Raw genomic sequence first — 72,089 nt, forward strand, 5'->3', positions numbered from 1 at the left:
TTTTCCCTAAACGGCGTATAAAATGTTTAAACGGAAACGTTTTAAACGGAAATCGGAAAAACGTGTTAGATCCCGAGCACTACTTGGAAGCCATTACTTACTTGTTTGCTAAAAGTTTGCATGCACATGCTCTTTTGTATTGTTATCATAATGCAGTTGAGCTGCAGCAGTCGTGAAAAGTATTTTTGTGTGTGCGTGTGTGAAATGGCAATAAACATCTGTGGGAAATTCGTGCAGCTGCACCAACAATACATGCCAAAGTAAACCACTCCACTGACAAATATGACCGAAAAAATTATGATAAACATGCAGAAACTGGTCTGAGGTCATGGCGCCATATGGCTATACCAAGCGTCAAACAGCCACACGGGGGGTATATCAATCGGCAACGCTACGGCGACATTAATAGCGCATGCTATGTTACCACAGGGATGGCATCCAATGTATTCCTCCGTAGACGAAAGCGTGCTGGGCGAACGCAATGCATCCTGGACAGGTCCTGGTCGCACGTCACAGCAAACGTCAAGGCACACGTGACCTTAAAGATGGCGGCGCCCGTGATCCGCGGCCAAACCGTTTGTAAACAATGCGGTTGCTGTTTCTAGACGGCGTTTTGGATGTTTTTCGATCACGGTAATTATTTTTATCCGATAACCTTGCAGTAAAACGCGCAGTTTTGCACACAAAGCCTCGTATTGTTGACTTCCAAAGATGTGATGACGACTGCGCATTAAGACTTACCGAGCCGATGCCATGTACTTAAACTAAGGGGAAATGGGCTACCATGTTGCGGAAGAAGCACCGCATAGTTTACGCTGGCAAAATACGGTAATCGCTTGGTGTTATGACGGCGAAAATATGTCGGAAAGCCACAAAACGACATATAAACAGAGTCACATGACCTGAAAATGACGTTTTCTATGACGTGCGACCAGGACAAGATGGCAGTTTTGCCAAAAGCACCCGCTTGAGGGTAGTTACAACAATGGCGGGTTTGTGTCACCCCTGTGTATGTTACCATGACGGCGCCAGAGAGAGGGTTCCCTACATATTCAATAGATGGCGCTCGCTGTGTTTCGGCGCGCGCCGAACGTGTTTCGGTGGTCAGCCGCTAGGATATGACTCGAGTGTGAAAAAATGTCCATTTGGGCCTGTTGCTAAGAGTTCATTATTCTTTGAAGAGTCACCATCATACACACCACACACACACACACACTACTCTACGACAACGGAACAACGACAACCCAAAATGACAACAAGCTGCTCCACCTACCAACACAAATGTGTTGGTTGACGGAGCAGCTTGTTGTCATGTCTTGTGCTGTGTTTGATGATTACTTCACAAGGAACAAGAAGGGTAAATCTATTTCCCGCTGCGAAGGGAGTCACATGACTCCGCGTGGGGTGTTATATGTGAGTTTCAGTGTTAGTATAGGGAGTCACCTTGTACTTCCTTTTCTCTTAGAATGGACACGTTTCACACCACTTTGTACATTGGAGAACACTACAGCGTTTGCGAAACCCAACCCAGCATCACTTTTTTGAGAATGTTCAAAGTTCATCTGCGAAAGAGCATGTCGGCAGAATTAGAAAGCAATCGTGTAAGCCTGAGAATCCGCAGTCTAATGTCAATTTTCCGATGTAGCTAAGCCAGGGTATATAACTGGGGGATAACGTGTGCAGCTTTTCGCGTTTGCAATACCTAATGGCTGCAAAATATATATTTCCCGCTTTCGTAATTTTCTCTCATCGCGAGCGGCAATGGCGTAGTGTGCCGCCATAACGGCGGAGAATGACCCACCACATCATCATCCCATTTATGTGTGTGTGTGTGTCATCTCGAGTTCGTAGCACACATACCTTTTTGAGAGCCTTGTAGCGACGGCTCAACCATGAAACACATGCTTAGCATGCTTCTTAGAAGTTCCTTAGTAAATACTTTCAAGCATGGGCATATCGCATTTCTTGAAGAAGTGAGATCGACACAAATTACATCACACTCAGATGATTTCCGAGAACACTAGAGTCGGAAAGCCTGCGGGTCTCCAAAGGTAACCCACGGCAAAAAGATTTGACAATATCCACCAGTCATCTCCATTTTTAGTTTGGCTATAGGAGCTTCTGGAAATTCTTCGATATCTATAACACAACGTCATGCTTCAGGCATGACACCAATTGTTAAGGTGTAGGGGCTGTCTGTTGAATTACATATAAGCTACCCACTTACTCTTTCGATATCCTGATACCTCGACAGATCGGGCCGACTCGCTCCGTGAGAAACGAAATTTCTCACTTCTGGAGCCACGTTCGATCCACATGTCGCCCCATAGGCGCCGTCCCAAAAAGCCACACAAACGAGTGCGACGGCTATAGCTTCCATTGCTGCTGACATTTTAGAAACGTCTGCAGGCCGTTGCTCAGCAAGTCAATCTGAAAATGAGGTGGCATTATTGCAGGTGTGTGCCATTAAGTACTACAACCCCTGCTTCCTGTTTTGAAAAATGTCGAAAACACACGTGTGGCTGTCTGACCTGCTTTCACTCCAAGTACACGTGCCGGGCTTGCAGGATCACACCACGGAGACATATACCGCGAAGTCAGTCAGGAAACTATGTAAAAAAAATGAAATCTGTGTATTGAAATTACAATACAATATCGAATAATACAATTAGTTTGCGGCAGCAGCATGTGCTACTAGCTAGGCAGTTGTCGTATCGCCTGCTCTTTTTCTGCAGGTTAGTATGGTGCTGTCCTCGTATAAGTATATACATCTACTGTTTTGAGTTGACTACTGCCGCGGCAAAGTGTGCAATATTTTCTGTGTTTGGCACTTCCCCATTTCGCAATAGAGAGGCAAGACCTTTAAAAGCCATAAATGATGTAGAAGAAAAGTTAAAGAAAGAAATGGAATATATAGACGAGGACCCTCGAAAGAGGCATACTGTCAGATATACGGGAGCTGAAGTCTCAAACGAATGATCTGAGCGATAAAATCACAACAACCAACGATGTCCTCCAGTCACCGCAGTTTGATTATGACAACATTAAAACTAAAAATGCCAAACTTGTTCTGGAGTGCAATAACTTGCAAAATATGGCAAAACAGCTTGAAAAAACGTACTGTAGAACTGGAGGAGCATACATTAAAGTGCAATGTCGAGATTCAAGGAATTCCTTTTGCTCCAGAAGAAAACTTGTAGGATATTGTAGAGATGATGTGGAAAAAGCTAAACATGAACATATCTCCAAATGTGATTGGTACATATCACAGAGTACCTCACATACGCCCTGAAAATGTTACGTCACGTAACAAAACGTTCGTGACGAGATGCTTGAAAAGTCAAGGAAAGCGCGCCTGAAATGTTCTGATATTGGCTTACAGTCATCCTCCCCAATATATGTCAACGAACATTTGTGTCCTGCGGCGAAAAGATCGCTTGGCGCAGTAATGAGACGAAAGAAACATTGTTGGTGGAAATATGCCTTGGTCAAGAACTACAGGATACATCTACGAAGAGAACATAACGCAGAAAAGCAGATGATTGGCAGTTTGGAAGATGTCAGAAATATATTTTGTTAAAGGAATAGACAATCTAGTTGACTAATGGTAGGTACCTGTTTCAGTACTCATGAACACAACAGCTTGAAACGAATTCACGTAAATACACGCTCTGCTTCTGGTAAATTAGAACTTCTGAAATGCTTTGTTTTCAAGTTTAAATGAGTATTTTGATGTTATTATGTTAGGTGAAACATGGTATACTGATGACGTAGAAGTGTTTACACCTTATGGATACGACAATTTTTTCATGAGCCGATGTAGCCAAAGAGGCGGCTATGTTAACTGTAATATGAAATACAGTGTGGAAAGGTAGAGGAGTTTTATGTTATTACACAGATTTATGAGGTATTCACGTGCTCTGATAGATTACGTTATTGTCATGTTTGTTACAGACCGCCAGAAGGTGAAATGAATAGTTTTTTCGGTTTCTTGAGTCGCTTTTAAACTTTGTGACGGTACGTAGGGTTCCCCTTATTTTAGGGAGCGGCTTCAATATAAACATATTTGAGCTTACCAAGAACCAGAAAAGTTTTTCTGTTTGATTGTTATGGTTTTAGGAAACACGTAAAAAATTAACAAGAGTAGTAAGCTCAACTGAGTGTCTGATAGGTTTATTTTCAACTAATGTTAACGAAACTGAGGTTTCTTCCTGGATACCTGAAACTGATATTAGTGATCATTTTGCAATCAGTATTGCGGTAAGGAAGGCCTCTTCAAATAAAGGAAAAGCAAATCACGTATACCCAGAAGTGTCCGTGCCATACGGGCGCCAGTTCCTTCATAAAATTGGGAAGGCAGATTCTGCGAACTGTACACTTTGTGGAGGACACTGAGCACGCTCTCGCGCACTTTTCATGGAGGTAAGAAACGAACGAGATGCCCTATGCGCCTCTCCCAATGCAAGCGAGCGTGCTGTAACCCGCGCATGGCATTCTGGTTAGTTGCCCACACACGTGACCCATAAACGTCACGGCAAGACGTCATAAAACATGGTGCCCTCCGTGTCCGCGGCGTATCTTACCTGAATACAGAGATGAGCTGCGGCCGAATAACGTGTTTCCGCTTTCATAACATCTTTGGAGTTAGAAGCTATCACACCCCATCCCCATTTTTTTTCTTTATTCACATCACATCACATCACACCCGATGAAACACAAGACGTACGTACGTCATCGTGACATTGCCTGGCTTCTCTTCTGTTTTGCTCAACTTTTGCTGTGATTTATCACGCAGCAAATGTTGAAACAACCCATAACCTTCAAAGTATTGTGCGAATGGACACCTTGAAGGTAAGACGTTTGCTGAAGATGAGGTTTGCTAAACTTCCAAGCCTCCGCGCAAACAGCCATAACGCCGAAACATGTGGGGATCACGTGACCGGGCAACTAGATGGGCGTGGTATTTCCAGGAGCAACCGCTAGAGGGGTCCCTATATATCTTAAAGCCCTCTCCTTAGTTTCTTACCTCCATGGCACTCTTCCATACGCACCTCAAAGGGCTACCATGAAATCTGCTCTCGACCGACTGGACAACGCAACGTTGACCTGGTAAAAGCGCTGGGTCCTTGGCCAGGGATGCTGCCCTGTCAGCGCTTGTGACATTTATTCAGAGGTGTGCGTTGGAGTCAATCTATTAGGACAATGTAATCCATTCTGCGCTACGTTTTTTGGCCTTTGGCCTATAGAGGACGGTGGTATTCCTCTACATGAGTCCCAACCGACGGTGATGGTATGCCACGGAGAGGCGATGGCGGTGGCCTATCTCCATGGCCGCGCCGCTGGAACTGAGGAGCGGGTGCTCCAGGCGCGTGTCCATCATCGTCGTTCTACACGGCCTGCTACAGTACTCCCCCTCCCAGACGCGGACCGGCGAGAAAGAAGAACCGCGTTCCCACCTGAGGCGGAGAGCAACAGCAACCGTGGATGACGCGCACTAATGGACGTGTTCGGGGCATGGCACAACACCCGCTGCGGGAAATGGTCGATCAGCGAAGCATATGAGGGGCGAAGTCTTTGGGCGTCGGAGCCGAGCGTCAGAGTCGTGGCGTAGGGTGCCGCAACCGGCACGGGAGCTAGAGCTCGTAGGGAACCAGGAAGTGAGGCTGCGTAGCCGTGAGGAGTGCCGAGACGCCGGCTGAAGCGTGCCGTGGCGTCGGCTGCCGCGACTGCGAAACCGGCAGGAGAGCACGTTGCTCAGGTGTCGCGGCCGGCAGTGGATGAGAGTTGAGATGCAGAAATGAAGCGGGGGGTGGTGAGTGTGCCGGGGGCCGTGGACAGCGCAGGTCGGTCCCTGGAAGCCGTGAACCGGTGGGCGGATGCGATGGTCAGTGAGCGGTCGGATCGTTGCGGGTCGGTCGGATCGGTAGCTGATCGGTAGCGTGGACTGAAGCGGTCGGCGTGTCGTGCGGGAGGCGAAGGGCGTTCGGGATGTGATCGTGATGAGCCGAGTAATGATAATGGCTTCCAGGTATAGCGCGCCGTGGTAGTGCTCGTCGTTGGTGTGGTCAGAAATTTGGGATGGTGAAGGGCCGAATTGCGCCGAACTTGGTGTTCATCGTTCGGGTCACCAAAAGTAGTCGGGTCACCAAAAAAAGAGGTCTTCCTCTACGTGAGCCCCGACCGGCGATGATGGTATGCCACGGAGAGGCGATGACGGTGGCCTATCTCCATAGCCGCGCCGGTGGAACTGAGGAGCGGGTGCTCCATGCGCGTGTCCGTCTTCGTCGTTGTACACGGCCTGCTACAGGCCGATAGTTATCGCGAAAGTGGGGGTGGGGGGTCTCTTTTATACTTTTTTTCGCCTTCTGGGGGGCGTGTCTGTTTATGGGAGTAGCCGAATTTGTCGTGTGACGAATTCAATCTCTCCCTAGTATTTTTCTTGATCAACATCAACATCCGTAGTTATACTGAAAGCAACCTGTATAGGTTTCGTATCGCCTTAGCTAAATGTAAACTCGAACTCTGTACTAAATGAATCTGATGTTAACCTTGTGTATGCTAAATTACTTACTGTTTTTAAAACATTTTATTTTTAGTCTTTCCCTTGTAGACAACCAAAAAAACAACCTAAGATTTATCGAAACCCTTAGATCACTCTAGAATTAATGAAAATGACACCAGGCAAGTACAAAATGAACAAGGCTTTCTTGAAAAGTATATGTTGAAATGAACTAAAAAAATGCAGGAAATTGCGTAACACTACCAACAAAACGATGAAAATTCTCAGAGAAATTACTAGAGTATATGAATTTTTTGGAGGGTGTCAGAATACCTGACGAATTGTGGAAAAAAATAAATGACGTTTTACATCCTAGCAATAAAAATGCAGGGTTCTGTTGCTGTTTGGATTGTGATAGTAAGTGTGATGCAGCTGAAAAGTTTTAACGAATACTTTACGTCTGTCGGTTATTCTACAAATACTCACGAGGACAGCGACGAAGCGTTCTTGGAACAGCCTTCTTTATGTCAATATCTTTTTTTTAAACCAATCTCGGAAAGCGAATTGTTGTTCACATTTAATACATTGAAGAACAGCAATGCAGCTGATAAACATGACTTTCATATTGACCCTATCACGTTAGTTCTTGACTTAATAGTATTTTATTAACGCGCATCTATAATATTTCTTTAACGAGTGGTATTTTTCCAACTGATATGCAGATAGAGAAAGATACTGTATTATTCAAAAAGGGAAATCAAATGACTTAGGAAATTACCGACCCATATCTGTCCTACCAGTGGTTTCCAAGTGCTTAGAAAAACTTTATAATACTTATATATCATAAATATATAATTTATAATTGGTAATTCGCACAAATTCTTCATAATTCGGTCTTCTTATCACATATCAACGATTGTTTTCTGCTACGGGAATCCACTACGCAGGAAAATTTGGGTGAACTGCGGATTATGCGAAATATTGCGCATAGTTGCAGATGTAGGCTATAGGGGCTCCACCGAAGAACTTTTTCGTCGGTACCACATATTGATATATTTAGATTGTATGGCTTTCGGCTTTGTTAACTTTTTAAGAAATTAGATAGAATGAGCTGTAATATTAATCTGGCGTTTAAACCTTATTTGCATAACACATGTTATCATCATCTGTGAAAGATGCACGGAGTAATTACGGTAGCCAATCTTTGGGTTATACAGTACCTAATATATTGAATAAACTAACCGTAAAAGGATTTCCACTGTTAAACTTACACTGAATTCCCAAGTTGCGTCAAATTATATCTGTCTCATCCAGAAATGTTTTTTTTTTCAATTGTCACATGTATAATGAGCATCCATTTTAATTAATGTTTTTGCATGTGTCTGTTGACAAGAGCTGAGTATGCAGCGGGAGCCCGGACTCGTCAAAATGCTAGACAGCTTTTTACCGGATGCCCCTTCACCTGTATTTGTATGGGTGAAAATAAATATGATTGATTGACCTAGGCCAACATATATAATAGAGGCCTCAAAGCTACGCGGCTTCCCCTGTTGGCCGCCTGTGTAGGCAGCGGCGCTCGTTCCGTGGCCCAAATCGATGTCGATGTTGTTGGTACCGTGCCGCTTTGAGTCGGTACTTGGTGCTCTAGTTCCGGATTTGCCGGTAGCCTTCACGTTGCCCTCAACTTACCACAGCGCGGAGAAAGATTCGTTAAAATTTTATAACAATAAACAAACACAAAAAAATAGGGGGTGGAGACGTCAAACTATTTTTCATAGAAGGGTGGAATTTCCGGAAATCCCAGGAGTTATGTGACGACAGTCGCATTCAGTGCTTGCGAAGCCAGGTTGACAGCGCGGTAGTCAGAAAATCGGTGTCTACCGATGGTTCACTGCTTCCTTAAAAGATGTGGCTCAAGAAGCGACAGAAGGGACGGCACCGATAAATGTCTATTTCACCAATTTCCTGTCGACCAAACGTTATACGACGTATGGAGACAAGCAATACCAGAGCATGGTGGATGTCTTTAGTTCCTCTTTCAAAAATGAGCAATGCTTTTCATAGTGTGAAACCTATCGCGCTTCACAGTGCAGCAGTGCTCTAGCCCCTTGCGCTCCACAATTCTTGCACGTACCCGCTTGTTTATATCGTCTGCATCATTCTCATGCCTCTCAAGGAGCAGGAGCCAAACTTCCCAAACAAGATGGAGCGCAGCTTCTGCTCGAAATGGTATTTCGAATCGTTTCACAAGGAGCAGTCACGGAGGTCAAGCGCTATAGGACTGGAAACTTTTCTGTCGACACCTCATCATTTTAATTTATTTATTTTTATATTGTTTTATCTAATTTCCTTATTTTTTCCCATATGTGGCAGCTTATTTAGACTTGGACAGTTCTATAATTTTCAGATGAGAAACTGCGGCCCACCGAGCTCGACAGAGTTTGTTAGAAGCACTTCCTAGAGAATAACTATCAGGCTGACGCGATACGGAACCTCAAGCGAGGTGCCGTCCCTTCTGCTTTTGTTGACAAACGTCAAATAATCGATGGCCCTGGAGCCGTTGACCCTTATGTTGTGCCAGCAAGTACGAATCAGACGGCAAATATTACGATAGCTCCAAGCGAAGCAGAAATTGATGATGTCGGCCACGGTGGCCAGGCCACCAATAAAGCAGCATCGGTACTCCAGGTGCAGCGATCCCCTCGCACACGACAAGTGATACAGACTATGGAACCGTGGAGACGGTTCCTTTTTCCGTTCACATGACCGGAAGCCAACTCCGCCCACGGGCTAGCGTAGCGGTACAGACGACAGTCAGGAGTGAAACCGACACCTTTGACCTCCGTATTTTTAAACGCACGGTATGTAGCTGGAGCGAACGACAAAGCATAGAGATGTCGGGAAAACAGCGTAGCCTGGGTGGCAGGTCAACTTTGCTATAATGAAATTTCGAGCTTGTAGGTGGAAAGTAGCCCTTTGAATCGATGGTTATCGCGTGTGACCAAAATATATTGCACATTGTGTGGAAACGGATAGGGCTGCAGCGCCACCATAGTCATGTATATCATAACAAACTTACGGCAGGGTAAATTTCTGTCGGTGTTTATGTTCCTGTGGTGTTTCAATCGAAATTTTATGATATTTAAGACACATATGCCGCATGTTCAATTCAAAAATACGAATTCTTCAATCGCAAATGCAGTTTTGTCGCCAGCTGCTCAAATGGCCAGCCAGGCTCAGCCAGGCGAAGATCCCAATCACGGTGGTGCTGACTAGTAAAGGCAACCAACATCATTTTCAGGTTCCGATTAACACGTTCGGTAATGTTAGCCTGAGGGTGATACGGGGAAGTCTTCTTGTGCTGAATGCCTAAGACAGCGCAAGAATCTGAGAACACCTTACTTGTAAAGTAGGTAGCGTTATCTGTGATGAGCTGAGCAGGAAACCCGAACCGGCAAAAGGTGTCGAGTAGTCTTCCCGCACTCTCTGGGAAGTCAGCGTCCTGAGAGGAAACAGCTCAACCCATTTCGTGAAATGATCAGCAACCACAAACAAATACTGGTTACCTCTAGGACTACGGGGAAATGGTCCCATCACATCACAAGCAACTATCTGCCAGGGCCTATTACTCTGAATAGGCTGTAAGCGCCCAGGGGGTAAACCACCACGAGGTTGTGCTCTCTGGCATATCGGACAAGTACGAACATACTTAGTTACATCCTGCCTCATTCCTGGCCATGTCGCAACACGAAATAACTTTTCATAAGTTTTCCTGCCACTGCTGTGACCTGCCAAGGCCGAATCATGAAAGTAACGTATGAAAGACTTACGCAACTTCCGTGGCACCACGACTCTGAATGGGGATGAGCCGTCATCGTCATCCGCCTGGGGTATGTATCTGAACAGGATGCCATTCTCGCCCAGCAGATAGGAGTCGTGCCGTCCGTCAGTCGTTCCCGTGCCCGCCGAGTCCTGCTCAGCTAACCATTGAGACACCCGCAGACAAAGGCCGTGCGCTCTCTGAGCGTCTAGGAGCTGCTCTCTGCTCACGACCATGCCCCAAGACGAAGATATGTCTCGTGCCACTTGTGCTGCTGCCAGGAGCTGGGAAGGCGCCTCGGTGCCTTCCTCCTCCCCCCCCCCTCGCACGGGCAAGCGCGTCTGCTACCACGTTCGTCGAGCCCCGCCTGTACTCCACGTTGAAGGAGTAGCCTTGTAGCGTCAGGGCCCACCTGGCAAGACGTCCAGATGGGTTGCGGAGCCGCTGCAGCCAAGAAAGTGCCTAGTGGTCAGTCTGGACGGTGAAAGTGGTGCCGTCCAGGTACAGATCAAACTTCCTGAGAGCGAAGATGATCGCCAAGCATTCCTTTTCCGTGACGGAGTAATTCCGTTCTGCCGGATTCAGCGTGCGACATCCGAAAGCCACTGGGCAGAGAATAGCGTCATGCTCCTGCAAGAGAACTGCGCCAACACCATAATCGCTAGCATCTGTTTGCACTACAAACGGTTTGTTCAGGTCAGGCAAATATAGCCTGGCCGTATTAGCGATTGCGTGAGAAAGAGCTCGAAAGGATCGTTCGTGCTCCTCTCCCCACTGCCAGGGTGTATCGTTGCGCAACAACCGGTTAAGCGGCTGCGCTAACTCAGCGCAATTAGGAATGAATTGTCTGCAGAAACCAACCATACCCAAGAAACGCTGCAAGGCTTTTACGTTACCGGGAACCGGAAACTCCATGATCGCCTTTAGCTTGTCATCGCTAGGACTGATGGTTCCGCTGTCCACCATGAAGCCGAGAAGGCTGATCCAAAGCGATGCCAGCTGCATCTTGCGGGGGTTGATGGTTAGCCCCACCTGTTTCATCCTTGCAAGGACGATTGACAGGTGTTCCAAGTGTTCCTGAAAGTTTCTGGAAAACACTACGACATCATCCATGTACGGCATCGCGAAGTTATACTTCGCATCTCCCAATACGGTATCCATTAGCCGTTGGAAACTGACCGGAGAGTTAGACAGACCGAAAAGCATCCGTACAAACTCAAACAAACCCCTATGACGGAAAAAAAAGGCTGTTTTCGGGGCATCCTCCGGGGCAACTTGGATTTGCAAAGTTGAAAAATTTTGCAAAATGGCCATCAGAGAGAGCATCCACTATGGCCGGTGACCAGCTCGTAGGGTTCACGAACATCGACACCCCGAAGCCTGGACATGAAAGAGAGGTCGCAAACAGACTTCTGTGCTTCCTCTTCTTGAGTCTGAGTACCCGGTACCGGCTGCCAGTGGCGTTCTACATTACCAAGCGACTACAGGGTCCCCATCTGCACGTCTTTATCCTAGAAGTCATGAAGCGATTTGAAGAAGCAGGCTTCATCGTGGTACGCCTTGTAGCCGACAATCACAAAACCAACGTCAGCGCATTCACAATGCTCTGCGGCGGCGAGGACAAACGTTCAATTGATCATCCGTTGGATCCACAGAGAAATCTATTTGCCGCCTATGACCACTGCCATATCATTCAGAACATTCAGTCACAGTTTCTGTCGGAGAGCAAAAATTTTCAAATCGACAACCATACAGTTTCATCGAAGTGTCTGAAAAACCTGGCTGCCATCCGGGACTCCACAAACGACGTGATTAGTCCGCTGCGCTGCTTAACACGGAAACATTTGTTTCCGAGTAATTTAGAAAAAGATGAATGTCAAAAAGACAGTCGAGATTTTCACTCCAGAAGTTATAGCCGCCTTGGAGTGGCTCCAGCAGTACGGACAACAATACGGCACTAACTGCTTCCAGGACGTTGGAGCCACAACCAAGTTCATGAAGATGGTCGGGGAGTGGTTTCGGATCCTGAATGTAAGAAACACCACACACAGCATACATTCCAGAGACACATCGTGCGCTGCCTTCTTGGATGTGGAAGACGAGCGGATGAAATGACTGGAAGAGGAAATCTTGTCATACATCGAGGCCTGGCGAGTGTCCTGCCCGTGTCCACAAAAGCAGTTTTCGACAAACGAAACGTACCGTGCTTTCAAAATAAAAACGTTGTCGACCGTTGGGTGCGTGATATACCTGATAAAAGCAGGCTTTCACTTCGTCCTGAATAGGACGTTTTCAAGCGACGAAATAGAAGTCCTGTTCTCTGGAATGAGGCGCATGGCCTGAAGTAATGATGAGACCAATGCAGCTAGTGTCCTCTCGTCTCTGCAAAAAATTTTAGTCACGGGTTTGCTGAAGCCATCACCAAAAGCAAATACAGTGACAAATGAAGTCGCACCAATCTGCATTTCAGCCTTAAAGAGACTTCCGAAGCCTTCATCGGTTGGATATTGCGACCCGACGGTGCTGCGCTCAGGAATGGAGAACCAGTTTCATCGCTTGGAAGCAAGTGCATGTAAGTCCCGATTACAATTACCGACCTCCCCTCATCTGCAGAGGTGATGATTCTCGGATAAACACACGACTTCTGCGAACGACATCTTTGCTAACAAATAACTCTCTTTGCAGCTGCACCACACTCTGGACTGAAGGCGGCGACAATGGCTGTTATGGCGGACTACCTCATCCGTACACTTAAAGGTAATTTTCGGTGCGACAAGTGCTGTTCCATGCTAGAAGCTCTAAGGACCGACGCTCCACTAAGTGGGATCATTCGTAAACTGGACAGGGGTGGGCTCACATATCCAGCGACGAGCTTTGTGGGGCCAATTTACAGTAGAGTCATTCAAGTTCCTTGAGGCGAAGCCACGACTATGGTGTGCGCACTTCGAGAGGTATTTGTACCGCACCTAGCAAAAAATCCCCTCCTGTAGTGCCCGGACTCTCCCAAACATGCCCCGATCACCGCCAGACTAATCTTGACGAAGTTTCTACGGTCCTGCCTAGCTAATAAAGCCTGACCGAAGTGAAACCATCCGTCAGTTTCATTCGAAGCCTCTCTCCCACAAAACCATCAAGCTGAAAATGAGGACGGCCGAAGGGCGCCCCACTGTACCATGCTAAGCGTTGTTTTAGTGTTGTGGAATGCTAGTGTTAATTGATGTAAATATGTGTAAATTGATTCACAAATATACCTGTGTATACAGACTATGTGCATATCGGTAAAGACTTGTGAGGTGTGCGAATGCTAACTGATGTACCGCTTGCGACACGGTTGTCTGAAATCTGGATATCATGATTCCACAGCGTCCTTCGGTCCCTCGCAAAACTGGCCTTTCAAAACAAGTAGTAAACAGGTACATCAGAATTTATTGTTCGTGGTTACTACTCGTTTTAAGCAGCCACTTTTATGGAAGACCGAAGGCTGCCGTGTAATCATGAAATCGAGATTTCAGACAGCCGTGTCGCAAGTAGAACCTACTACTCCATGTAAATAGCTCGGAAATATGACTGTATGTATGGCATATATTTGTAAATAGCCACTGTTAGTATAGCTTTGTTTTAGGGGGACAAATGAGTATTCGTATACGTTTTGCTCAGTAGTGCCGATTAAACTGCGGAAGCCCGCTTTGGGCAGTCGAAACTCCCACAGTTCATATTCTTCACAATAGTATTTTCATACAATTTGTCCTCCTGCTCTGTCATAGTGCAAGAATTATATAAATTCAATGAAATGGCCCAAAATTACGTCAAAAAAGTTGGTGGCAATTTGGTGGCTCCCCACTGAGAAGGCACGTGAAAGTGCAGGCTATTGCCCCATCAGCACGCGATCATTCATTCATCAAAATCATCAAAGTACATATATATTAAATGGAAGAAAACAAATATAAAGCGACACACACACGCGCATACCTCACGGTCATGTAACATCCCTCCTTCCATACGGGTCGTGAATGCAATCGTGGCGTACAATCCATATTACCGTTGCGAAATCACTTCTTTTTTCAAAACGAGAGATGTGGCGGGAAAGTCGAAACTTGGCGCAGGCCGCCATAAAAATAGGGCGTTCCCAACAACATCGACATCAATCTGGGCCACGGAACGAGCGCCGCTGCCTGCACACGCGGCCAGTTGGGGAAACCACGTAGCTTTGAGGCCTCTATTATATATGTTGGCCTAGGATTCATAATAGTATTTTGCAACACAAAAGTATTATGAAGAAAGAATACACTAATTGAGAAAAACCCTGTATAACTTTATTAGGATACCTATATGACATAGACATATAGTACTTGATTTGTTTATCTAATTTTGCTAATGGCTGCGTGCATGCCAATGCTACGACTGCCACACTTCTGTCACGCCATGTCACGTCGAGACTGGGAGGTACCCGGGTTCGAATCCCGGTGCCGGCTGTGCTGTCTGGGGTTTTTCCTGGGTTTTCCTCAGACGCTTTCAGACATATGTCGGCACAGTTCCCTTAGAAGTCGGCCCAGGACGCACATTCCCCCAGGGCGTGAGTCGTGACGTTGCCCACATACGTGAGGCCGACAACGGCAAGCCCTATCACCACCACCACCACCACCACCACCGCCACACTTCTGATTCCTCCTAACACTTTCTGTCAGAACTTCTTTTTTTTTTTTTCGACACAAGTATCTGAAGTCTTGTCCTGAGGAATGTGGTGACGATAACGTCACTTACTTTATGGCATTTAGGAAAACAGCCCTGGAACTCCAAAGCATCACATATTGTCATTTGAAGTGAAGAAATTGACACCCTATTAGCAATGAGGTTCTCCTGGTTCTTCTTCACATACACCTCAGCAGTTTTAATGAACTGCAACACCGCAGGGGATGGAACATCCAACACGGTCTTATCATTGCTGTAGGACATCAGTGAAGTCAGTTTATTGGCTGCAGGTGTGCTAGATATTGCTGTGCTCTGTGCGCATACGTCAAGGACGTGTGGGCCCTTGGACCGAATGGACCTTTTTCACATAGGCGTCGCATACTAGCGGCTCTCCAACGAACCATGCTCGACGATCTTCAAAACAAATTCACCGGGATAGCACGGAGGACCAAAACCGGTCCAGAGTGATCCCGACATGGTCGCTCCATTTGTGCGTTCTCCCCACTGGTCCTTACCAGGCGCCCACAGCTCCCCATAGAGCCCATAGTTTGAGATAATTCAGGCAACACTGGACATACGACCAATGAAAATGCGTCGTGATGCCTAGTAGCCAACCAATCAGCAACCTCTCAGTTTGGCTCGGCTTTCGGCCGGCCCTGGCTGCCGTTGACTTCTACTGGTTTTCGTACCTGGCGCCCGTTATTCCAAAATAACTAAGACATTTTTGATAGGCTAAATACATATTTATTGATGCAACGTATAAACTCAAATGTCTGACTCATATATTCACCGTGCGAACAGGACGTTTCGTTCCTTGAACAGACAGCAACCAAACCAAGTTTGAACTTGCAAAGCACACACACAGTCTACTTCTGAAGTCGAGCGAAGTCCACGAGTGCGTGCGTTTCACAGATGAGCATCTTCTTCTCATTCTGGCGATGCACCGTAGGTCATACAGTCACGAGAAATACTTTTGTCGTTACGAACGCTCTCTTCTTAGTCACTCTATTTGAAAATGCGACAGCGCTCGAAAGTGTTCCTCAGGCGTCAGCTCACCAAGAATTCCAGTTCCGACCCGGCAAGAATGTCCGTAGGTTGACACTTTATCGGAGATCCGTATATGGCCAGAGTCACTATAACTCACGAACAAATCCGCGCATACACTTCCTCTTTGGTCGTCGGTGAGCCGCGGAGACGCAGCGACCTTGCTTGGAGCTGCCCGCCTGGCCGACTGCACGCGAAAAGTGAGCTGTCAGATATTTCGAAACTTTATCTACCAATCCCGGAGCGCGCATCCTCCTTCGGCCAATGGGCATCCGTCATGATGCCTGACGATGTAATATCACGTGACTGTGACGTGATTTTTATTTTTCTACTGCCGCAAATGCGGGGAGCTGTGGAGGCCTGGTCCTTACTTCTGTCGTCCCCATACCGCGCCATCTAGTAAAGACGTACATAATCCTCCGGACGCCTCAAGGTCATACGCACGCGCATAGGCCATTGTGAAAAAGGTCTATTTGCACCCGCTTTTTGCTCATTCGGAATTTCATCATGCCCCATATATTTTCTATCACGTTCAGATCCGGGCTACATGCGGGCCACTCGAGCTGCATGATACTAAACTCGTCTAGTCTGCGCTGGACAGTGGACGACATGTGAACCGGGCTTCTGTCTTCCTGCAGAATAAAGCAACCGTCAGAGAAAGGACAGTCAAGGACGTATGGGAGCAGATGATCTTCGATGACTCCAACGTATGCTGCTCCGTTGAAGCGGTCGTCTAGGCGGACAAGAGGCCCGAAGCCCTGGTGCGAAGCAGCTTTCTGCAGGCTACTATCCCTTTAACCCTGTTTTCCATTTCGTTTTTATTTACACGGGGATGTTTCAACGATGAATTTTGTGCGTCGATTCTTAAGCGCATATTCTGGGAGATTTCTTTTTAAGAGTGGTTACGCGTTTATTTTTGAAAGGTTATTTCTGAGGGTTTCAAACGGATACACCCAACCTACGATCGGCTCATGAAGACACGGTTCCAAACAAATCCACCAGACCCAAAAAAGCGACGTGGTCCTCTTGTATAAAGAGAGACTTCCAAGGCACATGTGGAAACTCGTCAAGATAATCGAGCTCTATACAAGGTCCGCGACGGCAACGTGTGGTCGCGCCAGGTGAAGCTGCCCAGTGGAGCGGTGACACGTCTATCTGTGCAGTTGCTATAGCCGCATGAGGTGACTGGTTAATTGACGGGTGTACTTGAGTGCTTTATTTCCGTTTGTGCGGGGAAAGGAGGTTAGTGTTTATTTCTCAAGTCCATGTAGGAAGATTACTACGTTTCAGTGCATATCGTGTTGAGTGAGGAAGTATATATAATAATATACTTTGGGGTATACGTCGCGAGACAACTGAGATCATGGGCGACGCCACAGCGGTCGGTCTGTGGATTGCTTTTGCCCACCTGAAGATTCTTTAACCTGCGATGAAAGCTCACCAGACGGCACCCCCTATTTAACGTCCCTCGCGGAAGACGGCGTGTCTAAGCAACTTGTACCTTGCCACCAAGTTGCTGGAGTTCTCGGCCGGGTTCGAACCCGCGATCTCGGGATCAGAAGGCGAACACGCCACCGAGGCCGGTTTCTGGCCTTTGTAACTGTGTTTTTTTTTAGTTATTGCAAAGAGAGAGGTGGTAACTGACGGAATAAATCAGCTTTCCGCAGAACGGCGTCAGTCAGATGATTCAGAGAGTCGAGTTTCAACGACAACCCTTGTGTACCAGAAAACTATTTGAATACTTTGGACGTAATAGGGACGTGTAAACTTAGCGACTGCCGCAATTCATTGTGAAGATCAACACAAACACGCTAATTTCTTTAAATTCAGTTATAGAACGCTACTAATGGTCGTTTCACAACATTCTCCCCAGATAACTTAACGGGGCGACGGCATGTGTTCCAGCGATATCAGGTAGCATACAGCTTGCATAATCGCCATAAACGCCGCATACATGGTGACAGCACTCGTAATCTCGTCATTCACAGCGCAGACTAATGACGGACACCTCTGTAACACGATTGGGATAGTCTTTGTTTCTTTTTTTTTTCTTTTTTTTTGTTACTTTCTGACGATTACATTACAAAGAGTGCAAAAACATTTTGCAGTCCCATAGTCAAAGGCTACACTCTTAGAAATAGGAGTCTACATTTTTGACGTGGTTTCTATGCGCTCGGAGTGATCACCTGACCGGCGTCGAGGACCGGAGTCACGTGAACTATGCGACGGGGCAATACATGCTGGTGCCGCGGTACTGGTCACACCTCTTCTTCGATGCCTTGCCGCCAGCGTTTCCTCGCTTTGCTGATTCTGGGGTTCTTTTACAAGTAAGAGACCTCCGTTTAATAAATTTTATTGCGATGACTATGCTAGCAGCACTACTATTGTAGTGGCTACCTCTGTGTCTCAGCGGCCCGCAGTGGGATGGACGTCACCAACGAAGACTTCACTGGTGTGACGAAGACTTCAAATGTGCGTGCGATTCATACCGAAGACTGACAGATATTAGCCGGTACACGGCACAAGTGTTACCCGGAACATGCGTCCAATCCTGACACTCACCTGTCGACCATGACCGCGTTCAGTAAGATATCTCTGTGATCTCTCCTCCAACATACTTGGTACTGCTGTGGTACCAGTGTACCATTTTTCTCTCCTCGCTGCCTCACCTGTCATCGTTTTAGTATAAGCTATAGTTCGTACCGTTTAACTGTTATCGATAGTGACTTTTATTACACTTAGAGCTCAGCTACGCCGATTTTTGAGTGTTACAGAATGAAATGGTACTCATATGATGTGTTCGTAAGGGAACACTGATTATGTGTGCAAAATAGTTATCCCAAACTCCTCGCAGTTTTTCGAAAAAGTGTTTTTTTTTTGTTTTTTTTTTTCACTGACATTCCGTCTTGTGGCCCGCAAACCCTGTGTCGACGACACATTCGTGGTCTGCCAGTGCTCCGGCTTGGCATGACATTTGGCTTGATTTCTTCCGCCAAGCCGGCCGGTTTCTTCTGTCGAGCCGTCTGCTGCGCAGATTGACATTTGGGAGGTGATAAACAGTGCGCTATTAGGGAGCCAGTATATTTCTGGACTTCACTGAACCCACGAGGAACATGAGTTTTGCTTCCTTCGACTGCATAGCATTTGCTAGGCCAGTACAGATTTTCTGGTGTGTTTCGTGTTCTGTGCTGCGTGCCGACAATGCGTGAGCGTTTCGCTCCCGTCTGCAAGAACACTGCAGCATGCAGTTCCAATGTTCCAATCCACAACTTTCCGAAAGGCGAAAGAAAAAGCTATTGACTGCAACCATTGGTTCCAATTTCGACTGGGTGACACCTTCGAAAGCAGCGATTTGATCTGTTCATTTCGCTCATACGAATGTTACGGAAGCAATGCGCAAGTTGTTTCACACGAAGCCGAAGATGTCTCGTCCGGGATGCTGTGCCAACCTTATCTGCAGCAGGAGATTGCAGGGGCAGGACTAGGCATCAGATAAAGGTAAGACGCGTAATGTTAGACAAGTCAGTCGTGCGGTGCAAACGCCATCACATAGAAAAGAAAAAATGCGCTATCTGTATGTTACTGCGTCATCCTTTAGAGATTATGCCCCAGCGGGTGTATTCTAAGTACAGATTTGGAATTGCCTTATTTGTTAAATGATTTCGCAGGCATCCTGGCCCCACCGAAAAGCTTGCACTCCACGTCTCAGCTATCACTATCTGGGTTTCAAGCTGAAGGCTGTCACCAGTGCCAACCAGACGCCCCTTCAAAGTTCATCTGTTTTTGTTGACGGAACAGTGACATCTGGTACTGAGACATTTCATCTTCTGATCAATCAAGTGCATTGCATCACTTGTGCTCGGCTTTTTGTGTTCGTATACCCTTGCTGTTGCTCGTTAGAGCAACTTCTGCTCATGGTGTTTTCTTAACAAAATGTTGAAATCGTTCGATTTTACGTCTCTTTCGCGGAAGCGTAGCTCGCTATTTCTCCACTCGCGGCGACTGCAAATCTGATGATAACTAGATTGAACTTTTCGGAAACGCGTCTAGTTCGAATTTTTCAGATATATAAAGCCGTTCACCCTCTGCGCCTGTTCAAACGTGTTACGATTTTCGGTTCGGAGCGGAAGTTCGAAAGCCCCTAGCGGCGATTCTGTGCGGATCCCGAAAGAAATATTTCACACAGAACGTATGTACGTCAGTGAGAAGGACATATATTGTTTTCACGAAAATCGGCGATGGTTGAGCCACGCGATTGGGACGTTTGAGCTGGAATGACCCAAATCACTGTAAAGTTTGTTTTCGTTTTCGGAAAAAACAAGTGGACTAAAACCAAACACTTTTCTTTCAGAGCATCTCTTAAGCACCTGCACTTGTGTTACAGGAATGACAGACCAGTCAACGCCGATGAACATTGCAAGGTGAAAGGGCTGGGACGAAGATGCCTTAATCTGTGTGAAATGTGTTTTGTATGTATCTGAGTCGAGGTCATAGGCCACAAGCTAATTCCTGTCTTCAGAATGTGTGTCAACTATGCTCCTCTATCTACTCACCAGCTCCACTTGTTCCCTGTAAACTAATGGAGCACACCATATTCCAGGACGTTGTTAACCATGTTCAGTCTATCAATTTCTTTTTTTTTTAAATTGCAGCAAGGCTCATTACCTCATTTCACCACATTACTACAAGCAATTGTTAGAGTAGTGGCCCAGCATATGAAGCTCACCACTAATCATTATTAAAACAAAGTTCATAATGTAAAATATTTTACCGAAAAAGATTAAGGACAAAGAGAGTAAACGTTTCTTCGCCTATCCGGATGGCATCATCGCTGCAACAGAGAACAGTCAAAAACAACATCGAAGGAGTCAAATCAGTGGTGTGCATTCCTTTCATCCAAGGTTTCATACGCCATTTGGAGGGGACTCTGCCCATCAGGCATTAAGACCGTGCATATAAAGTTGAGTGCATAGACTGCGATGCAACCTGCATAGGCGAGATAGACAAAAGACGTGGGACAAGACTAAAAGAGCACACAAGGGACGTTGCCAGGGCTACTAATGCTACTCAAACTAGGACCGAATTAGTGTACTACTGTTGGCCTAAAGACATGCATTTAATTTTGATGGTGCGGTAGCCTTTGCACATGACTAGCGATGGGGCCCTAGAAAGTTTTTAAGAGTCCCGGTTTATCAGGCGTGATGCATCAGCCTGCGATACAAACCGTGGCCCCCTATCGGATGTGTATGACGCCCTCTTAGATAAGTAGGCTGATGTGCTCGTCTTTAGCCTCTGCTGTACCGATGATGCCACCCGGATAGGCGGGAAAACATTTACGCTCTGTTTTTAATCGTTGTGTTAAGCCGGTATTTGCAGTAAAGGATGTTACATTATGAGGTCGTCACCCAGCTTTTCGAATCTTGTTTCAAATAAAGTTTTTTTGTTTTACAAAGCTCATTACAGTGCAGAACAGTCTCATTGCCTATTCTTTAGGGGATACTATTCTTGCAGTCACATGAAGCACTGAAGGGCCAATTTCAAAGGTAAAGACATCTGATTTATGCTCTTGCCGACATGGCACAGCGTATACACGAGCTAGCTCCATTTCAGAAGCCTGAGAACACCGAAAGCAATTAGTGTGCTAGCATTAGATATTCTGTGCAGCATTACATATTTGCTTTTGCTAGGGCATGTAAGACGGGTGGTTAGAAAGACAGTTACAACCTGTTTCCACAAGACACCCAGATTCATTAGCAATTTCCTTCAGGAGAGCTAAGTCTTTCCCAGATTACTAGAACATGGGTACCTAGTTATAAATAACAAAAATTCATATACCAGGGGTCAGTGTTTCACACACTCTGCTTTCCATCAAAACTGTTAAAATGCGTGACCCCCCAAACCTGCACAAAATACATGGAGTGTCTTCACTGGTTACTGTCGCTCTCCCTCTCATAAGGTGCTCTCTATGAACCTGTCTTCCACTTCTGGATGTACTGCCTGAGGTAACTTCAGCATGCTTTCCCAACACGAATGGTCGCAACTTCTATGAGCAGTGTTGCACTTACTGAAAGCAACATGAAATGCTGCGCCTTGAGAGGTTACGTTGATACCCTTCTTATGGCCGTAAAGTGATGTTCCTTGGTCACTTTATTGCAAACCACACTATCAGGCGCAAGACCACTTGCCGATGAGTATTGCCTCATAGTCAGGGCAATCAAGGGAATCAATCACTGAGGCTCAGAAAAGCTGTTTTCCATAGGGATCGGATCCAGGATTGAGCCATGAGTAGCCCTGTAAAGCACCAGGGTTTCTTTGAATTTTAAATGTGTCAGCTCTTAATTTTCTCCCCCTCCCTTTTTTTACGTAGTACGTTATTACTTTAGCCTTGTACAGCTTTAGAGATTGACGATATGGAGATGATTTAAGAGGTGGAATTAGGCTTTAGGCAGAATAAGGGCAAAGTGTGACAACATACGTTCTGACAACAACATTCTGAGAACGTTTATGTATCATTCACACAAAGAGAGGATAGGTATTACAATAGATGTTAATCTCTTTCTGGTTTTGATATTTATTTATTTATGAATATACCTCAAAGGCCCTTGAGGGCATTACATCAGGGGTGACATCAACATGGGCTACTTAGCAAACACAGAAGTTTCAAGGAACACGCATTTTTGGAAGACAGACTCTGCTTTTCGTTTGTTAATTAGTCTTGCTCAAGAAATTGTTCATTGCAGCAAAGGTACAGATTCTCACGAAAGGGGTGCTCATCTACCGTTCCGCAAGACTCATTAAAAAGGACTATAGTGTTGTGTTTCAACACAACATATTGAACTCATGAGCTATGCGTCATCCTGAGAGCTATAAATAATCCTAAATACAGAAGCTGAATTATTTTAAATGCGATAGACAAGCTGTGCGAAGTGGTACCTCCAGTTAGGATGTTGGGTACGTGAAGCCGTGGCAGTTTCTGTGGGGAAGACTTGTCTAATCCTCTACACTGCACGGGCTGGGATGACCATGCTCATTTTTCCCAAGCTTGTGCCAAACCCACCTTGCAAACTGTCGATACACAGTGTATCTGTATCGTCTACACAGATGTACATAAAGTATAGTTTAGGCAAATAGGTAACCGGTGACAGTACAGGGTGTATGTCGGTGGCATTTCCACATGTACCTGAGAGCCACTGCAGTTTATCTGCATACACCCTTTATTATTACTACACATACTGTATTATTTTGAAAACCAACATTTTTTTTACTTTTCACTGAATCGAAAGGAGGAACACTCAATATCGCTAAAAGCCTACGCTAAAAACCTAAGCACAGGGCAATACGTAAAAAGGTGACTCAAGACACAGCACACTGACAATTCAACAGTTGCCTACATTGCTTTTCTCTAGTTGAGAGTGGTGTATTGTGTCGTCTTTTTATGTGCTGCGCCGGGTACTGAAGTTTTTAACGGCTTTAATGCAAGACCAAACCAATTTTGAGCGCCCAAATTTTAACATCGTTCGACGAGGACACATGTGACTTACTTGTGAATATGGTCGCTCACAGGTTCGCGCTGCCCAGGGAGTTCAAAATATGCCACCTTCAGGTCAGTCGTATTTAGGCATAGAAGTTGGAAATATTCGCGGGTTGTAATACACTCACACTGCAGTCATTCGGCAGTGCTTTCGAACTCCTTGCAGTGCATTCGACCCCCTTCGGCATTATGACGCACCAGCCGCACCGGCAGTTTAAACAGGAAGTGCGCGTTAAATATGAGGACACGAAATTTCAGAGAACGTTTACATGTTCGATCACAGTGTGCGTTAAAAAAGCTCATTGCTTACCTGTCTGTCGAAGACAGGCGACGGATGGTGTTTGCTTTATCTGTGAGACCGTGACCGATCTTCGTAAGGCTTTGGCTTCGGCTTGCATACGCGGCATCGGCGACGTTCCGAAAGCAAGGCTCCCGAACTGTTCAGCACACAGAATTTTCTGCTCGATCGCAGAAAGGTCAGACAAAAGTTCCGGGCTCGAAGTCTCCGCATGTCTTGCTTCGACGTCCATATTGAAAATCGATTTCCGGATACCGGCGCTCTCACAAACTCTCTAACAACAGAACTTCCGATCCGGGCGCCCAATGAAACATGAACCTCATGCTTTCGTCACGCACACAGAAATTGGCGGATATCTGCTACAATTTCGTCTAGATTTCGGCACCGATTGCGCGAGTTCAGGAGGAAAAGCCAAGCCGGTTTTCAGCTTCCCGTTTGGCAAACTTTGCCGCCGCGCACAGCCAAAATATTTCGCTTCTGGCTTGGAGACATATTATACCTTCGTAATAGATGCAAACGAAAGATTTGTCGAACTTCTGGTCAGAGTCTGTTTAACTCTGTCCCTCTGCCGTCTGAGACCAACCACCGCACCGCTGCCAGCCCTGCTCCCGGCCAGCCGGTCACAGGAACAATCTGCGCAGAAGGCGCATTTTTTTGGCCAGGCGCAGAAGAGAGAACTTGATGATCACTTGATGCCTTAGCACCTTGCCGGTTGCAGCGGGTAATTTCAAACTGTTCCCTAGTGATGGGAAGTCCGGTTCCTTATACTGAACCGGTTCGTGAGAATCATTAGTCAACACCTCAGGAAATCAGCACCTCCTAGTGTAAAATTACTTGCCTATACAGCTTCAATACGACCAAAATTGGAATATCGTTGCAGTATTTGGTGTTCCCATACAGACAATCTAATTGTCTTCCTTGAAGGTGTCCACAATCGTGCCGCACGTTTTATCACTAGCAGTTACCGTTACACTTCTAGTATCTCTTCTATTAACCGTTCTATTGGCCTTCCCGACCTTGACCTCATCAGAAGATCCGTCCGTATCCGTGTACATATTCTACCTCATTTTGTTTCGCCTGCTTTTATGTGTCCTCACGATTGGATCATTCGTTGAAACTAGAATCTATCAATGGACGTACGTCTCAGTACTTATTTTCCCAACGCAAAGTCGTTGAATGGAATGCCCTTGCACAGTCTTTGGTCGCAATCACAGACCATGCCACATTCAAACGCTCGCTGTCCATGTACATCGGTGTCTAATATACATACCGTAGCTGCGTATTCATGTTTAATTCTTTATTAACGCAATATTTTTCATATGCTCCTGTTTCATGTTCTCGTTTATCTCGTTCGTCAATGTTACTATGTTTCTGATCGATGAAAGATGAAAGTCACTGAAAAGGTTAGCCAGCTTTAGGACTCGAACTCACATCTTCTGGATTACCGGGCGAGGGCTCTACCAATTGAGCTAAGCTAACACACACCCCCAGCGACCTTCAAGGGCGCGTCATCTGAAGCCTCACAACATCAGTTCTCGCATGTTTCTTATGTCATGATACGTTGCCATGTTATCGTTTTTGCTCCCCCTCATGTAACGCCCTTGAGAAATGTATATAAATAAATAAATAAAACATTGGGGATTCGTTCGAAAGATTCCTTCATGAATCAGTAACGTCGCTGGGTCATGTGACCCTGTGACGTCACTAGTCTTCTATGCGGAGCCTCTACCGTAGCCACTGAGGTGCGAAATTCGAAGAAGGCATGCACCGGGAGTTGGGTTTAAAGTTTTTCTCAGAACTAATCATTAGTGATCAAATACTGGTTGGCATGCTTCTGTAGTTTATCTCGCGGCCTTAAAATTTTATAAGCAGGAGCCGAGAGGGAGGTAAAAGCTAACGTTATCAGAAGATGGAGCATGTTCTGCTTTTATTTTGTTGATTTTCTCACCAAAAATAGGATTCCAAAACGCAAATCCTTCAGGTGCAAGCTGGGGGTATACCTGGGAAGCATGTCCGCGAGTCAATATACTAGCCAAAAAATGATTTTTTCCGTACACCTACCAAACAACATGGAATTACTATCCAGTTCAGAGCACAGCCAGCAATACGGAGAGCGAACAAAAAATAAATATAAACCAAAGATCAGAAAACAGATATGGGCAGACAAGGGCATGAGGCAGTTCAGGCACGTACACTTCGAGCACTGAGTTCGACCCTTTATTCAGCTCCTCCACTGTCAGCGTCACCACCATCACCGGGCCGTGCTCTGGCAACACCTCTCAGAGCTTGGGTGCACGGACGGACGGACGGACAGACGTCTCTCTCCCAACACGCCTTGGCCCTGTGCAGCGAGCTACCCAGTGGAGCGTCACAAAAACGATGTTCCGCTTTCTGCGTGATACGGGCCTCCTGGGCACCCTGTGAGCCGAGTGTATTTTTCATTTATTTCTTGTTTTTATTTGTTTATTTATTTATTTGTGTTTTTGTTATGTTTTTTTCTTTCTTGTTTATATTTTGCCTTTGCCTTTTTTTCTTTTTTTGTGTGTTTAGGGAATAGCAAGCCGGCGTACTGCATGGCTGACCGATTCTACACAGGGAGTCGCTGATCACCGGGGAACCCGTGAGCCAGTGAGTCCTTTGTAACAAACGGTTCTGCTGCTCTTCGATTCAGTCCGCGAGTGAGCGGTTCTCCGACTACTTCGATTCAGTGATTCAGTTTGGTTCTCTATGGTTCTTCAATCTCCGGTTCTTCATGTCGCTTCGGTGATTCAGCTCTCCCATTCATCCCGAATTTTATGGCTCAGCCAATGACGAACCGGTCAGCTCTCCGTGTGGCGAATAATCAGGTGGGTCAAGCTATGGTGGCTAGATATTGTATGCCTGGTGTAAGAGGCGCGCGCCTTGAGGCGGGAGGGCCGCTGAAGACGGCGACAGGTGGCGCACCAATGCGTAGGTATGCCAACCTCTCGTGAAGATGCAATGGAAAAGCGGCTGCAGCGCAGCGCATGCACGAGCGATTGTTGGCAGGAACGACAGCATCATACGTTCATGAAAAGGTTACGACAAAGCAAGCATGAGGCCTTCACACTGGCTCGAATTAAGCTCTTTTTTTATTTATCCCTTTCACTTGTAATATATGAATGAGATGGGGGGTGCAGCGAAGGATGTTTTATGTGGGAGGAGGGTGTTACGGAAGTCGTCTCATACAGCTTAACATTACTATAAAACACTACTTTATATACTGTATTCGCTTTTTGGTTCCAGTTTACGGGGTGAGGGTTCTTGGTTCGTAACAGCATGCGGGAGATCGTGAACAGAGGATAGCGATTTCATATGCGGTGCTGTCGTAACAAATATAGATATACATGCACATACATCTTCGTCGTACTATGGCTATTCACTAACATACTTAAGCCCAATGACAAACCAAGACCACGGAATGTATTGTGCGCTACACCCGCACATGAACAAGACCCATATACAACTTTAATCACAGACAAAGACTGCAGCGGGCAACAAACAGCAACATTTTGGCAGCGCTGACTGCTTGACGTCGTCCTCTCTTATGTGGTTGACGCTAATAAACGTCCTTTTTTTCCTGCTATCTCGTAGTCCTCATTTAATTTCTTTCGCTTCTATCTTCCCTTTCGTGGTTCACAACATTAGCTGTGAACCACCTGGAGTAGAAAACCTGAGTTTTCTACAATGTACGCTATATTTGACATTACTATAAGGAACATAACATATAAAATACTGTTCTACAAATCAAATGAACATACATACAAACTAGTTTCATTGTAGCTTCGCTTCCTTAACAAGTTTACAATTTTTACTACGTTCAGCCGAGCGCGTTTTTTGCCCTTCAATAAGAAGTGCATTCTTGTTAGAGCATAGAATATGACTATATTCATTGCTAAGTAGTTACATCCCACACGTCCCACCGGCTTTTAGCCTCGGCCTTTCTCGCTTCACGCGATCCAGGTTCTTCTCCCATTTCTTGAAGAGGTCGAGATCGTCGGGCACACCGAACAAACCATACCTTTTTTCACACGCAGGGTATTTAAAAAATCCTCTCCAGTGGGCGTTTCTGGATAAAGCCCAAAATTAAGTGAAAGTTGATTTCAGCAGAGACCACCCCACAGATGCTGACAACAGCCTCCGTTTCGTATAAATGTGCGCGTATAAATTATAAACAGCGAAAACGATAAAGCGAAACCGAAACTATGAGAGCAGGCGGTGGCATCGGAATCGAGGAGCGCCACGCCGTGACGTCAGTCGCGAGATTCGTCTGCCGTGATTCCCATGTGTTGCATTGCATTGAAGACGCCAGGAAGCAAGTTACACTCAACGTGCAGTCATGGAAACCGACTCCGCATCAGAATAGAACTCCACGGGACTTCAGCCCGATTCAGACGTGTATTCTAGTGAGGAGAATGACTTGACCGCCACCATAAACCACAACGACTCGCCGTATTCGACGGACCCTGTACCAGTGCGCGCGTCGCTTGAAACCGAGGCCTCGGACCCATACACTGAAGACTGTCGAACTCGGAGTAACTAATGATGAGTTTCTAATAGGTTGTCGCACATTCTTATACAGGGTGTCCCAGAAAACGTGTCATTGAATTATAATAAAAAAACTACACCAACTAGAGCCATGCGGTCAATGGCATTTGTTCTTACTGGGTTTTTGCCACCTCCTCATATGAATGTCGTGTAACGTAAGTTTAATTATGTAAATTTTTGCGAGCTTAAGTCGGAAATTTGCCTAGTAAAGGTAACTTCGTAACCCCGCCAATGTGAAGAGCGTGTCTAATTTAGTCAAATTAATGATAATTGACAGGGATATTCAGGAGCTATCCCATCGGAGAAAATAGCCGAACATCATACTCTACGGAGGTCGCACAGAATAGCGCACGATGAATTTTTCAGCGCAATCTTTGTCAGTCCGACGAAAGGAGGTTGAAAACCCAGCCCTCCCCGACATCGCAGAAAGAGATAAAACAGGCACGGCTTATCATGTCCGACTTTCGCTGGGATTTTGCTTTCCCTCTCCCAATTTTAGAAACTGTTACTTTTTCTACTATCACTCTGTGGGCTGGCTTCGGAACCTCCTTTCGTCGCACTGAGAGCGATTGCGCTCAAAACGTCTTTGCGCGCTATTGTCCGGTGCTCCGAAAAGCATGATATTCGGCTATTTTTTCCGATGGAATAGCTCGTGAATATCACTGTGAATTATCATGAATTTGAGTGTATTCGGCACGCTCTTCATATTGGTGGGGTAAAAAAGTGACCTTTACTTGGCAAATTTCCCGAGTTCAGTTCGCAAATATTTACATAATTAAACTTGGAGTAATGACATTCACATTAGGAGGTGGCAAAAACTAATAAGAACAAATGCTGTTCACCGCATGATTCTAGGTGGCGTAGTTTTTTTATTATAATTCAATGACACGTTTTCTGGGACACCCTGTATAAGTGCCACGGGCGCACGCGTAATATGAAACATGTTGCAGGTGCACATGCGGTCGGTGCATCCCGTAGGTGCCCGCAGGTGCCACTCCGAGTTCCCGCATGAGCCGTCTTTTCGTGTCGAACATTCCTGGCTCAAAATGACGAGAGCATACCGTTCTCGAGCTGGTCTCCCTCCACTTGATTTTGCGCAGCGCCATTTCCCACTCCAAACGACGTTGTTTGGCCGTCGGAAACTGGAAATATGCCACGTCTGTTGTTGTATCCGATCTGTTGCCACAACTGATTATACAGCATGTCTTACCGGCCATCGTGGTGGGTGTAAGATCAGTGTGCGACGTAACGAACACAATTGCTACGGAAAATTTCCTTCGTCAAAACTGCCAAAACACACAGCAAAGCAAGGCGGACGGCGCGGGATATCTCGCGACTTACATCACGCTCGGTGTTGCTTGCAGAAAAGCGCTCGTGGCTCGCACTACCATGTCACCGAGCGCGTCATAGAAGAAAATCATTTTTATCAAGTTTGACTCAGTTTTCGAAGGAGATATTTTACAGGCATGGTCGTTGATGGCTAAAGGTGACGAATATTCGAAAATCTCGGAAGGGACCTTATGCGGATTCTCCCTTTAACAAGTTTACAATTTTTACTACGTTCAGCCGAGCGCGTTTTTTGCCCTACAATAAGAAGTGCATTCTTGTTAGAGCATAGAATATGACTATATTCATTGCTAAGTAGTCACGTCCCACACGTCCCACCGGCTTTTAGCCTGGGCCTTTCTCGCTTCACGTGATCCAGGTTCTTCTCCCATTTCTTGAAGAGGTCGAGATCGTCGGGCACACCGAACAAACCATACATTTTTTCACACGCAGGGTTTTTAAAAGAATCCTCTCCAGTGGGCGTTTCTGGATAAACTCTGGATATTTTTGGAGAATATATACAAGGCTAGAAACGTGACAGAGCGCACAAAATGTGCAAAGAAACAAATGCAAACACGTGCAAACAAATATACTTTGCTGTTCTTGATTTCGGGTGACCTATCAGTTTCTGTGTACAGAACTGCCTGTCCTATCATTGCATCAGTTTCTATTGTTTTCTGGAAAGTTAAGTTCCATGCACGCGTGGTTGAATGGCGTGGATCCTACACGCGCCTGTATTAGCGGTCGTGTTTCGGCGTACTTCAGTTACAATACCTCCAGAAAGCGGAAGAAAATCTCTCCCTGAATGCGCAGAAGTAGAAGAAAGCGGGAAAAAGTTTAATCTGAGAACTTATAAGTTTAAACAATTAGTTGGGGGGAAAAGTTACAAAGTTAAAAGCTAATGCAGCGCGTACCTCGCCTTCTGCAAATAGCCAACACAGGGAGTTTTCGGAGTGACATTGAATTCAGAATGTCTTTCACATCACTTCTGGTAAAAATCTCTAAAACATCTGGATAAAATTGTGTGGATAAAATCCGAAGAATCTACTGGATAAAATCCATGTGGATTAAATCCAAACAAACCTGTTCACACGTGCGGTAACCAGTGCATCTCACGTCAAAACAAGTTTTTACGCGTTGCTTTTTCTTCACTGGTAGGGTTGATGTTCCTTCGGTATCAGTCATCAGTCACCGCCACCAAAGGAGCACGCTGAATCACAAAAAAAAATATATGTATAATTTTGCAATAAGCAGACCAGCGCGCAACGAACAGCATGGAAGAGACGGAACACGTAGCATACATTCGTAGAGCAGCGCTCCTTGCTGCCGTCTTCCGCAATGCCAAGGAGAAGGCTGCGGGCGATCCTCACACCAGGGGTGCGTCCGAATAGTCTGAGATGCGTCACTGCATAAGCGTCATGCGTCATGCACCGGAAGTGCCGCCATAATGGTGCGCGATCCGAATCCTCCACAGAAGGCGCACTTTGGGAAGTCTCCTACGATGCAGACTTCGCGGAGTGCATTTCGCGTTTTCCGGTTCTGCCGTGTTTCGGGGGAGGGCGCGTTCGTCGGACAGTTAGTTTAGCAGACGACAGTTTTTTGGGCGGCTGGCGGCTCTTTTGTTTGCAAAAATGGGGGCATACCAAGATAAATGGGCATAATGCGAAGGCGAAACAGGGCGGAAAATTACGCTTGCGAGTTCAGTCTCTTATATTAGCACTGAACATTTTATCCTTCGTTCTTTAGTTAATTTTAAAGCAACACGATTTTTCGTACCTCTCCACAGAATGAGAAACGCCTGAAGATCGGCTGGAAGGTCTGGAAAATCGAGAGGAACGCCCAGAAGATGAGGTGATCAGTGATAAGGGACCCGGGAGGCGCCCCCCTGCCAGTCCCCAACAAATATTGAAGTACAAATGTGAAACGAAACACGAAAGCAGACTGAACTTCTCCAACGGTTTTATGATTTGCGAATAGACTAATAAAACTACACACAAATGCTCCCCCTGCGGGATTGTCGCTTTCAGCCTTGGATAAGTTGTCAGAACACAACCGTAGCTCACGAGGTTGCATGATGGTTGTCATGCACGATTGCAGGGTGCCTTGGGCAGGATAAATGCGCAGCAAGCCGATCCCAGTACTACATCACGCTACTGTTGTCAGAATTAGAGTTCTCGTCGTCTCTTCTCTTCCGGAGTGCTCCTTTTGGACACGTTTTGTAGTACGCTCTGCTTACTTTTCGTCCTTCCGTCAGTTGTCGTGCACGACTTCTACACACATTGTCTGGAATGTCTACCTCACTTTCTCTGCGCATGTAGATAAACTGCAAGACAAACGAAAACTGCCTCGGTGTCCATGCCAAATTCCGAGAAATTATTGTCGTCTGCTACTATGCCCGATTTTGCGGCACCTCATGCTATGCGCCCTCTGGAGCCTATTTTATTAAATAGACGTTGCAGATGATCAGCACCAGATGGCGCGCGTATCGGTGCTCAGAGTGCTCGTCCGAATACTATGGCTCGAAGGCGCACATGTGACACACACTATGACGGCATGTGGGACGCGTCACTATTCGGACGCACCCCAGGCATACAATATCTAGCGCTGTTGCCAGACGCGCCATACGCAGTTGCCAGACCCGGAAACCGAAACTTTGCTCTTTACGGCGGCACAAAGCGTCGCGCTTCTATTTTAGATCATTTTATCAAAATATTGTTGATAAAATGGTCAAGTAAACGAGTAGAAATTGGTCCTGGCTAACCGTTGTTGCCTTTGACATTCTTAGCGATTGTTAGCAGACATTTCTACGCTCGCATGGCCGCATTGCAACGCATGCACAAGCTAGAAGGACAGTTTCGGTATCCTGGGCGCGTTCTTGGCCACGATCGCTTAGGGCAGCTCGTCACCGTTACCACGGCAACGGCGCGCGCACGTGACCCATATCGTCACCTGCACGTGAAACGCCGTTCTTGGCCATCCTCCACCGCAGCTGCGCATCTCGGTAACCGTCATTTGGGCGAGGGTGACAGACACTGATCTCTATAGTATATGGCTGGATAGCGCATAGGGTGCTTCGCAGCGTGGAACCGGTCGCCATATTGGTGGGCCCAACACGTACTGTCGTCTGCATTTAGTTAAGCGCGGCTGCCCGCAATTTTTTTGTTTCCTTTAAATTAGAGGGCATGCCATGCCAGCTTGTTGCAGTTTTCAGTGCACTTCACGCACGGACAGACGAAAGGGGTTAACTTTTCACAGGTAAGCTATTTATTTTGAGGAAAAACAGTGTTTATTCGTATCGCATGTATGTGACACACGCGCTTGCTCGCACTGCTACTTCGCTGGTGCCGTTAGGTACTAAGAAATTATGTTTGGCTGCTCTATTTATGTATTTTCTACACAATGTGCTTGTGCTATACAGGTTCCCTCACAGTCGCCCAGCCGTGCTGAAGAAGTGGGTGCAGAAGATGCAGCGCAAAAATTGGGCCCCATCTAAATCTTCGGTGCTCTGCAGCCACTTTGAGGAGGCCTCTTTCGATCGTACAGGGCAAACTGCGCGACTCAAGAGTGATGCTGTGCCTACAAAGTTTGACTTTTCACAGCACCTCCTGAAAGTAAACACAATAGTAACACATTAGAATTTGCTTGGGAACCTGTGTAATGTGCAGCAATTCTGAATGTGGTAGTTGATCCAACAAGCTCAGTACAAGTCTTCAGAAGTGAAACATCAATCAACATACATGACGCAACAAAGCTAATGCGACAAAATTTACGGTACAAAATAATTTACATTCCCTGCTAGGTTTTCTGTCTTCATCTTTAAGGCTCATGACAATGCGAGAAATAGCTTGCAAACAAAATTCTGTTATATTGAGGTGCCACAACTTCTCAGTTTTAGCTGGTGGTGATCACAACAGCTCAGAATTTGTGCACTGTGCTCTGGGTGCAAAGTCATGGAGACTTGTAAGACACTTTTTTTTTTTTGCGAACTCACATTGCACTTGCTGGACTGAACTGACACTACTACTTTTTGCTTTTATGGTTCTTCGCAATGTAATTTTACATTCACTACCTAGAAATGCAGAGTCATGTCCCTGATTTGATTATTCAAGACAGTCCTAGTATAAGGTCAGGGTCCTGTGGCGTAATATTCGAGCTTGTAGGAACCAATACATATACTAGCTCGTTAGGTATTTCTCATGCAATGCAAAAATAAATAAATAAATAATAATGAAGGAAAAATAATAATTTCTAGGTTTTCAGTGCAGTGCCCACTGACCTCCATCATGACCTCAGTTCCTGGCATGTGCAAGAAATGTGGAAATAAATGCTGAATTTAACAAATGTTGTCATTTATCCCACATGAACAACAGCTTCTAAAAATAATTAATTAATCTTTCCATCACAGAGGGTACAGCCAAGAAAACCACCTCCAACAAGACATAACGTAGAGGTAGAGCAGGACGTCAGCCATGAGATTTCACAGCCAGGACCATCGTGGGCTGCAGGTCCAGGGGTCTTGTCACCTCAGCCAGTCCGATCCTCACATAACCTTGCTGCTGACCACACATACACAGTGCAAGAGAGTCCACGGACCTTAAAAAGGAAGATGGAAGATAAAAAAAGAAGCACTGGAGAATGTGAAGCAGCTGAAACGCTCTGAAGAAAATGCCCGAAGACTGAAGAAAAAGGTACTCACTGCGGAGAGTGTTATAGAAGATCTCGAGAAGAAATCTCTCGTATCAAGTCAATGCACTGACATGCTTCGTGGCACCTTGTCTGATGTGCAGCTAGATTTAGTACTGCGCACCCTACAGAACAAAGCTGGAAAAGTAAGCAGAGAGCAGTATCCCCAGTCACTGCGTAGCTTTGCGCTCACTCTCCAGTTTTATTCAGCAAAGGCATACGAGTACGTCAGGAAGACATTTAACCTTTCGCTTCCACAACAGGCGACACTTAGGTCGTGGTGCAGCTCTATACACGGCGAACCAGGTTTCACACAGGAAGCCTTTGATGCACTCAAGGTTCTAGGTCCACATCTCTGAGACACAACGTTTTCCCTACCCTCTACGAGCAGATGTTCGAGTGCTCTCCAGAAGAAAACCACGTCATTCGCCTCATAAAGCTTATAGCTAACTGCTATGGCAAGATTCGACTTCACCATCTTGCAAAGGAGCACACAGAAAACGTGAATGACAGACCACGACTACGAAAGAAGCTCTCAAGAATCATAGTATTCAACAATCAATGACAATGACTAATGGCCGTAGAAGTCGAGTGTTGTAATATTAATTTATAAATTCTACATGTCATGCTCGCAGTGATGTTACTGTGCAATTTTATCCAATTTTACTGGGTATCACTTTAAACAAGCCGTTTGTGAGGTAGGGTGGAAGTAAACTGCGGCGTTAACCTCGCAAGTGCAATCACTCTTGCAGCACTTGTTACGCCATGCGCTCTTCGTGCACAGCACTTCGAATTTCTGTAACGAACTGCGCCGACAGCTGAACAACTCCAACACACTCGTAGAACACAATACGAATGCCAATGGATTATGGAAAAGGCCAAACGAGAACCATATACAGCGCCTAACGAACCACACAACAACAAACGAAAACCACACACAAACGAAACTACCTTACAATAACAAACAGTGCAAACCCTTTCTAAGCAAAAGGAATTAAATTTATAGGTTGTCACTCACCAAATTCCTCTATTTTTATGCTTCCCGTGCACGTAACTAACGACACCGTATTCGGAGTACAGGAAGCGGAGAAGAAAAAGAACGTAATTACCATGAAAACTACAGACACACCGCCGAAGCACGGTAGGAATACGCCAGCACACTGATTCCTAAGGAAGATTGCGTGCTAATCAACAATGAGGAGCATTTAAAGAGTAACAAATGCTCCAAATCGAATCGCTTCCCATTGTTTCCTATGGGAGCAGCCGGCGCCATTGGGCCCTCCATCATGGCGGCCGGTTGCCACACCTCTCTCCCACTAGCCCCTCTCCTATGCGCGATCCAGCCTTTATACATAGAGATCAGTGGTGACAGAGGACGGAAATTTAGAGGAGGCACAGTAAGCGGGTTTCGCCGCCGCGAAAATAGTATCGCCGCTGGCATTTCCCGCCAAATTCCTGCTATTTACTTTTCATTGGCTCCGGTCCCCCACGTGACCTTCCTCGATCGTGATTGGCTGAGGCTCATTTAACCGGTGGATTCGACCTTGTTCGTTTCTCCGAGGCGCCGACCCGCCTGACCGTTGTGTAGCTGGCGTCTGTGTGGGCAGACGGTGATTTCGTTTCGTGGATTTCGAAGATGTTCGAGCCATGGACGAACGCCTGAATGAAAGGTAAGCAGACAAACGTATGATGCATGTCAGTGATCAGACGTTTAATACTGTCGCCTGACTGTGTGCATGGAGGTACGCCTTGTCCCGTATATACACGCGTCCCGTATTACATCGCTTTCTGCCGGTTATCAGTCATGATCTGGTTGATGTGCTATTCTGCGTGGCGTCACTTGTTCCGTTTTGTTCCGCTATTTCAATGTGTCTGATGTTTAATACACTGGTGTGCATGAAAAGGAAAACAGCGTGCATAACGTATGCAGGGCTCCTCGAATTTTCTCATTAGTCGACATTAGGGGCGTCACGATAGCATGTCTTACATGCGTATTCAGCCAATTAACGCTGCCTGTGCTCGGATTTACCATATAATTAACAGGTTCCTTTTTTTTTTCATTCAGACACCGACAGCTGTTCGTGGCCCTGCGATCCGCGAGCATGCTGCCCCTGTCACCTGAAAATTCTACAGTTGTGCTGGGATGAAGCAGATGGCTTCTGCGACTCATCACGTGCTACATATGTGTATAATAATATCTACTTTCTCCAAACCGAATAGGTTCCCTTAAGGATTGTATAATATGATAGTCACTCGTTCTGTTGCTCGGCACTATTTATTCTTTATTTATTCTGCAGTATTCTATAATAATCGTGTAGATTTACATGCATTCAAATGTTCCTTCTTGTTTATATGTTTACCGTGTCAATAAATTTGTACATGTGAGTTCCTTCGTCTTCCGGATTTTCATTTCCTGTTTCCCGATGATATTAGCAGCCTGGCGCTCGGAACAGGGGGGGGGGGAGAGAATTCGAGTGAGAGGGTATGAAGAGGGCACGCAGGGCACATGCGCAGTTCGATCAGCCAGCGCGCGCTTTTTGGCGCCGTTTTCCGGCTACTTTGTCGTGATTCGTTACGGATGATCACGTGGTCAAGGGGGGCGGTGGTTTTTGTGGCGAAACTGTGGAAGTAGCTTCCGCAGTTTGTAGTAGTCCACAGTAGTTCCACGATTTCTCGGTGGAGTGCAGCTGTAGCAGCTGCACTCCACCGAGAAATCGTTGCGTCGTTCGTCTTCAGTGAGCGTCATCTGCGAAGAAAACATGGCGGAACTCTACGCATTTTTCGAGAATGTTGGCGTGCGTGAGGACGAAATAGCACCCGTATTTCGCTCTAACAGTGCCGCATTCACTGTCCTGTCAGACGATGCGTTCATCAGGCACTTCCGGCTTTCTAAAGAAGCAGTTCGAGAAGTCTGCGATGCTGTCAGGGAAGACTTGAAATGACGTATGGATTGCATTTTGTTTATTCATGGCGAGGTGCTGTTATTGTGTTGCCTCTACGTGGTCTTCAACATGTTAAATATCGCTAGAGCGAGTAGAGTAAGAGTAACGTATAGTAAAGTAGGGTGGGATAACTGCACTGTGGATAGTGTCTATACTCACAATCGCAACACTTGCAGCGCAGCAGTGGCGATCCACCACGCTCACCGTCAAACAATGGGTGCTCATGGCACTGCGTTTCTACGGGACCGGGGTCTTTCTTGGTAATATAGCTCATGAAGAATATTTCACCACGACCAAGAGCCCTGTCTCGGAGTCTCTACACGCCGTCAGCCTGGCTGTGATAAAGCATCTGGCACCCATGTACCTGCGCTTCCCACAAACACCGGAGGAGAAGCTGGCCGTGAAACGTGGGTTCTACGACGTTGCAGGCCTGCCTGGATGCCTTGGTATGTTGTAAAAGTACGCTCAGTGCTTAGGTGAATGTTATTACGACCTATGGGTTCCCTGTTCATGCAGGTGCAGTCGACGGCACGGCGGTCACAATTATAGCACGCAGCACCAAGGATCCACGTTTCACTCATGGCAATTATTACAGCCACAAAGGTTACCATGTACTGAACGCGCTGGGAGTACGTGATGGGAAGCATGCTTTTTAAAATAGATGATTGGTAGCAATTTTGCTATGGAAAAAATTATCAACGTTACTGTTCATGCACAGATTTGCGATGCTAATCGCAGAATCCTCCACCTAAATGCACGCTATCCGGGGAGCTGTCACGACGCTGCTGTGTGGTCAATGTGCAGGATACGGCAGAGGGCTTCAGTCCTGTTCGACGATGGGGAGTGGCTGGTGCGAAAGTCTTACATGCTTGTAGGCGAAATAAACGCACAATCTATGTACACAAATATAGGACATTTATTGCTAAAACAAAGGATAGTGGTAGAGACAGTAAAGAAATATACCCCATTTAGAAAGACATAGCTGGAAGGTTTGAGCATTACTATTTGTCCACAGTGATGGATGTTACAATGGATGTCAGCTTTAATGTAGTGAACGTGTCAGATAAGACAAGGTTCAAAGGCTAGTTATGGAATAAATATAGTGAACAGTGTAACAAGTGAAATAGATACATGTACACTATACACGTTTAATAATCCTATACATGTACAATATGTAGTACGAAAAGTCAGAGGATGACAAAGAGCTTACAGGGAAGCACAAAGGGGAGTTTAGTAACACCGATGTGGGTGAGGTGTTGGCAAACAGTGCTGCAGTTCAGGAGGACTGATCGAAGGCAGCGCTAAACATTGACCCCAACCTCTATCAGTGTTAATAAATTCCTCTGTGTTTCCGTGTAAGCTCTTTGGCACCTTTTGACTTTTCGTACTTGTATATTTGTATATATATATATATAAATTGCAGAAGATGAAAAATCAAACAGACGCGACGTGGAATATGAGTGAAAGGGAAGGGGACACAGCGACGAATTTGAGGTGTTAATAGAATACAAATGTTTATTTTGCATAATTAAAACAGTATTTAGCAAATGGGGAAGAGTCGACGTTTCGGAGGGAAGCTCCTCCTGCTTCGGGACAGAAGAGGCAACAAGACTGTCCACGGCCTTTATGGATTCAGCTTGCTGACTTAATCTTCTTAATCCAGGGACAATAACGCGGGTGACAACTGTTAAATGCTAGAAACTGTTGAGAGTCCGTAGGCTTACGGAACAGGTTTGTGGACAAGAAGTTAACCAACGGGGTCTTGTCCACAAACCTGTTCCGTAAACCTACGAACTCTCAACAGTATCTAGCATTTAACAGTTGTCACCCGCGTCATACTAAACTTGCCATCCTTTACAGCCAAGCACTTCGATACAGGCGCAGCTGTTCCAGTGACGATGACTTGGACAGAAATCTAGCTGAACTTAGGGAAACATTCATCGGTCGTCAATTTCCACCTAGCTTAGTTGACGACGATCTAAACAAAGCCCGCAAAGCAGATCGCAAGGCCCTGTTCCAAAACCACAAACGCGTGTTAGATAATGGTTCCGTAAACCTCATCTTAACATTTAGCAGCAATATTCCAAGCGTTAACAATATACTAAACCGTCACCATAGCATCCTTCTCCAATCGGAGCGCATGGGACAAATTTTCCCTCAGCCACCACGGGTAACCTATACAGGAGCGCGCGCAACTTGCACGATAATATAGTTAGCTCTAAGGATAGCAAAGCAGCGCATCCAGGAAACGGCTGTCACCCGTGCGATGGTCGCAGATGTCACATATGCAAATTAATGCGAAGCACCCAAGTACTTAAAAGTACCAATTCCATTTTTTCCGTCAAAATTAATGGTGACTTCGATTGCATGGTTGACAACCGTTGTGTTCCGACGGCTTGTTTAACTTGGCGTTCACAAGTCTGTCTTGGATGTTCCTTGCTCGACGATAAGTAACGCGGGGTGGTTCCGGAAACACCTGACTCATACGGTCAGATTGGGTGAGGATTGCATAGTGCCGTTTAAGTATGCGGTTTACGTCCGGGGCATAACCGTTGAAGCTAATAGTGAGGTTTACCGAAGAATTCTTATCGGCTCGGGATAGGTTCTCTCGATCGGTTGATCTAGCTCTGGCTATGGCATCTTTTACGACCTGATTAGGATATTTTCTATCTGCGAAAGTTTCTTCAAGGCTCTCAAGATGATTGTCTAGTTCATCATCGTTAGAACATATTCTCCGGTAACGCAGCGCCTGACTATAAGGGATAGCTAGCTTAGTGTGTCTGGGGTGGCAACTCTGGAACGATAGATACTGTTGGGAGTCGGTAGGCTTTCGATACAGACTGGTGGTTATGATTCCATTATGTAGTTTAACTTCCACATCCAGAAAATTAACAGCTGAGGAGGAGTAATTGAATGTAAATTTAATACTGGGGGGATGTACTTGGTTAAAGTCGTTAACAAACAACTGAAGGTCGCATTCGGAGTGGGGCCAAATAATGAATATATCATCTAGGAATCGCTTATATAGGAGTGGCTTCAGTGCACAATTGCTGAGGAACGGTTCTTCCAAGGATGCCATGAAGATATTTGCATAGTTAGGAGCCATTTTTGTTCTCATTGCTGTACCATTGACCTGTATGTAGTGTTTGTCGTCGAATTCAAAGTTAGTGCATGAGTAGTAATAGGTGGGGCAGAGCCCAGCCCGGGGCGAATCCAGCACCCCCCCCTACCCAGAGCCCTGCGCGTATTTTTCCCTGCGCGGCGCGTCCCTGCGCGTTTTTTTCACCGCGCGGCGCGCGTGCGGAGGCTTGTCCGCGCGATTATCGGTGGGGGAGGGATGCGTGCGCGCTTATCCTATCACATTTTTCAGCCTGAGCAGACTTCTTTGGCCGACTTCACATATTTTTTCGATACAGCAGGTTAGCGGTTTACATGCAGAGACATGCAAAGAAGAGTCATACACAAAAAGTACAAGTCAAAATATATTTATTAATGTCATTCAAGTTGAGATATATTTATTAAAGCCAATAGTGCTGGGAATTGTGATGCCAATCAGGTCAAGGAGAAAAACCCAGCCGAAAAAAACTTCACCACCTGTAACAGGGCGGTGCTCGGGTGGAGGGTTGCTGTGGTGGGCGGAACGTGGCCGGAGGGCTGCGCGCTTACCATTCATCCTGGGCTGACTTCTTTCACAATTTTCCTACTTGGGCGTCGCGTGGCCGGAGGGCTGCGTGTGCGTTAACCATTCAGCCTGGGCCGCCGACTTTCGTCATTTTTCAGTCTGGACCGCCGACTTTCGTCATTTTCAGCCTGGGCCGTCGACTTTCGTCATTTTTCAGCCTGAGTCGACTTGAATCGTAATTTTTCCAGCTACAACAGGTGTGCAGTTTACATGCAAAGGATAGCCATACACAAAAGTACAAGTGAAAATATATTTATTAAAGTCATTAGGAATTATGTTATGACTCTGCGTGAATGGGAAAAAACTTAGCCAAAAATCTGAAATAGAAGGAACACAATACACGTAACAATACTTATTAAAGGTATGATACATTAGCATTGAATAGGTATCACAAATCAAACACAATATTTTTATTAGTGGAAGTTTTCAATGAATCAGAATTGATAGCACATTTAAGATATTCTTAATCAATACGATTACAATCAAAATTACAAATTGTATTATAAAACGTCTAATATTCCTATACGTGAGAACCATCAGTGCAATAGCGGGAAGTTCTGATAGTTGTATGCAGTTAAATGTGAACAGCAGAGACTCTGGAGGACTATGGGACACGAACACAAGACGAAATAAAATCTATACCACTACAAAGAAGATATTCCACTTTACCACATAGCACGCTCCTAGCCAACAAACAGAACAAAGAACGACACGAACACAAGAGGAAAATCAGAAGAAAAAATCAAACTCATCAGAAAATAGACATGTTAAAAATGAACTTCACTACATAGCACACTCCTAGCCAACAGACAGAACGACACGAACACAAGAGGAAATAAAATCTATACCACTACAAAGAAGATATTCCACTTCACCACATAGCACGCTCCTAGCCAACAAAGAACGACACGACACAAGAGGAAAATCAGAAGAAAAAATCAAACTCATCAGAAAATAGACATGTTAAAAATGAACTTCACCACATAGCACACTCCTAGCCAACAAACAGAACGACACGAACACAAGAGGAAATAAAATCTATACCACTACAAAGAAGATATTCCACTTCACCACATAGCACACTCCTAGCCAACAAAGAACGACACGAACACAAGAGGAAATAAAATCTATACCAATACAAAGAAGATATTCGTAATCAAAACAACATAGTAATCTATCATTCAGAAAATCAGAAGAAAACATCAAACTCATCAGAAAATAGACATATTAAAAATGAACTTCACCACATAGCACGCTTCTAGCCAACAACCAGATCTAACGATATCTACCCAGATTTGTTGAAGACGGGTGCCGATAGATGTATGGAAGACCACGGAACACGAGCGACAAGAGGAAATAAAATCTATACCACTACAAAGAAGATATTCTTAATCAATACGATTACAATCAAAATTACAAATTGTATTATAAAAGTCTGAGACGTGAGAACCATCTTTGCAATAGCGTGAATATTTGTCATAACATTTCGAGCGCAATAGGGAATCTCAGTTTCATATTCCAACATTACTCAACTTTTAATTTCTTATTAAGTGAACAGCATAGACGTAAGGAAATAACGAGAAACAACACAATCAACAGCTACAATTAATAGAGAGCCAAAACCTGCGCACCATCCAACACATAGAGAAATAATAGCTAATCAATCTATCAATGGCGAAATAGCACAGACTTAACGCTGAAGAACAGAGGAACACGCGGCGACACGTAAACATCAACAGAGGAAAATAATCTATCATTGAACCATCATAAAATCGATCAATATACAATTTTCATTCTAACAAACACTACGAACCTTGATGGAAGGATCCAAGTCATAGGAAATATGCACGGTTTTCACTCTTTTCCTCAAAGCCGGGAGACTTTATGTCTATATCTATGTGACCATAGCACAGCGCATGCTTTATCACTCAAAGGGTTAGGGGCTATAGTACTTTGTCGAGCAAACGGGGCGCTCTAGAGGTCAGATAAGAGAGTTCAAAGGCGATATAGTTTATTGCGCAGCGCAAATAGATGTCGATATCACTCGCTGGGGTCACTATCTTTTCGCATCCTTTCCCTGAAATGGAAATCTTTCGTCAAAGTGGTTGTCAAGTCGGCTAAGTTTGTAGAGATGCGATATTGTTATTGAAAATGTAGAGAAAGTCCAAATTATTAATTGGTAGCAACGATACTCAATCAAAAACGAGAAACAAATTTAATTACGTCAATTTTTGTAATATTTTGCAACAGAAATTTCTAATGAACCACACAGAAATATCAAATGTGAAATGCAACTCAGAGTTATGAGGCATTCTCATCTTAGAGGTACTTACTTATGTCAATCGAGTGAACAATTGAAACAAATACGATACAATAATTATATCGAGCGGTAAATTCACAACTCATAGAATATCAGTCGAGTGAATACTTGAAACAAAATCAAAACAATAATTCTCACGACAGGTGAAGATTCTAAATCAGATAATAAAATTTTAATCAATAAAATAAACATAGATATGCTTTTAATTAAGTGTAGACGTGCACTTGAAAACAGAAGAGACAATTGCTCTACTTTGAAAAGATGGACAGATTTTGTACTCGATACCATAAGTCATGGGAAGATGTGATAAAAAACTGCTTCGAAAAGGAGGAGCCGCGAAACGATTTCATTATCGCTGCATTTCAATACGTCCTAGACATGGTCGTATTCGGAGATATGGTACAAACTACAGAACTGAAGGTGCAAGAATTTATATGCCGAATCTACAATACTTATAAAGATATCTGCACATCAACGTCTGAAGGGCCATTGGGATTGATGGCGGAGTTTTTGAGGTTTGCCAACGAAGAATTGAAATACACTAGACCAGATGTAATTGTAATCATTGCAATGGGCATTGCATACATCAAGAAAGCAGTCGGATCAAATTATCATATACAAGCAGTCTATATCGCACGATTCATTACGGATTTGTTGAAATTACACATATCTGAGATGGAAAGTACATAAAATCTTATCACGCGATATATTCCACTACCACGGCAACGCAATTATTTTCTTCTACCAGTCTCTGCAACGATGTCGAATCAACAGAAGTTCAATATTGTCGTGCAAGGTCTGATGTATTATCACCTGTTGAAACTCAACAAACATATCAATTGCGGTGGACCACCGGACGATTTTCATCTGATACTCTCTTGTACGCCATTCAAGAACCTTCATACAAAGAAAGGAAGCATCAATAAGAGACTCTGCAAATTCATCGCGACAAAGTGCAAATTGTTGAAGCAATACAAACACGGCGACAACATAGCGCCTGCATTAATCAACGCTGGATTCAAGCGCCCAATAATCAGAATAAACTATTTAATGTCTTCGGAATTCATCAATGAAGACAACAAACGAAAACTTCAGAGTTTGAAATAGAATTGTAATTTATCGAAATAAACAAGTGTATAAATGAAACAATAACTGTAATATTTGTCATCATTAAAATGAATTCTTCGCATCACAATGAAAAACACTTTACATTTAGCATGGCTAGACTGAGAACAATGATCGCTAAGGAAACGAAATATTCCACAATTTGTGTAAGAATTCTCGTATGGAATGAAACCTGACCACCAAATAGGTTTTACTCGACTACACTCTGTACAAATTCAACACCCGAAGGATAGAATTGCAGGAGAAGGATCGGTCATTGAAATTTAGAGACATGATACATCGGTCTATGATTACAAAAAAGGATCACTATCGAAATGTAATTAAATGTTCGTACATGTTAATTAAATGTTAATTACATGTTCGAATTGTAATTAAACTCTTACTGATGTGTGGTAGTCACCACTTCTCCCGAATGTGAATCGATAAATTTTAGCAATTAATCCACAATCAAATATCTTGAATGGTATGTGTGAGTATATGCATAACTTTTTAATCTATATCTTTAGAAAAATGCAAAAAATAGCGTGCAGTTTTGATTTTGAAAATTTAAAGAAGAAAATGATCTTTAGTGTGGAATTTGTGTTTTACAATGTTATGAGCTAAAGACTTATAAAATTACAGTATGGCCTTTCCATTTGTAGTGCCTAGATGCTATGACACTAAAATAATGTGATAGTTTTTTCTGTATGGTTACGGGAAATCTCTAGTATATTTTGTGAATTGGATCTACGTTTATGTGTGACCTGCGCTGATCTGGTTATTATAATTAATATAACATATCTTCCATTGTGTTTATGCATAACGCCCATCTTCATTGTATATTGGTTAAGCACTTCTGATGGCAGTTGTGTGATCCGCTTCTCCCAAGATCTGATTGCCACTTGGAAATTATTTCATATACGTTTGTGTGCCGTGTGTTACGAAGACTACGTGATTAGAAATGTAGACTTGGCCTGCACGTCGTGCTCGTAAAATCTTTCGTTTGCATTGTGGCATCTGATAATAGATTCGCTTTTCGCGAAGGCTTCGTATTATCTCCCAGGCAGTGAACCCCAATGCGATTGTAAAAGTTGTCGCGAACGACCAGCCGCAATCAGTTATCTTGCCTTACTTCCCGTTTTGCCATATCTTGGCCCCCACTGCAAGCCTTGGACGGCTCCTTTTTCCTACTCATACAAATGGACAACTGTGTTGACAAAAATATTAATTAATTTGTTCCGCACTCCAATCGGTTGCTTGTCAAAGACGCCTTTTCTTCTTCTTTTACTATGTCTGGGCTAGTGCAACTGATTGAGAAATATACATGCACTGTGGAATTTAATTCGTGAAATATGATAAGTTTTCACATGAGATTAGTGATCCTTTTTTGTAATCATAGACTGATGTATCATATCTCTAAATTTCAATGACCGATCCTTCTCCTGCAATTCTATCCTTCGGGTGTTGAATTTGTACAGAGTGTAGTCGAGTAAAACCTATTTGGTGGTCAGGTCTCATTCCATACGAGAATTCTTACAGAAATTGTGGAATATTTCGTTTCCTTAGCGATCATTGTTCTCAGTCTAGCCATGCTAAATGTAAAGTGTTTTTCATTGTGATGCGAAGAATTCATTTTAATGATGACAAAGATTACAGTTATTGTTTCACTTATACACTTGTTTATTTCGATAAATTACAATTCTATTTCAAACTCTGAAGTTTTCGTTTGTTGTCTTCATTGATGAATTCCGAAGACATTAAATAGTTTATTCTGATTATTGGGCGCTTGAATCCAGCGTTGATTAATGCAGGCGCTATGTTGTCGCCGTGTTTGTATTGCTTCAACAACTTGCACTTTGTCGCGATGAATTTGCAGAGTCTCTTATTGATGCTTCCTTTCATTGTATGAAGGTTCTTGAATGGCGTACAAGAGAGTATTAGATGAAAATCGTCCGGTGGTCCACCGCAATTGATATGTTTGTTGAGCTTCAACAGGTGATAATACATCAGACCTTGCACGACAATATTGAACTTCTGTTGATTCGACATCGTTGCAGAGACTGGTAGAAGAAAATAATTGCGTTGCCGTGGTAGTGGAATATATCGCGTGATAAGATTTTATGTACTTTCCATCTCAGATATGTGTAATTTCAACAAATCCGTAATGAATCGTGCGATATAGACTGCTTGTATATGATAATTTGATCCGACTGCTTTCTTGATGTATGCAATGCCCATTGCAATGATTACAATTACATCTGGTCTAGTGTATTTCAATTCTTCGTTGGCAAACCTCAAAAACTCCGCCATCAATCCCAATGGCCCTTCAGACGTTGATGTGCAGATATCTTTATAAGTATTGTAGATTCGGCATATAAATTCTTGCACCTTCAGTTCTGTAGTTTGTACCATATCTCCGAATACGACCATGTCTAGGACGTATTGAAATGCAGCGATAATGAAATCGTTTCGCGGCTCCTCCTTTTCGAAGCAGTTTTTTATCACATCTTCCCATGACTTATGGTATCGAGTACAAAATCTGTCCATCTTTTCAAAGTAGAGCAATTGTCTCTTCTGTTTTCAAGTGCACGTCTACACTTAATTAAAAGCATATCTATGTTTATTTTATTGATTAAAATTTTATTATCTGATTTAGAATCTTCACCTGTCGTGAGAATTATTGTTTTGATTTTGTTTCAAGTATTCACCCGACTGATATTCTATGAGTTGTGAACTTACCGCTCGAGATAATTATTGTATCGTATTTGTTTCAATTGTTCACTCGATTGACATAAGTAAGTACCTCTAAGATGGGAATGCCTCATAACTCTGAGTTGCATTTCACATTTGATATTTCTGTGTGATTCATTAGAAATTTCTGTTGCAAAATATTACAAAAATTGACGTAATTAAACTTGTGTCTCGTTTTTGATTGAGTATCGTTGCTACCAATTAATAATTTGAACTTTCTCTACATTTTCAATAACAATATCGCATCTCTACAAACTTAGCCGACTTGACAACCACTTTGACGAAAGATTTCCATTTCAGGGAAAGGATTCGAAAAGATAGTGACCCCAGCGAATGATATCGACATCTATTTGCGCTGCGCAATAAACTATATCGCCTTTGAACTCTCTTATCTGACCTCTAGAGCGCCCCGTTTGCTCGACAAAGTACTATAGCCCCTAACCCTTTGAGTGATAAAGCATGCGCTGTGCTATGGTCACATAGATATAGACATAAAGTCTCCTGGCTTTGAGGAAAAGAGTGAAAACCGTGCATATTTCCTATGTCTTGGATACCTCCATCAAGGTTCGTAGTGTTTGTTAGAATGAAAATTGTATATTGATCGATTTTATGATGGTTCAATGATAGATTATTTTCCTCTGTTGATGTTTACGTGTCGCCGCGTCTTCCTCTGTTCTTCAGCGTTAAGTCTGTGCTATTTCGCCATTGATAGATTGATTAGCCATTATTTCTCTATGTGTTGGATGGTGCGCAGGTTTGGCTCTCTATTAATTGTAGCTGATGATTGTGTTGTTTCTCGTTATTTCCTTACGTCTATGCTGTTCACTTAATAAGAAATTAAAAGTTGAGTAATGTTGGAATATGAAACTGAGATTCCCTATTGCGCTCGAAATGTTATGACAAATATTCACGCTATTGCAAAGATGGTTCTCACGTCTCAGACTTTTATAATACAATTTGTAATTTGATTGTAATCCTATTGATTAAGAATATCTTCTTTGTAGTGGTATAGATTTTATTTCGTCTTGTGTTCGTGTCGTTCTGTTTGTTGGCTAGGATCGTGCTATGTGGTGAAGTTCATTTTAAACATGTCTATTTTCTGATGAGTTTGATTTTTTCTTCTAATTTACTGAATGATAGATTACTATGTTGTTTTGATTAGGAATATCTTCTTTGTATTGGTATAGATTTTGTTTCCTCTTGTGTTCGTGTCATTCTTTGTTGGCTAGGAGTGTGCTATGTGGTGAAGTTCATTTTTAACATGTCTATTTTCTGATGAGTTTGATTTTTTCTTCTGATTTTCCTCTTGTGTTCGTGTCGTTCTTTGTTCTGTTTGTTGGCTAGGAGCGTGCTATGTGGTGAAGTGGAATATCTTCTTTGTAGTGGTATAGATTTTATTTCCTCTTGTGTTCGTGTCGTTCTGTTTGTTGGCTAGGAGTGTGCTATGTGGTGAAGTTCATTTTTAACATGTCTATTTTCTGATGAGTTTGATTTTTTCTTCTGATTTTCCTGTTCGTGTCATTCTTTGTTGGCTAGGAGCGTGCTATGTGGTGAAGTGGAATATCTTCTTTGTAGTGGTATGGATTTTATTTCGTCTTGTGTTCGTGTCGTTCTGTTTGTTGGCTAGGATCGTGCTATGTGGTGAAGTTCGTTTTTAACATATCTATTTTCTGATGAGTTTGATTTTTTCTTCTGATTTTCCTCTTGTGTCCGTGTCGTTCTTTGTTGGCTAGGAGCGTGCTATGTGGTGAAGTGGAATATCTTCTTTGTAGTGGTTTAGATTTTATTTCGTCTTGTGTTCGTGTCGTTCTGTTTGTTGGCTAGGAGCGTGCTATGTGGTGAAGTGGAACATCTTCTTTGTAGTGGTATAGATTTTATTTCGTCTTGTGTTCGTGTCCCATAGTCTTCCAGTGTCTCTGCTGTTCACAGTTAATTACATACAACTATCAGAACTTCCCGCTATTGCACTGATGGTTCTCACGTATAGGAATATTAGACGTTTTATAATACAATTTGTAATTTTGATTGTAATAGTATTGATTAAGAATATTTTAAATGCGCTATCAATTCTGATTCATTGAAAACTTCCACTAATAAAAATATTGTGTTTGATTTGTGATACCTATTCAATGCTAATGTATCATACCTGTAATATTGTTTGTTACAATATTGTGTTCCTTCTATTTCAGATTTTTGGGTTTTTCCCATTCACGCAGAGTCATAACATAATTCCTAATGACTTTAATAAATATATTTTGACTTGTCCTTTTGTGTATGGCTATCCTTTGCATGTAAACTGCACACCTGTTGTAGCTGGAAAAATATGATTCAAGTCGACTCAGGCTGAAAAAATGACGAAAGTCGACGGCCCAGGCTGAAAAATGACGAAAGTCGGCGGTCCAAATTGAAAAATGGCGAAAGTCGACGGCCCAGTCTGAATGGTAAACGCACACGCAGCCCTCCGGCCACGCGACGCCCAAGTAGGAAAATTGTGAAAGAAGTCAGCCCAGGGTGAATGGTAAGCACGCACGCAGCCCTCCGGTCACACTCCGCCCACCACAACAGCCCTCCGGTCGCGCTCCGCCCACCTGTCATGGGAAGGAAGTCGGCCCAATTAGGAAAATGGTGAAAGAAGTCAGCCCAGGATGAATGGTAAGCGCGCAGCCCTCCGGCCACGCTCCGCCCACCACAGCAACCCTCCACCCGAGCACCGCCCTGTTACAGGTGGTGAAGGTTTTTTCGGCTGGGTTTTTCTCCTTCACCTGATTGACATCACAATTCCCAGCACTATTGGCTTTAATAAATATATCTCAACTTGAATGACATTAATAAATATATTTTGACTTGTACTTTTTGTGTATGACCCTTCTTTGCATGTCTCTGCATGTAAACCGCTCACCTGCTGTATCGGAAAAATATGTGAAGTCGGCCAAAGAAGTCTGCCCAGGCTGAAAAATGTGAGAGGATAAGCGCGCACGCATCCCTCCCCCACCGATAAGCGCGCTGACAACCCTCCCCACACGCGCCGCGCAGGGAAAAATACGCACAGGGCTCAGGGTAGGGGGGGTCCTGGATTCGCCCCGGGCTGGGTTCTGTCCGCCCCTTTACTACTTGCATGTTAGGATCAGATTCAGGAGTTCCGTGAGGACGGACGTATCATAACCCTGATCGGGTTGATTCTTAAATGCACATTCTGCTGCTGCTATTCCATCTGAGTGAGAAATGTTAGTATACAGGGAAGTGACATCTAGGGTTGCTAACAGACAGTTAGGGGGAACGTTTATTTTACGTATATCTTGAAGGAAATGGTTGGTATCCTTAACGTATGAGTCGAATTTAGACGGGATGGGCTTGAGGAGATGATCCACGAATGATGAAAGATTCTCAGTGGCTGTACCATTACAGGAAACAATCGGCCTTCCGGGGTTACCCGGCTTATGTATCTTGGGGAGCATGTAAAATCTACCAGGCCTAAGGTCCTTTGGGAGTAAATACTGGTACAAGCTCTCGTCAATCTTCTTGGCTTTTTTTAACCTTGTTAGGACTTTGGTTACATTGGCACTAATTTCGGGGGTAGGGTCAGTTTCGAGAGATCTCTAAAATTCCGCGCACTGAACTTGGCGGAGGCCTTCTGTAACGTATGATTGTTTATCCATTACAACTATCGCGCCTCCTTTATCTGCCCTCTTAATTACGATATCCTTGTCGTTCTCTAATGCCGACAAGCTTTCTTGCTCCTGCTTAGTGAGGTTATACCTGAGTTTGCGTTTTGCGCTGTCCTGATACGCACGGAAGATATCCTTCTGAACTGCTTTAACGTACAAATCAATGGTTTTATCTCGGTTAAGTTCTGGAGTGAACTCTGATTTTATACGAAACGGATTACCGTTCGACTCTGTCTTTTCATGAAAGTATTCTGCAAGCCGTAGCCTCCGGACAAAGTTATCAAGATCTTCATGTAACTGGTATTCATCCACTCTTGCATCATTAGGGCAGAACGATAATCCTTTATCAAGTAGGGAACGATCGGAGTTCGTAAGTTCACGGGAAGAAAGGTTGATAACGTTACGATCTTTTGGTAGTCGGTCGGCATCACGCATTGGAGGGGAATTATTACTTAGATGCGTTTCAGGGGCGTGCTGCAGATTAGGGTTTGAGGCTACGGCAGAAGTGGACAACAAATTGGGCGCGTTTGAGGCTGTGTTATCGGCGGTATGATGTTGTATGTTATCCCGAGTGAGCTTTTTTTCTTTCTGTAGTTTTAGGCTCACTCGTTTCTTTTGAAAGAACTCGTCTAGTTCTGCTCTATGAGACTCAGATAAGGTGGTTGCGTTTGCGACGGTGTTTGCCTCCTCTGACAGGGAATCGATTGTATCTTGACACTGCATAATTAGTATTTTGGTTAGGGCTAGGGACATATTGTGCAGGGTTCATAAGTAAGTACTTATGAAAGGAGTGGAAAATTCCCGCGAGGACTGCAGATTCGTAAGATATCTATGTTTCCTCTTAACCAAAACCTGGAAAAAGAGTGGCTATCATATTTGATATATATATATATATATATATATATATATAATGCAGGAAAAAAAGCCATTAAAGAAACAAATAAATGATACTAGACGTGTTTGAAATTCAAACTTACAGATCAACTGGCTTCTATGGCTGCACGCAGAGAAACAGATACTCATGGAACGATGCGGCAGCACCAGAGGACACGTGTTTCGCCGTGTTTGCGGCTCGTCGGCCCTGAGTAGCAGCGCATCGTTCCGAATTGGCAAACCAGGGGTCACTCAGCGAGCGATATACACCTGGGAGGGTGACTGAGCACTCCTCAATGCCACAGTGCAAGCCAGTGAATTGTAATGCAGGAAAAAAAAGCCATCAAAGAAACAAATAAATGATACTAGACGTGTTTGAAATCCAAACTTACAGATTAACATGGCTTCTATGGCTGCACGCAGAGAAACAGATACTCATGGAACGATGCGGCAGCACCAGAGGACACGTGTTTCGCCGTGTTTGCGGCTCGTCGGCCCTGGGTAGCTGCGCATCGTTCCGAATTGGCAAACCAGGGGTCACTCAGCGAGCGATATACACCTGGGAGGGTGACTGAGCACTCCTCAATGCCACAGTGCAAGCCAGTGAATTGTAATGCAGAAAAAAAAAGCCATTAAAGAAACAAATATGTTGTTTCTTAATGGCTTTTTTTCCTGCATATATTCCAGAAGGTCAAGTCCGGGATCATCATCACCCGGACTTGACCTTCTGGAATATTCCCGAATCTGACTCACTGACAAACGCCTGTGGCGTGCCCGTACCGATTATGACGTCATGTAGCAAACCTATTTAAGAAATGTGTAATCAGCTACGCATCTTTTGTCCTGACGAAGACAGTGCCACTGTCGAAACGTCGACCCCTTACCCATTTTACTTTTTAACGTCTCCCCATGTAATAAACTAGTGTTTTTAACTTCCCTAAAATCTGTTTCCTCGTCTTTTTTTGAACTTATATATATATATATATATATATACATATGTAACATATGTAACATATGTAACATATCATTTTCTTCAAAGGAGATCTTGGCTACCCCCTTTAGCCCTGGTTGATGACTCCATTCCGGGCTCCCGCATCAGACGAAGAAGTGGCATATAATGCAGCTCACACCAGGACTTGGGTTGGAATCGAGCAATGTTTCGGAGTGCTGGAAATGCGATTCCGGTGCCTGCAAAGGTACCGCACCCTTCACTTTGCACCAGACAGAGCCTGCAATATCACCACTGCTTGTGCTGTGCTACACAATATGTGCATTTCATACAATTTGCCTGAGCCTGCAGAGGAGCCTGAACCGGCAGCTACAGTACATGCCAGTGCCACAGTTACAGTGACTGAGGACGAACCCAGCGAGGAGGGTGAACCCATCAGTCAAAATGACTCCTTGATATCACAGGCAATGCGCGTACGTGAGACAGTTGTCAACAGGTACTTCTTGCAGCCTGTCGAGAAACGTAGATACATCATCACAAGTGCTTTGTCGTTTGTGCATCACCTTTTATTGTTCGTGTGTGCTTTGAGAGCAGTAAGTCTTTTTTCACACTTTACAGCCTCTCCATTTTCGTTTGACTTTGCAACTATGGCTGTCACAAAAAGTTAGAAAGCCTTCTGTTTGTTTCGCTAACATGCCGTTCAACTGTGTTCATGCAACGGTGGCCAGATAGTTGTCGAACCACCTTGTGTTTTGTTTTTGCACCTACTGTTATGTATGTCAATATGTTATACCATTACCTTGTTGCGTTGGGTCCATGTTTAACTTCGCAGTTGTACACTTTAGCTATCAGTATGCATTGTGAATTTTGTTGCATCATGTCATCTACGGTAGCATCTCATCTCAGTTCAAGTTCGATAGCCTTGCATACCAAACTACTTAATTTTGACTTCGGTTCCATAGTTCTATACATTGCATGTTTATTTCTCTGTTGACATTAAACTAATGTATTATGTCATTGGACAGATCAGGGGTGTGATTAATTGTGCACAACAAGCCAAGACTCAGGAGAAGTAAGAACAAGGTCTGTGTTAAAGAAATATGCTGTAATTGTGTGGAAGTCAATCAGTGAAATAGCAACAGCAAAATGGTATTGATAAATATGTTTACTTCTCAAAGTTGTGTCACCTCATTGATCAGCATGCAAACGATTTGGTCCACAACAAGAATGGGCACCCTCTTGCAGCTGTGGCGGCGTTCTCGTGGTTTCAGCACCCGAGGCTCATGTGCAGGGGTTTGCGGTCTAGTAACATTTGTCACTGATGCGTTAGGTGAAGGGGTGGATGCACTTGGCCCAGCAGATTCCTGGAACCTATATTTTATCAATTTCCTCTTGGTCATCATATGTCGCCAGACTTGTACGTATTTGGAGTATTGCATTTAAAATACTGTATTTTAAATACAATTTGCGGTATTTTGGTACTTTACTCAATACTTTTTGTTTTGTGTATTTGTACTCTATTTAAAATGCATTTTATGGTATTTTCTACTCAATACTTTAATTACATATTTTGGATCTCCCTCTCAAACTTTCTGTGTCTCATCTTTCCATTATCTTGCTTGTTCAGTGGAAATTTCCTGAGTCCCCCGGGCTTGGCCTGGACATTGGCCCTTCTTGGAAGTCTCCATTTAGAGATCCTGCCCCGTGTGTCCTAATCCTTCGCCAGTGAGGGTTCTATTATGTGCGCCCTGACGCGGTGACGCCGAATTCTGACCTCGCCGAGCAGTGACCTGCTAGAAGTTTGCTTCGTTCTGGGTCACATATACTTAGTGGAGTTATGTGGTATCTCTTTGTCACCTTTTTGGGACTTGTGTTTAGATTACTCCTATCACAGAGCGGCGGCTTGGGTAGTGCGCGGTGTTTAGTGATTCACTTCACCTAGCGGCGACTTGCCGCATTGACCAGTGACCGGTGACTTTTTGCGTTCAAGGATAAATAGTATCTTAATTGTATTTCAAATACTTTTTGAAGTATTTTGTAGTCTATCTTAATTACATTCTAACGTTAGTGTTTATTATCTTATCTTAAATACAGTTTTGAGTATCTTGTACATGTCTGTGTGTCGCTTTATCTGCATGGTTTCAGGGAGATCTCACCTAGGATGTCCTGTGTGGGCCTAGGATAGGTCTGAAAAACAGCACTGTGTTACATAATGTGAAATCGTTTATGTAAATCTGTTGTAAATGGGTAGCACATGTATAGCATCACATATGTGCGTGTCGACATTCTCGATTCTTGTTCAGTTCCTCTATTCATATACAAATAAAAATGTACAATGAGCACTGAGTTGATACCAAGTACAAGTGCCTGTAGTCCTTGTCCACGTAGTATTCGATCACAGCAGTACACATACCTGTTGTGTGGGGTGCCTGAATAGTATGTTCCTCTCAGTTATTTCACAGCTCCAGAAATTCTTCCATATAGGCTAGGAGCTGCATTTTCTCCGCTTCGCACTTCGGACGTCACCATTTCGCTTCAGCTGCAAGAACGTTGATAACACATTTTTCTCGTATTTAGCGGTTGTAGCAGCCGATATACCACGGCTGGGTACTTACTACCGCATGTAATTAGTGAATTTACTAGGGTGTAAAAGAACTAGCATATTCTTCTTTCAACAAAGGGTATCCGGCGAGAACGGCTTCACAGAGATTGCAGACGATTCTTGGAAAGTTCTCATTGGCTGAGGTGACGTTGCGGCTTTATTGTTACGAAATTACGGTGGCAGCTCTTTGTCGGTGGGTAAAATGCAGCTACATTTGACAATAGAAGAAATGACATCCAATTCAGGCAGAAACAACCATCATATCGATAAGTGTTTCTAATTCTAATATTTTTAGCTAAAAACAGGCATCGGGTAGCGAGAGTAGCGTCACGAGGGCGTCCCGGATGTGGGGAGTGGAAGCGCAGCAGACGACGACGTGTTTGAAGGGCGTTCTTGGCTACTCGGTGCATGTCGTCTTCTTCCCAGCGTCGCGGTGACGGTGACGAACAGCGCTGACGGCTGCGCTGCGATAAGATGGCCAAGAACGCGCCCCTGATTGCGAATTTTGGCGTGCTACATATCTGTCATACACAGGCACATCTGTACATAGGGGCTGAGCCAAAATATCCTGTTTTTTATGTATTTCACAGGGAGGTGAAGATGCACGTTAACCTCTCCGCACTACAATTCTGCTACGGAAACTTAACTGATAAGTGCAGACTTTCAACGTCACAAGATCTGCATCACAGCTTAATGGCATAATCCTGATATAAAGCCCCCAGGGACCAGAGAGGCAGGCATAACAAAAAAACAGAAAACAACTATCAAAATGGTAGCGATCAATGATATTTGATTGAGGTGCCTCTTTCGTCTATCATGATTACTCAAGTAACTCATTTCCAAGCTACAGCAGTGATGAGCTCTCAAAGCACATTTGTGAGTAGCCTGCACCCACCCCCCACCCCTCTGCAGCAAAACAAATAGTCTGCACTGTGCGTATTATGGTTGTGGTATGATGGTTGAGTACCGTGGAAACACCATATTTTCTTCTATGGAAAAGGCAGTTCGATGTAAATTATCCCTCTTTATTGGCAAAGATGTTGTTCATTGTGTTATGAGCGTACATACAGGAAGAGTGCATATGTGGCTTTCCAACCACCTGTCCGGTGCATTTCAGATCTTTGGATAGAGACAATGCCTTGGAAGTGCACAAGATTATTTTGCAGAAAGCACAGTGCACGTGATTTAGAAGTCCCTCCGAATCACTACTTACCAGAGTGACACAGGCAATGGTCATGGTACATGTCAGGGTTCAGACCACTTATGTTGTGCATGTCCATATATAAACAAGTTTTATTAGAAAGCAATCGGTAGTTATGTCTAGGAAAGTCACGACTCTACGTATGCACACATTTTGTGCATGTTACAACCATGTTCCACATTCCATATCTATCCAGTATGAAGCGTTTGCGTGGAAAAAGTGATAATCATATGGTTTTGGTGAATATGGATCTTACAGATATTAGAAACCTGTAATACAAACTATTTAATCAGGTCGCGGTTCTGCACAGATTTCTCAATCACATGCGTGTCTCGGCTGATGTGAGAGCAAGTTCAGGACAACTTTGCTCATCGTGTCCTCAAAGCACATTTTGTTAAGAAATCAATAATAGCGATCCACAACAAAGTAACAAATTTTATTTTCTCCGTATATGCATATCTTTTGTGAACGTAATGACATACGGAGGACGACGGATACAAATGTGGTCACTTCGTCGCACAATGTTGTCGTACAATTACGCTGAGTACCTTCTTCTACATCATCCAGAGCGGGCTCAGTTGCCTGGTGTGCAACATAATATTTAACGGACAGCACAATCGACAGACACAACTGAACACCTGCAGGATCGCACGTCAGCAGTGGTTCGAGATACCGTGAACCCGTGAACACACAAGTTGAGGAAAGACGGCAGCCACAACCGGTGCTGTACGTAGCGCCGTCACAAGTAACGCCGTTACAGTAATCGATATTTTTTCGGTATCGGAGTGCGTATCGCGATACTTTTTTAAGTCGGTATCGGAAAGGTATGTCCGTTACAAATTTATGGTAACGCGATCTCTCTATCGTTAACGATACCGATTATTTTTGGTGCCCCACCCTTTTTTCACCGACCACATTTCTCACTCTTATTCATTGTCAATGGTCCGTCTAGCCCTCGTCAAGAAGCTTGTGGACACGCCTACGTGCTCCGTAACCGGAATTCTGGAATTATACGAAACACGTGTTCACCGCTTTTCTTTGAAACTGAAGGAAATAATAACGCTGTGTTCAACAAAGGAGTTGAGGTCAATGAACAGAGGTAGTGCGCTTTGGATTCCACTGCTAAGCTGCCGTGTGGCACTGAGTTACGCTCATATATACTGTGGCATTGTTAACTTCTGATAATATTCCTTGGCCATTGGACTCCGTGGTATGTGCGGGCCTGACACTATCGTGAATGTCACACTGGCCTCTGTCAGCTGCCGGAGAGACCACGGCTTGCAAGGGTTGCAGAAGACGATTTCAAGAAGCAGCTATTGATAAAAGTCAAGCATAACGTCTTCGAGCTCCATATGAAATATGCTGTCTTTTCACTGCAAAGCTGTTCACGTAAGCGTTATTTCTATGTTGCGTCATGTCCGTATTTCAAACAGAAGTATCGCCAAAAGTATCGCGTTACTTTTTTTAGTAACGGTAGCAGTACTCCGTTACTTTAAAAAAGAAGTATCAATATCGATATTTCGATACTTTTTACTCAGGTAACGAGTATCGGTATCTCGATACCATATTTCGGTAACAGGTACAACACTGACCATAACTCATGCTGGCTTGGATACGGATTGACGTGGCTATTCTGAGAAACAGCACGCTCCGGGCACATTATTTGTACAAACATTTATTATCGGTTATCTTTTATCTGTTATCCATTAGCTGTTTCAGTACAAATCCAGGTGGCAGATTTTGCGATGTTGACAACAATCCCACGATATGACGATTCCCGTGGTTTTACTCGGCGAATAGGCTGAATTGCATGGCAGGATGGCAACTTTGACCCATCTGCCAATAATCGAGTCCATGGAGAGAATGCCTGTCACATTCATGCTTGGGAGGAATGGTGACAGATGGCACATGCACCCGAATAGTTGACTTGGGCTTCGGGAAAGGAAAATCAGTTGCGCTGCGCATGCGCTAGAAGTGATGTCACGTGTCTTTCTTTGCCGCCACCGTGCCGTCTGCTCGCTTCGCGTGCGCATGCGCTAGTAGACAGCGGTTTGTTTGCTTGAGGTCGCGATTTGTGGTAGCGGTGTGTGGTGGCGGTTTGTGTAGCTTTGTCAAATATTCCGTTCAAGTTCCTCACTGGATGTCCCGCTCGTCCGTCGATGTTCAACAGATGAGGGGACGTTTCAGCAAAGCCTGCGAGTTTCATGCTTGGTTCAAAAGATGAGGGCGTCTGTACAAAATTGTTCAATGGGCCGCAACAAGTGCCAGTCCACTTTTTTTCAGCTGCAGCCTCTCAGTCCACGCAGCAGCAGCACCAGGCATATGTACATAACTTCCAAGTGAATTAAGACGCATGAGTGCAATTCTGAAGCTGGTAAGTACGTCTCATGCTCTGTTACACTAGTGCACACATACCATTCGCGTTCAACGCACTTATTTTGCATGCGTTGTAGCAAATGATTCAGTGGCATAAACCGGCAGACTGGTGCGTAATGTACACCCATAGTGCCGAGTTGGACTAATTCTGGTAGCGTGTTCGTACAATCTGTGAAATCGGACTGTCTAATTGTCACCTGTTCTATAACACCGAAGTCGGTATTTGAGTAGGAAATATCGTTGTTTCGGCAATTATCAGTAATGTTTCGTTATGCTTAATGATTCCTGTTATTTTGTATTTGTTGTTACTCAGAATTATCATACTGTATTCTTAACTGGAGCAAAATTACGAAGCACGTGAGGATTGTGTTAAAACTGAGGACATTGCTTATTTTTACTGATTTCAGATTTTCAGGCATGGAGAGAAGAAATGCAGGATGCAGCCAAGAGTCACTAAAGGCACAGGGTTAAAAAGATTGAAAGATGGAAGTTTAAAGTGTTATATTTGTAACTGATCAGGTGCTTTTACAGAGAGGACACATAAAAGGAAAACGTCCATCAAGTCACAAGGTTCCGTCAGGCGTGGGGACACCTGCCTTGCTGATATGTCTGCAATGTTCCAAACTGGCAAGGTCTCGTTTGTCTTCCAAGCTTCCTATTATGCACAATATTTTGGGCTGTGCCACACTTTTAAAACACTATGTTGTACTGGAATGTTTTTATTTTACCTTCAAGAAACTATTTGTTTATGTTAGGGAAACTACGTGACGGCATTGCACTCAACGTACTATGGAGCTCAGAATTAGGGGTGTGCTGAATGGCACGTTTCAAAGGATCCAATTCACCTCACTACAAGACAGTACTTGTACATCACCATGAGGGACTATAATATATGTTACAGTGAGAGGAAACACGGCAACAATCAAAGCAGTGTTGCCCTATTGGTCAGTTCTATCATAGTCCAAACAAACAGTTCAGTGCTTCCCCTCACACACAAAGACAAGAAGGACGATCCTATTGTCTTTCAACAAGGAAATACTGACTTCTTGCAAGATGAGGATTTCTTGCTAGTTCCCATGACAGGCATGCAAAAACAGCTGTTAAGGCATTTGGGCGCCAACAGAAGTGTGATGAACATAGGAGGAGCGGGCAAGCTAGCTGTTGTTGACTTGATGTTAATGCCAAAGTGTACACTTTCTTTTTACCCTGTTTCTCCTTCACTTTGTGCATTAAAGCTTCATTGCTGGTCGTGTGTCGATGTGTTCGCCCTGTGTTTTCTCTCAGACTCAAGGCAATGTTAACATCAAAAGAGAAGTGTACATAAATTCTACACAAAGCACCACAGATGGGTCATTCTATGTGATAGTTGTGTACTGCCACTTCACACATTTTGGGTATTGGTTCAGGTGAAACACTTCACAGCAATGCATGCTCTCCTGCATTATGACTTTTCAGCTGAAGACCATATGCCACATTTTGAGCTTGGTCTGGGGTATATTACAGCAGGCAACTATATTTAAGTGTGATGACATACATACACATAACACACACAAGTGGCAATTTGTATATCGTATAACGTGCTCTGACCTGAGAAATCTTGTAGAAAAAAGACTGGTGTTAATATTCTTCCAATAAGAAGTGGAATGAACTTTCCACTCACTGCACCAGGCAGTTTGTTTTATTCTGTGTGTTTATATCTCTCCAGTACGGAGTACTCTCTTCCAATATAACGAGACACCTGCCCATGTGATGGCGCCCCTGACTGATGGTATTGTTTTCTTAAGCTGCAACAGATGATTTTTACCATGAAGATACTAACATCAGTGGGCATTGCACGCATAAAGCCTTGGTGAGCTCAAAGCCGCTGTGTGTATTCTTGTGAATGATTTATCTAAGGAAATGTACACACTTCCAACAGCCATCAGCAAACTCTTTATGGCTATATATAATGCATCATTATTTAATTAGATTAAAGGAAAAATATATTGCCATCACACCAGCCCAATTGCAGTCTTTCGTTATCATCAAAAATATGGTGTCCGGGGTACAGGACTCTCAAGGTTCTGATAATGTAATTCACATACAATGCTCAGTCATTTAAAAAAATTTGATGCACATCAGTACGCTTTGTATATTCAAGTTGGCTTCATCTTGTCTCATGCTAGTGTTGGCTATCCGTGCGGAAGCCAGAAAATATTATGGGGGTCCCATGGGGACCTTACATGGGTAAGGAGGATTTTTCCCTCGTTTCCTTCTCCCAAATGCACTACCAAAGGTACAGTTTTGGGAGCTTTGAACCCCCCTGGCTACGCCCCTGTCGGCTATGCTATGCTAAACCTGCTGTAACACTACTGAACAAAAAAGCCAAACAACTCCGCTTTGTCTCAACAAAGATGCAAGGAGTTAAAACGGGTGCAGCTATGTGAAAGCCAACCACTGCAGAAATGCAAATAAGAACAACAATTCTGGAACCTGATGTTCGAACAGCTACTGGAAATTCAGGAGATCATACTATGTGTGAAAATAACTAGCACACAATCACAAATGTTTGGATGTTCATGCGTCTTGCCTCAGCAACTGAGGTCCAATGTATGCTTCATTGCATTTATTTAGCGTTTGTGACAAGAGAGGCAAAAGTCTACCCAGTCTACTTAGTATAGGCCAGTTAGATCACGCAACTTGGTTGATTCATTTTATAAAGGTTTGTTTCACACCTCAAGGAAACGTAGCTCTTCGGTAACCTCAGTGAGCCAAACACGCAGTTTAGGTCAAGTTTTGGATATTTTTACTGGTCTCGTTTGCTTGTTAGCAATACATCGTTCCAAAATACCACAAATTCCAGCTGGACACCATATCAATGAACCTGTTGCCTTGCCACTTCATTGGAGTGGCCCCCTGCTGGCTAGCAGGAAAATATCGAGTAAGAAACAGGTGACTGGCTGTTCTTTGCACCTCTCAGTTTGTGTATGGCCGCTTCTGTTTGTTGCTAGGGAGTCTTCTCCCATGAAGATATGCGACACCCCGGTGCTCCGTAAACTGTTGTCCCAACCTGTACGAATATTGATGCACAGATGGTGTGAAGATAGAAATGTGTCAAGGAGCAGGAAATACACCCAACCAGAGGATTTCTGTTGAATTCATGCTTAACGACCTTCACATCTACATCGTTTACTCATGAATGCAGTATTGTCATGTGACAACACATGACAGTCTATTAATGCTTTGAACATGAATTGAGGTTTACGCCTCTGGTTGGGCGTGAAACAATGAATCTTTCAACGGCTCATGACCCGTTTGGGGGTCATGAGACCCACAGTGTGAGAAACACTTCTCTATGCATTCGTTCCAAAAATCGGGCATCCTTCAAAAACACCATCAAACAGGACTTTTCTGCTGATACGTAGGGTGACATGCAATTACTTTTTGATTACTTGCATTTCTCTGCTGTGCAATAACTTTGCTATTTGTTTCTTATACTTGTCATGTGTTCTTGGTATCTCTGTTCCCCTCAAATTGTGTAGACATTTGCATTGACTGTGTCTTGGACTGTTCAACAGGGCGGGTTACATGGTGTTTCTATGGGGGAAAAACGGTTCCCTAGAAAACAGGTCACAAAGTGAGGGTGTCGTACTAACGAGTGTCATAATAACGAGTTTAGACTGTACACACATACCATTGACGTTCAGTGCACTTATTTTGCATGTGTTGTAGCAAATGATTCAGTGGTATAAAACGGCAGAGTGGTGCATAATGTACACCCATACTGCCGAGTTGGACTAATTCGGGTGGCGTGTTCGTACAATCTGTGCAATCGGACTGTCTAATTATCACCTGTTCTATCTTAACGCCGAAGTCGGTATATGAGTAAGAAATATCGTGGTTTCGGCAATTATCAGTAATCTTTCGTTGTGCTTAATGATTCCTGTTATTTTGTATTTGTTGTTACTCAGAATTATCATACTGTATTCTTAACTGGAGCAAAATTACGAAGCACGTGAGGATTGTGTTAAAACTGAGGACATTGCTTATTTTTACTGATTTCAGATTTTCAGACATGGAGAGAAGAAATGCAGAAGGCAGCCAAGAATCACTAAAGGCACCGGGGTAAAAAGATTGAAATATGGAGGTTTAAAGTGTTATTATATTTGTAACTGATCGGGTGCTTTTACAGAGAAGAGCATCAAAGGAGAAAGGTCCATAAAATCACAACGTTCCGTCAGGCGTGGGGTAGCCTGCATTGATGATTCGTCTGCAACGTTGTAGACTGGAAAGGTTCCAGGACATAACGGGATGTATGCTGCGGCCCCCCCCCCCATCTCGCTCATGATCAGAACCGACTATTAAGGCATAATGGTTTCAAATTTCCAAAGATTCTCTAAGAAGTGGCATGCAGTTCAGAATTTGTACGAGTACAGCACAACAGCGTGTACAGCCTGAGACAAAAGTTCACGGCACTGCGCTTTTCTTCATCGGAGCAGTCCCCTGCCAGCAAAAGATCGAACAAGAAACGGGTGACCATCTATCTCTCAGTATGTGTGTCCGCTCTTGTTTGATGCTAGGGTGTCACTCCAATGGAGAAATGTGACACCATGGTGGTCCGTAAACTTTTGTACCAAGCTGTACATTCTACAACCCCGACAACTAACAAACACTGCTCGGTAAGGTCAGTGTTTCAATTTGAGATTTTGCTGCCTATTTCTTCCCAAAAGGCTGCTCTTGCAGAAATGCTTACGAAACTCATTTTGGTGAACTCCGGTATACCAAGACAAGTGCAGAACATGAAAAAATTTATAGTTCGACTTTGAAGGCAGTTGTCAAAATAAATAAGTTTTACCTCTAAGCGATGATTGTCCATTCAAGGCAACGACAAACTCATAGGTTCACCACATCATCTAAACTTCCTCGGCCTGAGTGGTTACATGAACTATCATTCATTGAGCATTTGTGAGGAGACTGTTAGAGGAATCAGTCAGACATATGTGTTTCAGACGGTTTTTTTCCCAGTTTTCAGGTTTTTGTTATTCCATGACAGTATACACAGATAACAGGACTGAGAGGGCAAGCCCTCGTTATTATGACAACTCGTTAATCCAACTGTGACCGAAATTTTGAGGATGGACTAAGGAGAACATGTGTATTCTGCCCTCGTTATTATGACCGTCGACTGTTGACCTCGTCGATCATGAACAAAGTTTCGAGAGCGAACGGCGGAAAAACCCGGTGTTCTGTCCCAATTGTGACCACCGACTGTTGACCCTGCGGCTTTTGTGATCCACCAAGAATATCAGTGGCCCCGTGTGACGCATGTCTGGGAAACCCCCGTCTTCAGAATTCGTTAGTGAGTCATAGACACAAAATCAGGAATTATGTGCACCTGCTCTCGTCAACGTAAGGGATGCCATCCAAGCGCTCAAGATGGCTTTGCAATTCTTCGAGCAGCAGAAGGACATTCAAAATGTGCATGCTATTTGTAACGCAATGGAGACAGTGGAGAGCTTGCAAATTGAAACTGCTACGAAACAGACAGTTCTGGCGGATTTCTTTCGCAAATAAATTTTAAATCAGCCACTGAATCGTCTTCATTTTAGTACAGCATGTAGCAGTAGACCCATACATGTGTATGTGTGTTTGTGGGGGGGGGGGGGGGTCCGTGTGTTTCTCGTTAGTATGACAATTTCGCTTTATCACCAAAATCGGCGGGAACGGACTTGGTCATATTAACGAGTTTAGACTGTACATGCAGAGCATGAGACGTACTTACCAGCTTTAGAATTGTACTCGTGCGTCTTAATTCACTTGGAAGTTGTGTACATTCACCTGGTGCTGCCTGGACTGAGAAGGTACAACTGAGAAAAAGTGGGCTGGCACTTGTTGCATCTGTAGTAACAGAGCCGCCCATTTTACAATTTTGTAAAGACGCCCTCACCTTTTGAACCGCGAGCATGAAACTCGCAGGCGTTGCTGAAACGTTCCCTCACCTGTTGAACATCGACGGACGAGCGGGACATCCAGCGAGGAACCTGAACGGAATATTTGGCAAAGCTGCTTCGCCACACAATTCCACAAATCTCATCCTGAGGCCATGCTCAAGCCGCTCAAGCAAAGAAACCGCTGCCTGCTAGCGCATGCGCACGCGAAGCGAGCAGACTGCAAGGCGGCGGCAAAGAGTGACACGTGACATCACTTCTAGCGCATGCGCAGCGCAACTGATTTTCCTCTCCCGAAGGCCAAGTAATAGTTGAGTGTTGACTGGACCTTCTGCACCGCAGCGCTGCCTCCGCCGCCTTTTCTCCGCGAGCTGACTCCGGCGCTCCGATATCCCACGCGCGTTCGGTGTTCCGATCGGTTCCGCTGCGCAGCGGGAAGCTCAAAGTGGTTTCGCGCACTTCTGCCGGTCTTGGCCTCGCGAGTATTCAAGTATCATGGCATCAGAGACTGGATCTCCGTTTTTGAAGCGCCCGTCGTTGTTCTCCGTTGATAAGAACTCAAATGCATTTAAAACGAGCGCGGTGTGGCGTTACTTTGATACCTTAGTTTTGCAAGACGGTGACAAGAACCGGAAGATTAGCTCTGATTTCTTCTGCAAGGAGTGCCTGACGAACACAAAAGAGAAGGATGGAGATAGGCCCTTCGATAAGTGAGTATGTTGGTATCACTCTAAAAAATAAGGGAGTCAGGGTGACTCCCTTTGGGGAGGTCAAACCTTGCCACATATATAACCCCCCTCCTGGAGTCACTATGACTCCATCAAGGCAGGGGGGTCATTTGATGCCATCAATGGGAGTCATGTGACTCCCACTTCCATGGATCTGTTTTGACTCCTACGGGCATCAAGTGACCCCATAGGGGGAGTCACTTGATGCCCCCGGGAGTTCGGGGACCTTCCACCCCCACAGAAAAGATGCACCAAAACGAAGCACCGTTGCAATAACTTCTGTTTCCCTGCAGTGCTCGCTAACTGCACCAATTCCTGGCCAGAACGTACAAATATAAATTTAATTTGGTCACTTACACCAAGGTGTACTGGCAGTTCGGACATACAGCAGAAATACATAATTTGCTGCAAATGGTATTCGATATTTTTAACAAGCTACTGAATGGTTCCAGACTATAGGCTTAACATAAGAGATTTTTATTGCTTTGACAATTAGCACTCCTTTGAGAAAAGATAGCAGCAATAGGGTAACTGACTAAGTTACACATGCTTGGCTCTTTAAATTGAAATACCTGAACCACCTGGTCAGCTTTGACGTTGTTCACAGCCCTGCACAAATCTGATGATCCACATCGATTACGAACTAGCACTTGCTAAGCGTAGTGGCTATTGAATGTCCTATACTTCTTGAAACCAGTTCTATCCAGTTAGAGTGAACAGCTGGATTATTTAATTTTTGACCAGGATGAATGTTTTCCGTTCTTGTTCGTTCTTCATTTGCGGTGAGACCCAATGTCATCTACACAGTGGTGCCTTCAAAATCCCACCAGCCTGATATTCCCTGTACTGCAGATACGGCAATGGTACCTGTGGAGTTTCGAACTGAGATAGAACGAGTTCTCATTACCTGAGAGAATAATTCGGATGTGATTTGATATGAAAAGTTGCCCAAAATATGCGCAAAATAGAATGCAAAAAGGTATCTGGCAACAGCAAGAACATCTTACTGATGTGCAGGTTGGTGATGCTGCCACCAGAATTCAGGTAACACTTGCATACTTTCCGTTGATGCTGCCATTGTTACTGTATAAAAAATCTGCTAGTAACTCTTAAGCGCAGCAGCCCGGGCCCGGACGGTCTCCCTGCTGATTTTTATGTGGCGTTCTGGCCTGTTCTTCGTGAATTTTTCTTTCAAGTCATGTAAGCGTGTATCAGTGAAGGTTCGTTCCCGGACTCTTTCGGCTTCGGACACATCGTAGTACTACCTAAGAAAAGTGGGAATCCTGCTGATCCCGAAAATTGGCGCCCAATCACCCTTTTGAACTGTGACTACAAAATCTTAACGTCAGCGCTAGCTCGAAGGGTTCAGAGCGTACTCCCAACAATTGTCCACCCTTCGCAGACATGCAGTGTGCCTGGTCGAAGTATGTATGACACGCTATCGGGTCTACGGGATCTTCTTCGCTACGTGATGTCTTCTAACCTGGGCGGAGGCCTATTGTCATTGGATCAAGCCAAAGCGTTTGACCGCGTTGAACACAACTACCTCTTCGTTATACTTCAAGTGTATGGCTTCCCGGAGTGGATATGCGACACCATCAGAAGACTATATAGTAATCATCGAAGCTGTCTTTTCTTGCTACAGCGTTTCTCCCAGGAGTTCCCAATAGGCAGAGGCGTCCGTCAAGGTTGTCCCATGTCGCCCATTTTGTTCGTCTTAGCAATAGATCCTCTTTTATGGAATATCGACACCAACGTCTCCATTCAAGGTTTACCCCTTCCAACATCTGGGACATGGAAAGTGGCGGCATACGCGGACGACATTACGGTTTTCCCTGCTGATGCCGAGTCCGTTGTTCAGACGTTCCGCGTGTACGACCAGTATGCCTCGTTATCAGGAGGAATGCTAAATTACAGCAAGACCAAACTAATGTGTGTTGGAAGCAGAGTTTCTCATTGGCCCTCAACGTTGCTGTACAGCGCAACTGTCAAGATCCTAGGTGTTTTATTTGATAAAAACGGTCCTACACAGGACAACTGGACAGTAGCACTGCAAGAACTCTGTTCAAAGTGTGAAGCAGCAGATCCGCACGAGCTATCCTACCGAGAGCGGGCATAACTTGTACGCAGTGTGTTCTGCGGGCCGCTATGGCACCTGAGCCATGTTCTAATTGTGCCGCACCACATTGTAGCGCGGGTTCACAGTGCTATCATCTCCTTCTTTTGGGGAAAACGTCGAAGACCTGTAGCACGTGTCCTTCTTCCCCTTCCTATGTCTCAAGGTGGAGTAGCATTACCCGACGTCGGCCTCATGAATAGAGGCATCGCATTGAAAACCACATCTCGTATACTCAACGGCAAGTCGACACCAGCTCAGGTGCTGCTCGTATACTGGATGGGTCCACTGGTGGCGGATCTTGCGTCACGTGCATATAAACCGCTGGCACCTGCAGCCACGTCCCCACTACGGTTCTATGCCGCTGTTCAAGCGTATCATCGAAAGCAGTCGCAAATTCTTCCCCCCCACGTTGTGACATCGTCTCCTAGCGCACTTGCTGAAGCAACGATCCGACACGGACTTGAAACGGGTGCGAGCAGGCCTGTGCGTCAGCCGAGGCCCATATCATGGTCCTCGGTAATGCGTTCATGGCTTCCTGGACATCTGTATGATACCCTATGGTCCTTCGCATGGGAGATTCAGCCAACGCGTGACCACCTCTCCGCTTGGAACATTGTGTCCCAGGGTAGTTGCCCATACTGTGGTAACACAGAAACTAACAGCCATGTGCTCTATGGTTGCCGCACCGCAAGGATTTTTTGGGGACTTGTTCGGCGGCACACCAACGTTGCCTGCCCTGTGAGCTTCGATTGCCGGTGGTCAGGTCATCGGCTCAGTGTTCCTGTGACAGCCTGCGGTGCGGATATACTGTGGACGGCACGCTGTCAGGCTGTAGCGAACCGACGACGTGGCACGCCGTTATTCTTGTTACTGCGTCGGTTGCGCTTTAACCTCGTCAACACCCTGCAGCGGGACTTGTTTGCGTTGGGCAAGACCACCTTCGAGCGGCTGTGGTGTTCGCATCCCTCCGTTCGTGTCGCTGATGGATGTGTCATCGTGGAAGGCGCTCCTCCTTTACTGTACATATTGTAATTCATAAGATGCTGTTTATAATCCTTATTTTGTAGTAATTACCTGATCTTTCTGTTGCGGTTTTGCGCATACTTGGGCTAGCTTATGCCTTAATGTTGTACATAATGTACCTTCCTTTTGTTGGTGTCGCTGTATATATTTTCAGGCTTGCTGTTGCATGTTCTGATGCGGTTTTATTACACATTGTTGGGTCAATGCCTTGCTGCTGTACATCCTCTATTCCTTTTGTGTGAGAGGTTTTGTTGTAAATATTCTGCTGTCGTGTTGTTGCATGTCGCTTGCGGAGATGTTGCGTGTAATGAACTGTATATAGTCTGATTTTACTGACTTGTGTTCTTTGTAGTTTTCTGTATGTATTGCTGTATGTATGTATTGCTGTTTGTTTGCTGTACTAATTGTCCTATTCACACTTGTATGCATTACCACGTTATATTAAATTTTCCTCCAACAACTCTTAAGCGCTGTCTTCAAAATCTTTTCGCACCTTGTTTCATACATTCGAGTAACATTTTACTGCTATTCCTATACTATTAATTCCCAGTTTGCCCCCTGATAACAAGAACATGTGCTGTGCTCTTGCAATCTCACAGGCGTTTGTCACTCAGCTGCAGCGCGAAAAAACTGAATAAGGGTGGGCTTTCCAAGGCAACCCCCTCTACAATGGAGGGTTACATGGAAATCAATGAAGCACAGCAACTAGTTACGGCAACTAGTAGTACTTAATCGATGTACGTTATGAAATTTGTGCACGGCGTCAATCTGTATATGCTCCAAACAGTGATTCCACATTAACGTGACAGTTAATTAGTTAAGCTCTAGTACTGTACACAACGTTAACGGTAAAGAAGGTTGCTCGATGCCCGACCATGAACCCTTCGTTCAAAACAGAGAATGATGCAGAAGCTTGCAGGTCATCTGTTGCGTGATGAATGATGGTAGGATACACATGGGCCTGTCCCGGCTTCTGCAAGCAAAGTATTTTAAGATTGAAATTAGGAAGAGTGCCAGGAAAACAGTGCCACATTATCAGATAATAATATAATTTCATAAGTTCTATCTCTTCCACAGAAAGTCCATACGATAATTCAGGGCTTAAAATTGTCTTGGTATGTGCGTTTGGTATTTGAATGAAACAAGGTAAAAGGATGATGTTTCTCATCAGCACTGTAGTGATGTAATTTGCCCAAGCCATTTTTGAGAACCTACTGCAGGAGAAAAAAACTTTTAAAGCAAAAAATGGCGCTTTTGAGCAGATATGTTACATCATCACCTACATACTATGTACTTTATTTCTGATATACTTTCAAGCGAGGGTATACTGCAGAGGGACGTACATGTGGTCATCGAACCCGAAGTCCATTTCCTTGTAGCGATTGTCATGTACTGGAATCAGTTGAAGTAGGTTACCTGTAATGACAAAAATTAGACCAGTGTTCGACCAGAGCGGTGTCAAAATTCCAAAGATTCCAGGTGAAGTACAGTACACAATAGAATAAAGATAACTGACAATAATTTCCCATTAGTCATTTTCTGCCGTATGTTGCATCCACAACACAAAATATAAACGAAATGCTCAAAGAAAATGGCAAAGCTGGCTTACTGTTGAAAAAGTACTATGTGTGCTCTACACAGAACACCGTCTTCTTTAGGAAGGGAGTTGCCTCAGGACAGAAGCCGCCGATATTTCGAACAGAGACTGTTCTTCTTCTGGGCACCGTCCTCATCATTGGCATGGTATTTAAAGGGTTAGGTGTGACGTGTTTAAAGGTTCATGCGAATTGTGGGTCAACAGCCCGGAGGGAAGAAAGGTCCCTACGGGTTTTACTACAAGTCCTCTCTAGGGGGTTAACATTCTGCCCTACACTCAATTCTGTTAACGAATACGAAATCCACAAAGACATATCAGACTTTGCGAGACGGCTACGCCTTAGAGAATTCTTCGCTCATACAACACAAGAAAACAACAACGACCTCCGACTACCATCAACCTGGACACCAAATCACGGCCGAGAACCCGCACTAGACCTGTACATTAAACAAGTAAGCAACGACATCCTTCGCGGTATTTCCCAAAGCTCGCGTGGTCACAACCTCACTAAAACACAACGTGACATCATCAATGCGCTAGCTGACAGAGATGATATCATTATCAAGCCCGCAGATAAGGGTGGGAGTATCGTCATCTGGCCCACAGATAAATATATCTCTGAAGCACATAGGCAACTCAACAATACGCAACACTACCTCAAACTGGACCATGACCCAACAAAGGAGTACACGGCGCTAATAACCCATACCATACAGGACCTCCACGAACGAAAGCTCATCACACGTGATGACCTCAGATATCTCACCCCATCAAACACAGACGCAGGTCGTTTCTATTTACTGCCCAAAATCCACAAGGTACACGCCAACGAGCTCTATACGGCTGACATCCCCGGCAGGCCAATTGTATCTAATAACAACACACCAACAGAAAGACTCTCGAAATTCCTGGACCACTATTTAAACCATATTCCGACAACACTGCCATCGCATGTACAAGACACACCCCACCTCCTCAGAATAATCAGAGATATAAACAACACTCGTACATTTGGTAGCGACACAATACTAGCCACGCTGGATGTGACATCACTGTATACTAACATCCCACACAACGACGGAATCACAGCCCTCTGCAATACCCTTTCTACTACAAACACCAGAAAAGACACGGAAACCATACTCGCTCTAATGGACTTGGTTCTTAAACTGAACTACTTCGAGTTCAATGGTGAATACTACCTACAAGTACACGGTACAAGTATGGGCACACCTGTTGCACCCACATACGCAAATATCTTCATGGGGTTCCTAGAAAACAAAGTTCTCAGCGCCCTCTCATTAAAACCCACGGTGTACCTTCGATACATCGATGATATACTGATAATATGGGAACACGGGGAACATGAATTTCAAAAGTTCGTAGATCTACTGAACACCGCGCATAGCAACATAAAGTTCACATCACAACAGTCAACTCACTTAATTAACTTCCTCGACACCACGATATCACTAGACAACGGCAACCTCGTCACAACCCTGTACAAAAAGCCAACTGACAAACAACAATACCTTCACTTCAAGAGTCACCACCCGCGTCACTGTAAGGTTGGAATTCCTAATGGGCAGAGTGTAAGACTACGCAGAATTTGTTCAAACGACACAGATTACGCTGAGAAGCTTGACGAACTCTGCAGTACACTTGCCCAAAGGGACTATCCAGACTCCCTCCTAACCGAATTCCGTCGCAAGGCACTCACACTCGATCGAAACGAGGTTCTGGAAAACCGAAAAAATCCCGACGCGTGCCAAAT

Source organism: Ornithodoros turicata, chromosome 1, assembly GCF_037126465.1.
Source record: "Ornithodoros turicata isolate Travis chromosome 1, ASM3712646v1, whole genome shotgun sequence".
In the NCBI taxonomy this organism is placed as follows: Eukaryota; Metazoa; Arthropoda; class Arachnida; order Ixodida; family Argasidae; genus Ornithodoros; species Ornithodoros turicata.